Raw genomic sequence first — 72089 nt, forward strand, 5'->3', positions numbered from 1 at the left:
ACGATCAAAGCGTAAACCCTTTGAAACATTACTCCCATGGAGGAAAGTGCGCATGGTGACTGTTGTATTCAATCCCGATGCAATTTCTGTGTTTCATCAACACTCTGATAGTCCACAGATTACGGAAAGCCTCCGTATGTGCATCGGAAACTACTAATGGTCTTCCAGGGAACGATCAAAGCGTAGTCTGTTAGAGATATTACTCCCATGGAGTAAAGTGCGCATGGTGACTGTTGTATTCAATCCCGATGCAATTTCTGTGTTTCATCACCACTCTGGTAGTCCACAGATTACAGAATGCCTCCAGATGTGCAATTGAAACTACTACTGGTCTTCCAGGGAACGATCAAAGCGTAGACTGTTTGAGACATTACTCCCACGGAGGAAACTGCGAATGGAGACCGTTGTATTCAATCCCGATGCAATTTCTGTGTTTCATCAACACTCTGATAGTCCACAGAGTACAGAAAGCCTCCAGATGTGCATCGGTAACTACTACTGGTCTTCCAGGGAACGATCAAAGCGTAGACTGTTAGAGACATTACTCAAATGGAGGAAAGCGCGCATGGTGACTGTTGTATTCAATCCCGATGCAATTTCTGTGTTTCATCAACACTCTGATTGACCACAGAGTACACAATGCCTCGAGATGTGCATCGGAAACTGCTACTGGTCTTCCAGGGAACGATCAAAGCATAGACTGTTTGAGAATTACTCCCATGGAGGAAAGTGCGCATGGTGACTGTTGTATTCAATCCCGATGCAATTTCTGTGTTTCATCAACACTCTGATAGTCCACAGAGAACAGAAAGCCTCCAGATGTGCATCGGAAACTACTACTGGTCTTCCAGGGAACGATCAAAGCCTAAACTGTTAGTGACATTACTCCCATGGAGGAAAGTTCGCATGGTGACTGTTGTATTCAATCCCGATGCAATTTCTGTGTTTCATCAACATTCTGGTAGTCCACAGATTACAGAATGCCGTGAGATGTGCATCGGAAACTGCTACTGGTCTTCCAGGGAACGATCAAAGCATAGACTGTTTGAGAATTAATCCCATGGAGGAAAGTGCGCATGGTGACTGTTGTATTCAATCCCGATGCAATTTCTGTGTTTCATCAACACTCTGATAGTCCACAGAGTACAGAAGCCTCCAGATGTGCATCGGAAACTACTACTGGTCTTCCAGGGAACGATCAAAGCCTAAAATGTTAGAGACATTACTCCCATGGAGGAAAGTTCGCATGGTGACTGTTGTATTCAATCCCGATGCAATTTCTGTGTTTCATCAACACTCTGATAGTCCACAGATTACAGAATTTCTCCAGATGCGTATCGGAAACTACTACTGGTCTTACAGGGAACGATCAAAGCATAGACTGTTTGAGAATTACTCCCACGGAGGAAAGTTTGCATGGTGACTGTTGTATTCAATCCCGATGCAATTTCTGTGTTTCATCAACACTCTGATAGTCCACACATTACGGAAAGCCCCCAGATGTGCATCAGAAACTACTACTGGTCTTCCAGGGAACGATCAAAGCGTAGACTGTTTGAGACATTACTCCCATGGAGGAAACTGCGCATAGTGACTGTTGTATTCATTCCCGATGCAATTTCTGTGTTTCATCAACACTCTGATAGTCCACAGATTACAGAATGCCACCAGATGTGCATCGGAAACTACTACTGGTCTTACAGGGAACGATCAAAGTATAGACTGCTTGAGAATTACTCCCATGGACGAAACTGCGCATGGAGAATGTTGTATTCCATCCCGATGCAATTTCTGTGTTTCATCAACACTCTGATAGTCCACAGATTACAGAATGCCTCCAGATGTTCAACGGAAAGTACTACTTGTTTTCCAGGGAACGATCAAAGCGTAGACTGTTTGAGACTTTACTCCCATGGAGGAATGTGCGCATGGTGACTGTTGTATTCAATCCGGATGCAATTTCTGTGTTTCATCAACACTCTGATAGTCCACAGATTACAGAAAAACCCCAGATGTGCATCGGAATCTACTAATGGTCTTCCAGGGAACGATCAAAGCGTAGACTGTTTGAGACATAACTCCCATGGAGGGAACTGCGCATGGTGACTGTTGTATTCCTTCCCGATCCAATTTCTGTGTTTCATCAACACTCTGATAGTCCACAGAGTACAGAAAGCCTCCAGATGTGCATCGGAAACTACTACTGGTCTTCCAGGGAACGATCAAAGCGGAGACTGTTAGAGACATTACTCATATGGTGTAAAGTGCGCATGGTGACTGTTGTATTCAATCCCGATGCAATTTCTGTGTTTCATCAACACTCTGGTAGTCCACAGAATACAGAATGCCTCCAGATGTGCAATTGGAACTACTACTGGTCTTCCAGGGAACGATCAAAGCGTAGACTGTTTGAGACATTACTCCCATGGAGGAAACTGCGCATGGAGACCGTGGTATTCAATCCCGATGCAATTTCTGTGTTTCATCAACACTCTGATAGTCCACAGAGTACAGAAAGCCTCCAGATGTGCATCGGAAACTACTACTGGTCTTCCAGGGAACGATCAAAGCGTAGACTGTTAGAGACATTACTCAAATGGAGGAAAGTGCGCATGGTGACTATTGTATACAATCCCGGTGCAATTTCTGTGTTTCATCAACACTCTGATTGACCACAGAGTACAGAATGCCTCGAGATGTGCATCGGAAACTGCTACTGGTCTTCCAGGGAACGATCAAAGCATAGACTGTTTGAGAATTACTCCCATGGAGGAAAGTGCGCATGGTGACTGTTGTATTCAATCCCTATGCAATTTCTGTGTTTCATCAACACTCTGATAGTCCACAGAGAACAGAAAGCCTCCAGATGTGCATCGGAAACTACTACTGGTCTTCCAGGGAACGATCAAAGCCTAAACTGTTAGAGACATTACTCCCATGGAGGAAAGTTCGCATGGTGACTGTTGTATTCAATCCCGATGCAATTTCTGTGTTTCATCAACATTCTGGTAGTCCACAGATTACAGAATGCCGTGAGATGTGCATCGGAAACTGCTACTGGTCTTCCAGGGAACGATCAATTCATAGACTGTTTGAGAATTAATCCCATGGAGGAAAGTCCGCATGGTGACTGTTGTATTCAATCCCGATGCAATTTCTGTGTTTCATCAACACTCTGATAATCCACAGAGAACAGAAAGCCTCCAGATGTGCATCGGAAACTACTACTGGTCTTCCAGGGAACGATCAAAGCCTAAACTGTTAGAGACATTACTCCCATGGAGGAAAGTTCGCATGGTGGCTGTTGTATTCAGTCCCGATGAAATTTCTGTGTTTCATCAACACTCTGGTAGTCCACAGAATACAGAATGCCTCCAGATGTTCAACGGAAAGTACTACTTGTTTTCCAGGGAACGATCAAAGCGTAGACTGTTTGAGACTTTACTCCCATGGAGGAATGTGCGCATGGTGACTGTTGTATTCAATCGCGAGGCAATTTCTGTGTTTCATCAACACTCTGATAGTCCACAGATTACAGAAAAACCCCAGATGTGCATCGGAATCTACCAATGGTCTTCCAGGGAACGATCAAAGCGAAGACTGTTTGAGACATAACTCCCATGGAGGGAACTGCGCATGGTGACTGTTGTATTCCTTCCCGATCCAATTTCTGTGTTTCATCAACACTCTGATAGTCCACAGAGTACAGAAAGCCTCCAGATGTGCATCGGAATCTACTACTGGTCTTCCAGGGAACGATCAAAGCGTAGACTGTTTGAGACATTACTCCCATGGAGTAAAGTGCGCATGGTGACTGTTGTATTCAATCCCGATGCAATTTCTGTGTTTCATCAACACTCTGGTAGTCCACAGAATACAGAATGCCTCCAGATGTGCAACGGAAAGTACTACTTGTTTTCCAGGGAACGATCAAAGCGTAGACTGTTTGAGACTTTACTCCCATGGAGGAATGTGCGCATGGTGACTGTTGTATTCAATCCGGATGCAATTTCTGTGTTTCATCAACACTCTGATAGTCCACAGATTACAGAAAAACCCCAGATGTGCATCGGAATCTACTAATGGTCTTCCAGGGAACGATCAAAGCGTAGACTGTTTGAGACGTAACTCCCATGGAGGGAACTGCGCATGGTGACTGTTGTATTCCTTCCCGATCCAATTTCTGTGTTTCATTAACACTCTGATAGTCCACAGAGTACAGAAAGCCTCCAGATGTGCATCGGAAACTACTACTGGTCTTCCAGGGAACGATCAAAGCGGAGACTGTTAGAGACATTACTCATATGGAGTAAAGTGTGCATGGTGACTGTTGTATTCAATCCCGATGCAATTTCTGTGTTTCATCAACACTCTGATAGTGCACAGAGAACAGAAAGCCTCCAGTTGTGCATCGGAAACTACTACTGGTCTTCCAGGAAACGATCAAAGCCTAAACTGTTAGAGACATTACTCCCATGGAGGAAAGTTCGCATGGTGACTGTTGTATTCAATCCAGATGAAATTGCTGTGTTTCATCAACATTCTGGTAGTCCACAGATTACAGAATGCCTGGAGATGTGCATCGGAAACTCCTACTGGTCTTCCAGGGAACGATCAAAGCATAGACTGTTTGAGAATTAATCCCATGGAGGAAAGTGCGCATGGTGACTGTTGTATTCAACCCCGATGCAATTTCTGTGTTTCATCAACATTCTCATAGTCCACAGTCTTCAGAAAGCCTCCAGATGTGCATATTAAACTACTACTGGTCTTCTGGGGAACGATCAAAGCGTAGACTGTTAGAGACATTACTCCCATGGAGGAAAGTGCGCATGGTAACTGTTGTATTCAATCCCCAGGCAATTTCTGTGTTTCATCAACACTCTGATAGTCCACAGATTATAGAAAGCCCCCAGATGTGCATCGGAATCTACTACTGGTCTTCCAGGGAACGATCAAAGCGTAGACTGTTTGAGACATTACTCCCATGGAGGAAACTGCGCATTGTGACTGTTGTATTAATTCCCGATGCAATTTCTGTGTTTCATCAACACTCTGATAGTCCACAGATTACAGAATGCCTCCAGATGTTCAACGGAAAGTACTACTTGTTTTCCAGGGAACGATCAAAGCGTAGACTGTTTGAGACTTTACTCCCATGGAGGAATGTGCGCATGGTGACTGTTGTATTCAATCGCGAGGCAATTTCTGTGTTTCATCAACACTCTGATAGTCCACAGATTACAGAATAACCCCAGATGTGCATCGGAATCTACTAATGGTCTTCCAGGGAACGATCAAAGCGTAGACTCTTTGAGACATTACTCCAATGGAGGGAACTGCGCATGGTGACTGTTGTATTCCTTCCCGATCCAATTTCTGTGTTTCATCAACACTCTGATAGTCCACAGAGTACAGAAAGCCTCCAGATGTGCATCGGAAACTACTACTGGTCTTCCAGGGAACGATCAAAGCGTAGACTGTTAGAGACATTACTCAAATGGAGGAAAGTGCGCATGGTGACTATTGTATTCAATCCCGATGCAATTTCTGTGTTTCATCAACACTCTGATTGACCACAGAGTACAGAATGCCTCGAGATGTGCATCGGAAACTGCTACTGGTCTTCCATGGAACGATCAAAGCACAGACTTTTTGAGAATTACTCACATGGAGGAAAGTGCGCATGGTGACTGTTGTATTCAATCCCGATGCAATTTCTGTGTTTCATCAACACTCTGATAGTCCACAGAGAACAGAAAGCCTCCAGATGTGCATCGGAAACTACTACTGGTCTTCCAGGGAACGATCAAAGCCCAAACTGTTAGAGACATTACTCCCATTGAGGAAAGTACGCATGGTGACTATTGTATTCAATCCCAATGCAATTTCTGTGTTTCATCAACATTCTGATAGTCCACAGATTACAGATTGCCTCCAGATGTTCATCGGAAAGTACTACTGGTCTTCCAGGGAACGATCAAATCGTAGACTGTTTGAGATATTACTTATATGGGGGAATGTGCGCTTAGTGACTGTTGTATTCAATCCCGATGCAATTTCTGTGTTTCATAAACACTGTGATAGTCCACAGATTGCGGAAAGCCTCCGTATGTGCATCGGAAACTACTACTGGTCTTCCAGGGAACGATCAAAGCGTAGACTGTTAGAGACATTACTCCCATGGAGTAAAGTGCGCATGGTGACTGTTGTATTCAATCCCGATGCAATTTCTGTGTTTCATCAACACTCTGGTAGTCCACAGAATACAAAATGCCTCCAGATGTGCAATTGAACTAGTACTGGTCTTCCAGGGAACGAACAAAGCGTAGACTGTTTGAGACATTACTCCCATGGAGGAAAGTGCGCATGTTGACTGTTGTATTCAATCCCGAGGCAATTGCTGTGTTTCATCAACACTGTGATAGTCCACAGATTACAGAAAGCCCGCAGATGTGCATCGGAAACTGCTACTGGTCTTCCAGGGAACGATCAAAGAATAGACTGTTTGAGAATTACTCCCATGGAGGAAAGTGCGCATGGTGACTGTTGTATTCAATCCCGATGCAATTTCTGTGTTTCATCAACACTCTGATAGTCCACAGAGAACAGAAAGCCTCCAGATATGCATCGGAAACTACTACTGGTCTTCCAGGGAACGATCAAAGCGTAAACTATTAGAGACATTACTCCCATTGAGGAAAGTGCGCATGGTGACTGTTGTATTCAATCCCGATGCAATTTCTGTGTTTCATCAACATTCTGATAGTCCACAGATACAGAATGCCACCAGATGTTCATCGTAAACTACTACTGGTCTTACAGGGAACGATCAAAGCGTAGACTGTTTGAGACATTACTCCCATGGAGGAAACTGCGCATGGTGACTGTTGTATTCCTTCCCGATCCAATTTCTGTGTTTCATCAACACTCTAATAGTCCACAGATTACAGAATGCCTCCAGATGTTCATCGTAAACTACTACTGGTCTTCCAGGGAACGAACAAATCGTAGACTGTTTGAGACATTACTTTTATGGGGGAATGTGCGCATGGTGACTGTTGTATTCAATCCCGATGCAATTTCTGTGTTTCATCAAAACTCTAATAGTCCACAGATTACAGAATGCCTCCAGATGTGCATCGGAAACTACTACTGGTCTTACAGGGAACGATCTAAGCATAGACTGTTTGAGAATTACTCCAATGGAGGAAAGTGCGCATGGTGACTGTTGTATTCAATCCCAATGCAATTTCTGTGTATCAACAACACTCTGATATTCCACAGATTACAGAATGATTCCAGATGTGCATCGGAAACTATTACTGGTCTTCCAGGGAATGATCAAAGCGTAGACTTTTGAGACATTACTTTTATGGAGGAATGTGCGCATGGTGACTGTTGTATTCAATCCCGATGGAATTTTTGTGTGTTTCATCAACACTCTGATACTCCAAAGATTACAGAATGCCTCCAGATGTGCATCGGAAACTGCTACTGGTCTTCCAGGAACGATCAAAGCGTAAACTCTTTGAAACATTACTCCCATGGAGGAGTGTGCGCATGGTGACTGTTGTATTCAGTCCCGATGCAATTTCTGTGTTTCATCAACATTCTCATAGTCCACTGTCTTCAGAAAGCCTCCAGATGTGCATATTAAACTACTACTGGTCTTCTGGGGAACGATCAAAGCGTAGACTGTTAGGGACATTACTCCCATGGAGGAAAGTGCGCACGGTAACTGTTGTATTCAATCCCGAGGCAATTTCTGTGTTTCATCAACACTCTGATACTCCACAGATTACAGAAAGCCCCCAGATGTGCATCGGAATCTACTACTGGTCTTCCAGGGAACGATCAAAGCGTAGACTGTTTGAGACATTACTCCCCAGGAGGAAACTGCGCATGGTGACTGTTGTATTCATTCCCCATGCAATTTCTGTGTTTCATCAACACTCTGATAGTCCACAGATTACAGAATTTCTCCAGATGCGTATCGGAAACTACTACTGGTCTTACAGGGAACGATCAAAGCATAGACTGTTTGAGAATTACTCCGACGGAGGAAAGTGCGCATGGTGACTGTTGTATTCAATCCCGATGCAATTTCTGTGTTTCATCAACACTCTGATAGTCCACACATTACGGAAAGCCCCCAGATGTGCATCAGAAACTACTACTGGTCTTCCAGGGAACGATCAAAGCGTAGACTGTTTGAGACATTACTCCCATGGAGGAAACTGCGCATAGTGACTGTTGTATTCATTCCCGATGCAATTTCCGTGTTTCATCAACATTCTGGTAGTCCACAGATTACAGAATGCCGTGAGATGTGCATCGGAAACTGCTACTGGTCTTCCAGGGAACGATCAATTCATAGACTGTTTGAGAATTAATCCCATGGAGGAAAGTCCGCATGGTGACTGTTGTATTCAATCCCGATGCAATTTCTGTGTTTCATCAACACTCTGATAGTCCACAGATTACAGAATGCCTCCAGATGTTCAACGGAAAGTACTACTTGTTTTCCAGGGAACGATCAAAGCGTAGACTGTTTGAGACTTTACTCCCATGGAGGAATGTGCGCATGGTGACTGTTGTATTCAATCGCGAGGCAATTTCTGTGTTTCATCAACACTCTGATAGTCCACAGATTACAGAAAAACCCCAGATGTGCATCGGAATCTACCAATGGTCTTCCAGGGAACGATCAAAGCGAAGACTGTTTGAGACATAACTCCCATGGAGGGAACTGCGCATGGTGACTGTTGTATTCCTTCCCGATCCAATTTCTGTGTTTCATCAACACTCTGATAGTCCACAGAGTACAGAAAGCCTCCAGATGTGCATCGGAAACTACTACTGGTCTTCCAGGGAACGATCAAAGCGGAGACTGTTAGAGACATTACTCATATGGAGTAAAGTGTGCATGGTGACTGTTGTATTCAATCCTGATGCAATTTCTGTGTTTCATCAACACTCTGATAGTGCACAGAGAACAGAAAGCCTCCAGTTGTGCATCGGAAACTACTACTGGTCTTCCAGGGAACGATCAAAGCCTAAACTGTTAGAGACATTACTCCCATGGAGGAAAGTTCGCATGGTGACTGTTGTATTCAATCCAGATGCAATTGCTGTGTTTCATCAACATTCTGGTAGTCCACAGATTACAGAATGCCTGGAGATGTGCATCGGAAACTCCTACTGGTCTTCCAGGGAACGATCAAAGCATAGACTGTTTGAGAATTAATCCCATGGAGGAAAGTGCGCATGGTGACTGTTGTATTCAACCCCGATGCAATTTCTGTGTTTCATCAACATTCTCATAGTCCACAGTCTTCAGAAAGCCTCCAGATGTGCATATTAAACTACTACTGGTCTTCTGGGGAACGATCAAAGCGTAGACTGTTAGAGACATTACTCCCATGGAGGAAAGTGCGCATGGTAACTGTTGTATTCAATCCCCAGGCAATTTCTGTGTTTCATCAACACTCTGATAGTCCACAGATTATAGAAAGCCCCCAGATGTGCATCGGAATCTACTACTGGTCTTCCAGGGAACGATCAAAGCGTAGACTGTTTGAGACATTACTCCCATGGAGGAAACTGCGCATTGTGACTGTTGTATTAATTCCCGATGCAATTTCTGTGTTTCATCAACACTCTGATAGTCCACAGATTACAGAATGCCACCAGATGTGCATCGGAAACTACTACTGGTCTTACAGGGAACGATCAAAGCATAGACTGCTTGAGAATTACTCCCATGGACGAAACTGCGCATGGAGACTGTTGTATTCAATCCCGATGCAATTTCTGTGTTTCATCAACACTCTGATAGTCCACAGATTACAGAATGCCTCCAGATGTTCAACGGAAAGTACTACTTGTTTTCCAGGGAACGATCAAAGCGTAGACTGTTTGAGACTTTACTCCCGTGGAGGAATGTGCGCATGGTGACTGTTGTATTCAATCGCGAGGCAATTTCTGTGTTTCATCAACACTGTGATAGTCCACAGATTACAGAAAAACCCCAGATGTGCATCGGAATCTACTAATGGTCTTCCAGGGAACGATCAAAGCGTAGACTCTTTGAGACATTACTCCAATGGAGGGAACTGCGCATGGTGACTGTTGTATTCCTTCCCGATCCAATTTCTGTGTTTCATCAACACTCTGATAGTCCACAGAGTACAGAAAGCCTCCAGATGTGCATCGGAAACTACTACTGGTCTTCCAGGGAACGATCAAAGCGTAGACTGTTAGAGACATTACTCAAATGGAGGAAAGTGCGCATGGTGACTATTGTATTCAATCCCGATGCAATTTCTGTGTTTCATCAACACTCTGATTGACCACAGAGTACAGAATGCCTCGAGATGTGCATCGGAAACTGCTACTGGTCTTCCATGGAACGATCAAAGCACAGACTTTTTGAGAATTACTCACATGGAGGAAAGTGCGCATGGTGACTGTTGTATTCAATCCCGATGCAATTTCTGTGTTTCATCAACACTCTGATAGTCCACAGAGAACAGAAAGCCTGCAGATGTGCATCGGAAACTACTACTGGTCTTCCAGGGAACGATCAAAGCCCAAACTGTTAGAGACATTACTCCCATTGAGGAAAGTACGCATGGTGACTATTGTATTCAATCCCAATGCAATTTCTGTGTTTCATCAACATTCTGATAGTCCACAGATTACAGATTGCCTCCAGATGTTCATCGGAAAGTACTACTGGTCTTCCAGGGAACGATCAAATCGTAGACTGTTTGAGATATTACTTATATGGGGGAATGTGCGCTTAGTGACTGTTGTATTCAATCCCGATGCAATTTCTGTGTTTCATAAACACTGTGATAGTCCACAGATTGCGGAAAGCCTCCGTATGTGCATCGGAAACTACTACTGGTCTTCCAGGGAACGATCAAAGCGTAGACTGTTAGAGACATTACTCCCATGGAGTAAAGTGCGCATGGTGACTGTTGTATTCAATCCCGATGCAATTTCTGTGTTTCATCAACACTCTGGTAGTCCACAGAATACAAAATGCCTCCAGATGTGCAATTGAACTAGTACTGGTCTTCCAGGGAACGATCAAAGCGTAGACTGTTTGAGACATTACTCCCATGGAGGAAAGTGCGCATGTTGACTGTTGTATTCAATCCCGAGGCAATTGCTGTGTTTCATCAACACTGTGATAGTCCACAGATTACAGAAAGCCCGCAGATGTGCATCGGAAACTGCTACTGGTCTTCCAGGGAACGACCAAAGCATAGACTGTTTGAGAATTACTCCCATGGAGGAAAGTGCGCATGGTGACTGTTGTATTCAATCCCGATGCAATTTCTGTGTTTCATCAACACTCTGATAGTCCACAGAGAACAGAAAGCCTCCAGATATGCATCGGAAACTACTACTGGTCTTCCAGGGAACGATCAAAGCGTAAACTATTAGAGACATTACCCCCATTGAGGAAAGTGCGCATGGTGACTGTTGTATTCAATCCCGATGCAATTTCTGTGTTTCATCAACATTCTGATAGTCCACAGATACAGAATGCCACCAGATGTTCATCGTAAACTACTACTGGTCTTACAGGGAACGATCAAAGCGTAGACTGTTTGAGACATTACTCCCATGGAGGAAACTGCGCATGGTGACTGTTGTATTCCTTCCCGATCCAATTTCTGTGTTTCATCAACACTCTAATAGTCCACAGATTACAGAATGCCTCCAGATGTTCATCGTAAACTACTACTGGTCTTCCAGGGAACGAACAAATCGTAGACTGTTTGAGACATTACTTTTATGGGGGAATGTGCGCATGGTGACTGTTGTATTCAATCCCGATGCAATTTCTGTGTTTCATCAAAACTCTAATAGTCCACAGATTACAGAATGCCTCCAGATGTGCATCGGAAACTACTACTGGTCTTACAGGGAACGATCTAAGCATAGACTGTTTGAGAATTACTCCAATGGAGGAAAGTGCGCATGGTGACTGTTGTATTCAATCCCAATGCAATTTCTGTGTATCATCAACACTCTGATATTCCACAGATTACAGAATGATTCCAGATGTGCATCGGAAACTATTACTGGTCTTCCAGGGAATGATCAAAGCGTAGACTTTTGAGACATTACTTTTATGGAGGAATGTGCGCATGGTGACTGTTGTATTCAATCCCGATGGAATTTTTGTGTGTTTCATCAACACTCTGATACTCCAAAGATTACAGAATGCCTCCAGTTGTGCATCGGAAACTGCTACTGGTCTTCCAGGAACGATCAAAGCGTAAACTCTTTGAAACATTACTCCCATGGAGGAGTGTGCGCATGGTGACTGTTGTATTCAATCCCGATGCAATTTCTGTGTTTCATCAACACTCTGATAGTCCACAGATTACGGAAAGCCTCCGTATGTGCATCGGAAACTACTACTGGCCTTCCAGGGAACGATCAAAGCGTAGACTGTTAGAGACATTACTCCCATGGAGTAAAGTGCGCATGGTGACTGTTGTATTCAATCCCGATGCAATATCTGTGTTTCATCAACACTCTGGTAGTCCACAGAATACAGAATGCATCCAGATGTGCAATTGAAACTACTACTGGTCTTCCAGGGAACGATCAAAGCGTAGACTGTTTGATACATTACTCCCATGGAGGAAATTGCGCATGGAGACCGTTGTATTCAATCCCGATGCAATTTCTGTGTTTCATCAACACTCTGATAGTCCACAGAGTACAGAAAGCCTCCAGATCTGCATCGGAAACTACTACTGGTCTTCCAGGGTACGATCAAAGCGTAGACTGTTAGAGACATTACTCAAATGGAGGAAAGTGCGCATGGTGACTATTGTATTCAATCCCGATGCAATTTCTGTGATTCATCAACACCCTGATTGACCACAGAGTACAGAATGCCTCGAGATGTGCATCGGAAACTACTACTGGTCTTCCAGGGAACGATCAAAGCATAGACTAATTGAGAATTACTCCCATGCAGGAAAGTGCGCATGGTGACTGTTGTATTCAATCCCGATGCAATTTCTGTGTTTCATCAACACTCTGATAGTCCACAGAGAACAGAAAGCCTCCAGATGTGCATCGGAAACTAATACTGGTCTTCCAGGGAACGATCAAAGCCTAAACTGTTAGAGACATTACTCCCATGGATCAAAGTGCGCATGGTGACTGTTGTTTTCAATCCCGATGCAATTTCTGTTTTTCATCAACATTCTGATAGTCCACAGATTACAGAATGCCTCCAGATGTTCATCGTAAACTACTACTGGTCTTCCAGGGAACGATCAAAGCGTAGACTGTTTGAGACATTACTCCCATGGAGGAAACTGCGCATGGAGACTCTTGTATTCAACCCCGATTCAATTTCTATCTTTCATCAACACTGTGATAGTCCACAGTGTTCAGAAAGACTCCAGATGTGCATCGGAAACTACTACTGGTCTTCCAGGAAACGATCAAAGCGTAGACTGTTAGAGACATTACTCCCATGGAGGAAAGTGCGCATGGTGACTGTTGTATTCAATCCCGAGGCAATTTCTGTGTTTCATCAACACTCTGATAGTCCACAGATTACAGAAAAACCCCAGATATGCATCGGAATCTACTACTGGTCTTCCAGGGAACGATCAAAGCGTAGACTGTTTGAGACATTACTCCCATTGAGGAAAGTGCGCATGGTGACTGTTGTATTCAATCCCGATGCAATTTCTGTGTTTCATCAACACTCTGGTAGTCCACAGAATACAGAATGCCTCCAGATGTGCAATTGAAACTACTACTGGTCTTCCAGGGAACGATCAAAGCGTAGACTGTTTGAGACATTACTCCCATGGAGGAAACTGCGCATGGAGGCCATTGTATTCAATCCCGATGCAATTTCTGTGTTTCATCAACACTCTGATCGTCCACAGAGTACAGAAAGCCTCCAGATGTGCATCGGAAACTACTACTGTTCTTCCAGGGAACGATCAGAGCGTAGACTGTTAGAGACATTACTCAAATGGAGGAAAGTGCGCATGGTGACAATTGTATTCAATCCCGATGCAATTTCTGTGATTCATCATCACTCTGATTGACCACAGAGTACAGAATGCCTCGAGATGTGCATCGGAAACTACTACTGGTCTTCCAGGGAACGATCAAAGCATAGACTGTTTGAGAATTACTCCCATGGAGGAAAGTGCGCATGGTGACTGTTGTATTCAATCCCGATGCAATTTCTGTGTTTCATCAACACTCTGATAGTCCACAGAGAACAGAAAGCCTCCAGATGTGCATCGGAAACTACTACTGGTCTTCCAGGGAACGATCAAAGATTAAACTGTTAGAGACATTACTCCCATGGAGGAAAGTGCGCATAGTGACTGTTGTTTTCAATCCCGATGCAATTTCTGTGTTTCATCAACATTCTGATAGTCCACAGATTACAGAATGCCTCCAGATGTTCATCGTAAGCTACTACTGGTCTTCCAGGGAACGATCAAAGCGTAGACTGTTTGAGTCATTACTCCCATGGAGGAAACTGCGCATGGAGACTCTTGTATTCAACCCCGATGCAATTTCTGTCTTTCATCAACACTGTGATAGTCCACAGTGTTCAGAAAGCCTCCAGATGTGCATCGGAAACTACTACTGGTCTTCCAGGACACGATCAAAGCGTAGACTGTTAGAGACATTACTCCCATGGAGGAAAGTGCGCATGGTGACTGTTGTATTCAATCCCGAGGCAATTGCTGTGTTTCATCAACACTCTGATAGTCCACAGATTACAGAAAGCCCCAAGATGTGCATCGGAAACTCCTACTGGTCTTCCAGGGAACGATCAAAGCGTAGACTGTTTGAGACATTACTCCCATGGATGAAACTGCGCATGGAGACTGTTGTATTCAATCCCGATGCAATTTCTGTGTTTCATCAACACTCTGATAGTCCACAGATTACAGAATTTCTCCAGATGTTCATCGGAAAATACCACTGGTCTTCCAGGGAACGATCAAAGCGTAGACTGTTTGAGACTCTACTCCGATGGAAGAATGTGCGCATGGTGACTGTTGTATTCAATCCCGAGGCAATTTCTGTGTTTCATCAACACTCTGATAGTCCACAGATTACAGAAAACCCCAGATGTGCATCGGAATCTACTACTGGTCACCCAGGGAACGATCAAAGCGTAGACTGTTTGAGACTTTACTCCTATGGAGGAAACTGCGCATGGTGACTGTTGTATTCATTCCCGATGCAATTTCTGTGTTTCATCAACACTCTGATAGTCCACAGATTACAGAAAGCCTCCGTATGTGCATCGGAAACTACTACTGGTGTTCCAGGGAACGATCAAAGCGAAGACTGTTAGAGACATTACTCCCATGGAGTAAAGTGCGCATGGTGACAGTTGTATTCGATCCCGATGCAATTTCTGTGTTTCATCAACACTCTGGTAGTCCACAGATTACAGAATGCCTCCAGATGTGCAATCGAAACTACTACTGGTCTTCCAGGGAACGATCAAAGCGTAGACTGTTTGAGACATTACTCCCATGGAGGAAACTGCGCATGGAGACTGTTATATTCAATCCCGATGCAATTTCTGTGTTTCATCAACACTCTGATAGTCCACAGAGTACAGAAAGCCTCCAGATGCGCATCGGAAACTACTACTGGTCTTCCAGGGAACGATCAAAGCGTAGACTGTTAGAGACATTACTCAAATGGAGTTACGTGCGCATGGTGACTGTTGTATTGAATCCCGATGCAATTTCTGTGTTTCATGAACACTCTGATAGTCCACAGAGTACAGAATGCCTCGAGATGTACATCGGAAACTACTACTGGTCTTCCAGGGAACGATCAAAGCATAGACTGTTTGAGAATTACTCCCATGGAGGAAAGTGCTCATCTTGACTGTTGTATTCAATCCCGATGCAATTTCTGTGTTTCATCAACACTCTGATAGTCCACAGATTACATAATGCCTCCAGATGTTCATCGTAAACTACTACTGCTCTTCCAGGGAACGATTAGGATGTAGACTGTTTGAGACGTTACTCCCATGGAGGAAACTGCGCATGGAGACTCTTGTATTCAACCCCGATGCAATTTCTGTCTTTCATCAACACTCAGATAGTCCACAGTGTACAGAAAGCCTCCAGATGTGCATAGGAAACTACTACTGGACTGCTGGGGAACGATCAAAGCGTAGACTGTTAGAGACGTTACCCCCATGGATGAAAGTGCGCATGGTGACTGTTGTATTCAATCCCGAGGCAATTTCTGTGTTTCATCAACACTCTGATAGTCCACAGATTACAGAAAGCCCCCAGATATGCATCGGAATCTACTACTGGTCTTCCAGGGAACGATCAAAGCGTAGACTGTTTGAGACATTACTCCCATGGAGGAAACTGCGCATGGTGACTGTTGTATTCGATCCCGACACAATTTCTGTGTTTCATCAACACTCTGATATTCCACAGATTACGGAAAGCTCCCAGATGTGCATCGGAAACAACTACTGGTCTTCCAGGGAACGATCAAAGCGTAGACTGTTTGAGACATAACTCCCATGGAGGAAACTGCGCATAGTGACTGTTGTATTCATTCCCGATGCAATTTCTGTGTTTCATCAACACTCTGATAGTCCACAGATTACAGAATGCCACCAGATGTGCATCGGAAACTACTACTGGTCTTACAGGGAACGATCAAAGCATAGACTGTTTGATAATTACTCCTATGGAGGAAAGTGCGCATGGTGACTGTTGTATTCAATCCCGATGCAATTTCTGTGTATCATCAACACTCTGATATTACACAGATTACAGAATGCCTCCAGATGTGCATCGGAAACTATTACTGGTCTTCCAGGGAATGATCAAAGCGTAGACTTTTGAGACATTACTATTATGGAGGAATGTGCGCAAGGTGACTGTTGTATTCAATCCCGATGCAATTTCTGTGTTTCATCAACACTCTGATACTCCACAGATTACAGAATGCCTCCAGATGTGCATCGGAAACTGCTACTGGTCTTCAAGGGAACGATCAAATCGTAAACTCTTTGAAACATTACTCCCATGGAGAAAATTGCGCATGGTGACTCTTGTATTCAATCCCGATGCAATTTCTGTGGTTCATCAACACTCTGATAGTCCACAGATTACGGAAAGCCTCCGTATGTGCATCGGAAACTACTACTGGTCTTCCAGGGAACGATCAAATCGTAGACTGTTTGAGACATTACTTTTATGGGGGAATGTGCGCAAGGTGACTGTTGTATTCAATCCCGATGCAATTTCTGTGTTTCATCAACACTCTAATAGTCCACAGATTACAGAATGCCTCCAGATGTGCATCGGAAACTACTACTGGTCTTACAGGGAACGATCAAAGCATAGACTGTTTGAGAATTACTCCCATGGAGGAAAGTGCGCATGGTGACTGTTGTATTGAATCCCGATGCAATTTCTGTGTATCATCAACACTCTGATATTCCACAGATTACAGAATGCCTCCAGATGTGCATCGGAAACTACTACTGGTCTTCCAGGGAACGATCAAAGCGTAGACTTTTTAGACATTACATTTATGGAGGAATGTGCGCATGGTGACTGTTGTATTCAATCCCGATGCAATTTCTGTGTTTCATCAACACTCTGATACTCCACAGATTACAGAATGCCTCGAGATGTGCATCGAAAACTGCTACTGGTCTTCCAGGGAACGATCAAAGCGTAAACTCTTTGAAACATTACTCCCATGGAGGAAAGTGCGCATGGTGACTGTTGTATTCAATCCCGATGCAATTTCTGTGTTTCATCAACACTCTGATAGTCCACAGATTACGGAAAGCCTCCGTGTGTGCATCGGAAACTACTACTGGTCTTCCAGGGAACGATCAAATCGTAGACTGTTAGAGTCATTACTTCCATGGAGTAAAGTGCGCATGGTGACTGTTGTATTCAATCCCGATGCAATTTCTGTGATTCATCAACACTCTGGTTGTCCACAGATTACAGAATGCCTCCAGATGTGCAATTGAAACTACTACTGGGCTTCCAGGGAACGATCAAAGCGTAGACTGTTTGAGACAGTACTCCCATGGAGGAAACTGCGCATGGAGACTGTTGTATTCAATCCCGCTGCAATTTCTGTGTTTCATCAACACTCTGATAGCCCACAGAGTACAGAAAGCCTCCAGATGTGCATATTAAACTACTACGGGTCTTCTGGGGAACGATCAAAGCATAGACTGTTTGAGAATTACTCCCACGGAGGAAGGTGCGCATGGTGACTGTTGTATTCAATCCCGATTCAATTTCTGTGTTTCATCAACACTCTGATAGTCCACAGATTACGGAAAGCCCCCAGATGTGCATCGGAAACTACTTCTGGTCTTCCAGGGAACGATCAAAGCGTAGACTGTTTGAGACATTACTCCCATGGAGGAAACTGCGCATAGTGACTGTTGTATTCATTCCCGATGCAATTTCTGTGTTTCATCAACACATTCTGATTGCCCACAGATTACAGAAGGCCACCAGATGTGCATCGGAAACTACTACTGGTCTTACAGGGAACGATCATCGCATAGACTGTTTGAGAATTACTCCCATGGAGGAAAGTGCGCATGTTGATTGTTGTATTCAATCCCGAGGCAATTTCTGTGTTTCATCAACACTCTGATAGTCCACAGATTACAGAAAGCCCCCAGACGTGCATCGGATACTACTACTGGTCTTCCAGGAAACGATCAATGCGTAGACTGTTAGAGACATTACTCCCATGGAGGAAAGTGCGCATGGTGATTGTTGTATTCAATCCCGAGGCAATTTCTGTGTTTCATCAACACTCTGATAGTCCACAGATTACAGAAAGCCCCCAGACGTGCATCGGAATCTACTACTGGTCTTCCAGGGAACGATCAAAGCGTAGACTACTTGAGACATTACTCCCATGGAGGAAACTGCGCATGGTGACTGTTGTATTCATTCCCGATGCAATTTCTGTGTTTCATCAACACTCTGATGGTCCACAGATTACATAATGCCTCCAGATGTGCATCGGAAACTACTACTGGTCTTACAGGGAACGATCAAAGCATAGACTGTTTGAGAATTACTCCCATGGAGGAAAGTGCGCATGGTGACTGTTGTATTCAATCCCGATGCAATTTCTGTGTTTCATCAACACTCTGATAGTCCACACATTACGGAAAGCCAACAGATGTGCATCGGAAACTACTACTGGTCTTCCAAGGAACGATCAAAGCGTAGACTGTTTGAAACATTACTCCCATGGAGGAAACTGCGCATAGTGACTTTTGTGTACATTCCCGATGCAATTTCTGTTTTTCATCAACACTCTGATAGTCCAGAGATTACAGAATGCCACCAGATGTGCATCGGAAACTACTACTGGTCTCACAGGGAACGATCAAAGCATAGACTGTTTGAGAATTACTCCATGGAGGAAAGTGCGCATGTTGACTGTTGTATTCAATCCCGAGGCAATTTCTGTGTTTCATCGACACCCTGATAGTCGTCAGATTACAGAAAGCCTCCAGATGTGCATCGGAAACTACTACTGGTCTTCCAGGGAACGATCAAAGCGTAGACTGTTTGAGACATTACTCCCATGGAGGAAAGTGCGCATGGTGACTGTTGTATTCAATCCCGATGCAATACCTGTGTTTCATCAACACTCTGATAGTCCACAGATTACAGAAAGCCTCCAGATGTGCATCGAAAACTACTACTGGTCTTCCAGGGAACGATCAAAGCGTAGACTGTTAGAGACATTACTCCCATGGAGGAAAGTGCGCATGGTAACTGTTGTATTCAATCCAGATGCATTTTCTGTGTTTCATCAACACCCTGATAGTCTAAACATTATAGAATGCCACCAGATGTGCATCGGAAACTACTACTGGTCTTCCAGGGAACGATCAAATCGTAGATTGTTTGAGACATTACTCCCGTGGAGGAAAGTGCACGTGATGACTGTTGTATTCAATCCGGATGCAATTTCTGTGTTTCATCAACACTCTGATAGTCCACATTTTTCAGAATGCCAACAGATGTGCTTCGGAAACTACTACTGGTCTTCCAGGAACGATCAAATCATAGACTGTTTCAGACATTACTTTTACGGGGGAATGTGCGCATGGTGAATGTTGTATTCAATCCCGATGCAATTTCTGTGTTTCATCAACACTCTAATAGTCCACAGATTACAGAATGCCTCCAGATGTGCATCGGAAACTACTACTGGTCTTACAGGGAACGATCAAAGCATAGACTGTTAGAGACATTACTCCCATGGGGGAAAGTGCGCATGGTGACTGTTGTATTCAATCCCGATGCAATTTCTGTGTTTCATCAATATTCTGATAGTCCACAGATTACAGAATGCGTCCAGATGTTCATCGTAAACTACTACTGGTCTTCCAGGGAACGATCAAAGCGTAGACTGTTTGAGACATTACTCCCATGGAGGAAACTGCGCATAGTGACTGTTGTATTGATTCCCGATGCAATTTCTGTGTTTCATCAACACTCTGATAGTCCACAGATTACAAAATGCCACCAGATGTGCATCGGATACTACTACTGGTCTTTCAGTGAACAATCAAAGCATAGACTGCTTGAGAAATACTCCCATGGAGGAAAGTGCGCATGTTGACTGTTGTATTCAATCCCGAGGCAATTGCTGTGTTTCATCAACACTCTGATAGTCCACAGATTACAGAAAGCCCCAAGATGTGCATCGGAAACTCCTACTGGTCTTCCAGGGAACGATCAAAGCGTAGACTGTTTGAGACATTACTCCCATGGATGAAACTGCACATGGAGACTGTTGTATTCAATCCCGATGCAATTTCTGTGTTTCATCAACACTCTGATAGTCCACAAATTACGGAAAGCCTCCAGATGTGCATCGGAAACTACTACTGGTCTTCCAGGCAACGATCAAAGTGTAGACTGTTAGAGACTTTACTCCCATTTAGAAAAGTACGCATGGTGACTGTTGTATTCAATCCCGATGCAATTTCCGTGTTTCATCAACACTCTGATAGTCCACAGATTACAGACTGCCACCAGATGTGCATCGGAAACTACTACCGATCTCCTGGGGAACGATCAAAGCGTAGACTGTTTAAGACATTACTCCCATGGAAGAAAGTGCGCATGGTGACTGTTGTATTCAATCCCGATTCAATTTCTGTGTTTCATCAACACTGTGATAGTCCACAGATTACAGAATGCCTGCAGATGTGCACCAGAAACTACTACTGGTCTTCCAGGGATCAATCAGAGCGTAGAGTGTTTGAGACATTACTCCCATGAAGGGAAGTGAGCATGGTGACTGTTGTATTCAATCCCGAGGCAATTTCTGTGTTTCATTAACACTCTGATAGTCCACAGATTACAGAATGCCACCAGACGTGCATCGGAAACTACTACTGGTCTTCCAGGAACGATCAAAGCGTAGACTGTTTGAGACATTACTCACGTGGAGGAAAGTGCGCATGGTGACTGTTGTATTCTATCCCGATGCAATTTCTGTGTTTAATCAACACTCTGATACTCCACAGATTACAGAATGCCACCAGATGTGCATCGGAAACTACTACTGGTCTTCCAGGGAACGATCAAAGCGTAGACTGTTTGAGACATTATTCCCATGAAGGAATGTGTGCATTGTGACTGTTGTATTCAATCCCGAGGCAATTTCTGTGTTTCATCAACACTCTGATAGTCCACAGATTACAGAATGCCACCAGACGTGCATCGGAAACTACTACTGGTCTTCCAGGAACGATCAAAGCGTAGACTGTTTGAGACATTACTCACGTGGAGGAAAGTGCGCATGGTGACTGTTGTATTCTATCCCGATGCAATTTCTGTGTTTAATCAACACTCTGATACTCCACAGATTACAGAATGCCACCAGATGTGCATCGGAAACTACTACTGGTCTTCCAGGGAACGATCAAAGCGTAGACTGTTTGAGACATTACTCCCATGGAGGAAAGTGCGCATGGTGACTGTTGTATTCAATCCCGATGCAATTTCTGTGTTTCATCAACACCCTGATAGTCCACAGATTACAGAATGCCACCAGATGTGCATCGAAAACTACTACTGGTCTTCCGGGGAACGATCAAAGCGTAGACTTTTTGAGACCTTACTCCCATTGAGGAAAATGCGCATGGTGACTGTTGTATTCTATCCCGATGCAATTTCTGTGCTTCATCAACATTCTGATAGTCCACAGTTTACGGAAAGCCTCCAGATGAGCATCGGAAAGTACTACTGGTCTTCCAGGGAACGATCAAAGCGTAGACTGTTAGAGATATTACTCGCATGGAGGAAAGTGCGCATGGTGACTGTTGTATTCAATCCCGATGCAATTTCTGTGTTTCATAAACACTCTGATAGTCCACAGATTACAGAAGGCCTCCAGATGTGCATCGGAAACTACTACTGGTCTTCCAGGGAACGATCAAAGCGTAAACTCTTTGAGACATGACTCCCATGGAGGGAAGTGCGCATGGTGACTGTTGTATTCAATCCCGATGCAATTTCTGTGTTTCATCTGCACTCATATAGTCCACAGATTACAGAATGCTTTCAGATGTGCATCGGAAACTACTACTGGTCTTCCTGGGAACGATCAAAGCGTAGACTGTTTGAGACATTATTCCCATGAAGGAATGTGCGCATTGTGACTGTTGTATTCAATTCCCATTCAATTTCTGTGTTTCATCAACACTCTGATTGTCCACAGATTACAGAATGCCACCAGATGTGCATCAGAAACTACTACTGGTCTTCCAGGGAACGATCAAAGCGTAAACTCTTTGAGACATTACTCCCGTGGAGGAAAGTGCGCATGGTGACTGTTGTATTCTATCCCGATGTAATTTCTGTGTTTAATCAACACTCTGATACTCCACAGATTACAGAATGCCACCAGATGTGCATCGGAAACTACTACTAGTCTTCCAGGGAACGATCAAAGCGTAGACTGTTCGAGACATTACTCCCGTGGAGGAAAGTGCGCATGGTGACTGTTGTATTCAATTCCCATTCAATTTCTGTGTTTCATCAACACTCTGATAGTCCACAGATTACAGAAAGCATCCAGATGTGCATCAGAAACTACTACTGGTCTTCCAGGGAACGAACAAATCGTAGGCTGTTAGAGACATTACTCCCATGGTTGAAAGTGCGCATGGTGACTGTTGTATTCAATCCCGATGCAATATGTTTGTTTCATCAACACTCTGATAGTCTACATATTACAGAATGCCACCAGATGTGCATCGGAAACTACTACTGGTCTTCCAGGGAACGATCAAAGCGTAGACTGTTTGACACATCACTCCCGTGGAGGAAAGTGCACATGGTGACTGTTGTATTCAATCCCGATGCAATTTCTGTGTTTCATCAACACTCTGATAGTATACAGATTAGAGAATGCTTCCAGATGTGCATCGGAAACTATTACTGGTCTTCCAGGGCACGATCAAAGCGTAGACTGTTTGAGAAATTACTCCTGTGGAGGAAAGTGCGCATGGTGACTGTTGTATTCAATCCCGATGCAATTTCTGTGTTTCATCAACACTCTGATAGTCCACATATTACCGAATGCCTCCAGATGTTAATCGGAAACTACTACTGGTCTTCCAGGGAACGATCAAAGCATAGACTGTTTGAGACTTTACTCCCATGAAGGAAAGTGCCCATGGTGACTGTTGTATTCAATCCCGATGCAATTTCTGTGTTTCATCAACACTGTGATAGTCCACAGATTACAGAATGCCACCAGATGTGCATCGGAAACTAGTACTGGACTTCCAGGGAACGATCAAAGCGTAGACTGTTTTACACATTACTCCCATGGAGGAAAGTGCGCATGGTGACATTGGTATTCAATCCCGATGCAATTTCTGTGTTTCATCAACACTCTGATAGTCCACAGATTACAGAAAGCATCCAGATGTGCATCCGAAACTACTACTGGTGTTCCAGGGAACGATCAAATCGTAGGCTGTTAGAGACATTACTCCCATGGTTGAAAGTGCGCATGGTGACTGTTGTATTCAATCCCGATGCAATTTCTGTGTTTCATCAACACTCTGATAGTCCACAAATTACGGAAAGAATCCAGATGTGCATCGGAAACTACTACTGGTCTTCCAGGGAACGATCAAAGCGTAGACTGTTAGAGACATTACTCCCATGGAGGTAAGTGCGCATGGTGACTGTTCTATCCCGATGCAATTTCTGTGTCTCATCAACACTCTGATAGTCCACAGATTAAAGAATGCCACCAGATGTGCATCGGAAGCTACTACTGGACTTCCAGGGAACGATCTAAGCGTAGACTGTTTGAGAAATTACTCCCATGGAGGAAAGTGCGCATGGTGACTGTTGTATTCAATCCCGATGCAATTTCTGTGTTTCATGAACAATCTGATAGTCTACAGATTACAGAATGCCACCAGATGTGCATCGGAAACTACTACTGGTCTTCCAGGGAACGATAGTCCACAAATTACGGAAAGCCTCCAGATGTGAATCGGAAACTACTACTGGTCTTCCAGGGAACGATCAAAGCGTAGACTGTTAGAGACATTACTCCCATGGAGGTAAGTGCGCATGGTGACAGTTCTATCCCGATGCAATTTCTGTGTTTCATCAACACTCTGATAGTCCACAGATTAAAGAATGCCACCAGATGTGCATCGGAAGCTACTACTGGACTTCCAGGGAACGATCTAAGCGTAGACTGTTTGAGACATTACTCCCATGGAAGAAAGTGCGCATGGTGAATGTTGTATTCAATCCCGATGCAATTTCTGTGTTTCATCAACACTCTGATACTCCACAGATCACAGAATGCCTCCAGATGTGCACCGGAAACTGCCACTGGTCTTCCAGGGATCAATCAGAGCGTAGAGTGTTTGAGACATTACTCCCATGAAGGGAGGTGAGCGTGGTGACTGTTGTATTCAATCCCGATGCAATTTCTGTGTTTCATCAACACTCTGACAGTCCACAGATTACAGAATGCCTCCAGATGTGCATCGGAAACCACTACTGGTCTTCCAAGAACGATCAAAGCGTAGACTGTTTGAGACATTACTCCCATGGACGAAAGTGCGCATGGTGACATTGGAATTCAATCCCGATGCAATTTTTGTTTTTCATCAACACTCTGATAGTCCACAAATTACGGAAAGCCTCCAGATGTGAATCGGAAACTACTACTGGTCTTCCAGGGAACGATCAAAGCGTAGACTGTTAGAGGTATTACTCCCATGGAGGTAAGTGCGCATGGTGACTGTTCTATCCCGATGCAATTTCTGTGTTTCATCAACTCTCTGATAGTCCACAGATTAAAGAATGCCACCAGATGTGCATCGGAAGCTACTACTGGACTTCCAGGGAACGATCTAAGCGTAAACTGTTTGAGACATTACTCCCATGGAGGAAAGTGCGCATGGTGACTGTTGTATTCAATCCCGATGCAATTTCTGTGTTTCATGAAGAATCTGATACTCTACAGATTACAGAATGCCACCAGATGTGCATCGGAAACTACGACTGGTCTTCCAGGGAACGATCAAATCGTAGACTGTTTAAGACATTACTCCCATGGAAGAAAGTGCGCATGGTGACTGTTGTATTCAATCCCCATGCAATTTCTGTGTTTTATCAACACTCTGATAGTCCACAGATTACAGAACGCCTCAAGATGTGCACCGGAAGCTACTACTGGTCTTCCAGGGATCAATCAGAGCGTAGAGTGTCTGAGACATTACTCCCATGAAGGGAAGTGAGCATGGTGACTGTTGTATTCAATCCCGATGCAATTTCTGTGTTTCATCAACACTCTGATAGTCCACAAATTACGGAAAGCCTCCAGATGTGCATCGGAAACTACTACCGATCTCCTGGGGAACGATCAAAGCGTAGACTGTTTAAGACATTACTCCCATGGAAGAAAGTGCGCATCGTGACTGTTGTATTCAATCCCGATTCAATTTCTGTGTTTCATCAACACTGTGATAGTCCACAGATTACAGAATGCCTGCAGATGTGCACCAGAAACTACAACTGGTCTTCCAGGGATCAATCAGAGCGTAGAGTGTTTGAGACATTACTCCCATGAAGGGAAGTGAGCATGGTGACTGTTGTATTCAATCCCGATGCAATTTCTGTGTTTCATTAACACTCTGATAGTCCACAGATTACAGAATGCCACCAGACGTGCATCGGAAACTACTACTGGTCTTCCAGGAACGATCAAAGCGTAGACTGTTTGAGACATTACTCACGTGGAGGAAAGTGCGCATGGTGACTGTTGTATTCTATCCCGATGCAATTTCTGTGTTTAATCAACACTCTGATACTCCACAGATTACAGAATGCCACCAGATGTGCATCGGAAACTACTACTGGTCTTCCAGGGAACGATCAAAGCGTAGACTGTTTGAGACATTACTCCCATGGAGGAAAGTGCGCATGGTGACTGTTGTATTCAATCCCGATGCAATTTCTGTGTTTCGTCAACACTCTGATAGTCCACAGATTACAGAATGCCACCAGATGTGCATCGAAAACTACTACTGTTCTTCCGGGGAACGATCAAAGCGTAGACTCTTTGAGACCTTACTCCCATGGAGGAAAATGCGCATGGTGACTGTTGTATTCTATCCGGATGCAATTTCTGTGCTTCATCAACATTCTGATAGTCCACAGTTTACGGAAAGCCTCCAGATGAGCATCGGAAAGTACTACTGGTCTTCCAGGGAACGATCAAAGCGTAGACTGTTAGAGATATTACTCCCATGGAGGAAAGTGCGCATGGTGACTGTTGTATTCAATCCCGATGCAATTTCTGTGTTTCATAAACACTCTGATAGTCCACAGATTACAGAAGGCCTCCAGATGTGCATCGGAAACTACTACTGGTCTTCCAGGGAACGATCAAAGCGTTAACTCTTTGAGACATGACTCCCATGGAGGGAAGTGCGCATGGTGACTGTTGTATTCAATCCCGATGCAATTTCTGTGTTTCATCAGCACTCATATAGTCCACAGATTACAGAATGCTTTCAGATGTGCATCGGAAACTACTACTGGTGTTCCTGGGAACGATCAAATCGTAGACTGTTTGAGACATTATTCCCATGAAGGAATGTGCGCATTGTGACTGTTGTATTCAATCCCGAGGCAATTTCTGTGTTTCATCAACACTCTGATAGTCCACAGATTACAGAAAGCCCCCAGATGTGCATCGGAATCTACTACTGGTCATCCAGGAAACGATCAAAGCGTAGACTGTTTGAGACTTTACTCCTATGGAGGAAACTGCGCATGGTGACTGTTGTATTCATTCCCGATGCAATTTCTGTGTTTAATGAACACTCTGATAGTCCACAGATTACGGAAAGCCTCCGTATGTGCATCGGAAACTACTACTGGTCTTCCAGGGAACGATCAAAGCGAAGACTGTTAGAGACATTACTCCCATGGAGTAAAGTGCGCATGGTGACAGTTGTATTCGATCCCGATGCAATGTCTGTGTTTCATCAACACTCTGGTAGTCCACAGATTACAGAATGCCTCCAGATGTGCAATCGAAACTACTACTGGTCTTCCAGGGAACGATCAAAGCGTAGACTGTTTGAGACATTACTCCCATGGAGGAAACTGCGCATGGAGACTGTTATATTCAATCCCGATGCAATTTCTGTGTTTCATCAACACTCTGATAGTCCACAGAGTACAGAAAGCCTCCAGATGCGCATCGGAAACTACTACTGGTCTTCCAGGGAACGATCAAAGCGTAGACTGTTAGAGACATTACTCAAATGGAGTTAAGTGCGCATGGTGACTGTTGTATTGAATCCCGATGCAATTTCTGTGTTTCATGAACACTCTGATAGTCCACAGAGTACAGAATGCCTCGAGATGTCCATCGGAAACTACTACTGGTCTTCCAGGGAACGATCAAAGCATAGACTGTTTGAGAATTACTCCCATGGAGGAAAGTGCTCATCTTGACTGTTGTATTCAATCCCGATGCAATTTCTGTGTTTCATCAACACTCTGATAGTCCACAGATTACATAATGCCTCCAGATGTTAATCGTAAACTACTACTGCTCTTCCAGGGAACGATTAGGATGTAGACTGTTTGAGACGTTACTCCCATGGAGGAAACTGCGCATGGGGACTGTTGTATTCAATCCCGATGCAATTTCTGTGTTTCATCAACACTCTGATAGTCCACAGAGTACAGAAAGCCTCCAGATGTGCATAGGAAACTACTACTGGACTTCTGGGGAACGATCAAAGCGTAGACTGTTAGAGACGTTACTCCCATGGAGGAAAGTGCGCATGGTGACTGTTGTATTCAATCCCGAGGCAATTTCTGTGTTTCATCAACACTCTGATACTCCACAGATTACAGAATGCCTCCAGATGTGCATCGGAAACTGCTACTGGTCTTCAAGGGAACGATCAAATCGTAAACTCTTTGAAACATTACTCCCATGGAGAAAAGTGCGCATGGTGACTGTTGTATTCAATCCCGATGCAATTTCTGTGGTTCATCTACACTCTGATAGTCCACAGATTACGGAAAGCCTCCGTATGTGCATCGGAAACTACTACTGGTCTACCAGGGAACGATCAAATCGTAGACTGTTTGAGACATTACTTTTATGGGGGAATGTGCGCAAGGTGACTGTTGTATTCAATCCCGATGCAATTTCTGTGTTTCATCAACACTCTAATAGTCCACAGATTACAGAATGCCTCCAGATGTGCATCGGAAACTACTACTGGTCTTACAGGGAACGATCAAAGCATAGACTGTTTGAGAATTACTCCCATGGAGGAAAGTGCGCATGGTGACTGTTGTATTGAATCCCGATGCAATTTCTGTGTATCATCAACACTCTGATATTCCACAGATTACAGAATGCCTCCAGATGTGCATCGGAAACTACTACTGGTCTTCCAGGGAACGATCAAAGCGTAGACTTTTTAGACATTACTTTTATGGAGGAATGTGCGCATGGTGACTGTTGTATTCAATCCCGATGCAATTTCTGTGTTTCATCAACAGTCTGATACTCCACAGATTACAGAATGCCTCGAGATGTGCATCGAAAACTGCTACTGGTCTTCCAGGGAACGATCAAAGCGTAAACTCTTTGAAACATTACTCCCATGGAGGAAAGTGCGCATGGTGACTGTTGTATTCAATCCCGATGCAATTTCTGTGTTTCATCAACACTCTGATAGTCCACAGATTACGGAAAGCCTCCGTGTGTGCATCGGAAACTACTACTGGTCTTCCAGGGAACGATCAAATCGTAGACTGTTAGAGACATTACTCCCATGGAGTAAAGTGCGCATGGTGACTGTTGTATTCCATCCCGATGCAATTTCTGTGATTCATCAACACTCTGGTTGTCCACAGATTACAGAATGCCTCCAGATGTGCAATTGAAACTACTACTGGTCTTCCAGGGAACGATCAAAGCGTAGACTGTTTGAGACAGTACTCCCATGGAGGAAACTGCGCATGGAGACTGTTGTATTCAATCCCGCTGCAATTTCTGTGTTTCATCAACACTCTGATAGCCCACAGAGTACAGAAAGCCTCCAGATGTGCATATTAAACTACTACGGGTCTTCTGGGGAACGATCAAAGCATAGACTGTTTGAGAATTACTCCCACGGAGGAAAGTGCGCATGGTGACTGTTGTATTCAATCCCGATTCAATTTCTGTGTTTCATCAACACTCTGATAGTCCACAGATTACGGAAAGCCCCCAGATGTGCATCGGAAACTACTACTGGTCTTCCAGGGAACGATCAAAGCGTAGACTGTTTGAGACATTACTCAAATGGAGTTAAGTGCGCATGGTGACTGTTGTATTGAATCCCGATGCAATTTCTGTGTTTCATGAACACTCTGATAGTCCACAGAGTACAGAATGCCTCGAGATGTCCATCGGAAACTACTACTGGTCTTCCAGGGAACGATCAAAGCATAGACTGTTTGAGAATTACTCCCATGGAGGAAAGTGCTCATCTTGACTGTTGTATTCAATCCCGATGCAATTTCTGTGTTTCATCAACACTCTGATAGTCCACAGATTACATAATGCCTCCAGATGTTAATCGTAAACTACTACTGCTCTTCCAGGGAACGATTAGGATGTAGACTGTTTGAGACGTTACTCCCATGGAGGAAACTGCGCATGGGGACTGTTGTATTCAATCCCGATGCAATTTCTGTGTTTCATCAACACTCTGATAGTCCACAGAGTACAGAAAGCCTCCAGATGTGCATAGGAAACTACTACTGGACTTCTGGGGAACGATCAAAGCGTAGACTGTTAGAGACGTTACTCCCATGGAGGAAAGTGCGCATGGTGACTGTTGTATTCAATCCCGAGGCAATTTCTGTGTTTCATCAACACTCTGATACTCCACAGATTACAGAATGCCTCCAGATGTGCATCGGAAACTGCTACTGGTCTTCAAGGGAACGATCAAATCGTAAACTCTTTGAAACATTACTCCCATGGAGAAAAGTGCGCATGGTGACTGTTGTATTCAATCCCGATGCAATTTCTGTGGTTCATCTACACTCTGATAGTCCACAGATTACGGAAAGCCTCCGTATGTGCATCGGAAACTACTACTGGTCTTCCAGGGAACGATCAAATCGTAGACTGTTTGAGACATTACTTTTATGGGGGAATGTGCGCAAGGTGACTGTTGTATTCAATCCCGATGCAATTTCTGTGTTTCATCAACACTCTAATAGTCCACAGATTACAGAATGCCTCCAGATGTGCATCGGAAACTACTACTGGTCTTACAGGGAACGATCAAAGCATAGACTGTTTGAGAATTACTCCCATGGAGGAAAGTGCGCATGGTGACTGTTGTATTGAATCCCGATGCAATTTCTGTGTATCATCAACACTCTGATATTCCACAGATTACAGAATGCCTCCAGATGTGCATCGGAAACTACTACTGGTCTTCCAGGGAACGATCAAAGCGTAGACTTTTTAGACATTACTTTTATGGAGGAATGTGCGCATGGTGACTGTTGTATTCAATCCCGATGCAATTTCTGTGTTTCATCAACAGTCTGATACTCCACAGATTACAGAATGCCTCGAGATGTGCATCGAAAACTGCTACTGGTCTTCCAGGGAACGATCAAAGCGTAAACTCTTTGAAACATTACTCCCATGGAGGAAAGTGCGCATGGTGACTGTTGTATTCAATCCCGATGCAATTTCTGTGTTTCATCAACACTCTGATAGTCCACAGATTACGGAAAGCCTCCGTGTGTGCATCGGAAACTACTACTGGTCTTCCAGGGAACGATCAAATCGTAGACTGTTAGAGACATTACTCCCATGGAGTAAAGTGCGCATGGTGACTGTTGTATTCAATCCCGATGCAATTTCTGTGATTCATCAACACTCTGGTTGTCCACAGATTACAGAATGCCTCCAGATGTGCAATTGAAACTACTACTGGTCTTCCAGGGAACGATCAAAGCGTAGACTGTTTGAGACAGTACTCCCATGGAGGAAACTGCGCATGGAGACTGTTGTATTCAATCCCGCTGCAATTTCTGTGTTTCATCAACACTCTGATAGCCCACAGAGTACAGAAAGCCTCCAGATGTGCATATTAAACTACTACGGTCTTCTGGGGAACGATCAAAGCATAGACTGTTTGAGAATTACTCCCACGGAGGAAAGTGCGCATGGTGACTGTTGTATTCAATCCCGATTCAATTTCTGTGTTTCATCAACACTCTGATAGTCCACAGATTACGGAAAGCCCCCAGATGTGCATCGGAAACTACTACTGGTCTTCCAGGGAACGATCAAAGCGTAGACTGTTTGAGACATTACTCCCATGGAGGAAACTGCGCATAGTGACTGTTGTATTCATTCCCGATGCAATTTCTGTGTTTCATCAACACATTCTGATTGCCCACAGATTACCGAAGGCCACCAGATGTGCATCGGAATCTACTACTGGTCTTCCAGGGAACGATCAAAGCGTAGACTACTTGGGACATTACTCCCATGGAGGAAACTGCGCATGGTGACTTTTGTATTCATTCCCGATGCAATTTCTGTGTTTCATCAACACTCTGATGGTCCACAGATTACATAATGCCTCCAGATGTGCATCGGAAACTACTACTGGTCTTACAGGGAACGATCAAAGCATAGACTGTTTGAGAATTACTCCCATGGAGGAAAGTGCGCATGGTGACTGTTGTATTCAATCCCGATGCAATTTCTGTGTTTCATCAACACTCTGATGGTCCACACATTACGGAAAGCCAACAGATGTGCATCGGAAACTACTACTGGTCTTCCAAGGAACGATCAAAGCGTAGACTGTTTGAAACATTACTCCCATGGAGGAAACAGCGTATAGTGACTTTTGTGTTCATTCCCGATGCAATTTCTGTTTTTCATCAACACTCTGATAGTCCAGAGATTACAGAATGCCACCAGATGTGCATCGGAAACTACTACTGGTCTCACAGGGAACGATCAAAGCATAGACTGTTTGAGAATTACTCCATGGAGGAAAGTGCGCATGTTGACTGTTGTATTCAATCCCGAGGCAATTTCTGTGTTTCATCGACACCCTGATAGTCGTCAGATTACAGAAAGCCTCCAGATGTGCATCGGAAACTACTACTGGTCTTCCAGGGAACGATCAAAGCGTAAACTGTTTGAGACATTACTCCCATGGAGGAAAGTGCGCATGGTGACTGTTGTATTCAATCCCGATGCAATTCCTGTGTTTCATCAACACTCTGATTGTCCACAGATTACAGAAAGCCTCCAGATGTGCATCGGAAACTACTACTGGTCTTCCAGGAAACGATCAAAGCGTAGACTGTTAGAGACATTACTCCCATGGAGGAAAGTGCGCATGGTAACTGTTGTATTCAATCCAGATGCAATTTCTGTGTTTCATCAACACCCTGATAGTCTAAACATTATAGAATGCCACCAGATGTGCATCGGAAACTACTACTGGTCTTCCAGGGAACGATCAAATCGTAGATTGTTTGAGACATTACTCCCGTGGAGGAAAGTGCGCATGATGACTGTTGTATTCAATCCGGATGCAATTTCTGTGTTTCATCAACACTCTGATAGTCCACATTTTATAGAATGCCTCCAGATGTGCTTCGGAAACTACTACTGGTCTTCCAGGAACGATCAAATCATAGACTGTTTCAGACATTACTTTTACGGGGGAATGTGCGCATGGTGAATGTTGTATTCAATCCCGATGCAATTTCTGTGTTTCATCAACACTCTGATACTCCACAGATTACAGAATGCCTCCAGATGTGCATCGGATACTGCTACTGGTCTTCAAGGGAACGATCAAATCGTAAACTCTTTGAAACATTACTCCCATGGAGAAAAGTGCGCATGGTGACTGTTGTATTCAATCCCGATGCAATTTCTGTGGTTCATCAACACTCTGATTGTCCACAGATTACGGAAAGCCTCCGTATGTGCATCGGAAACTACTACTGGTCTTCCAGGGAACGATCAAAGCGTAGACTGTTAGAGACGTTACTCCCATGGAGGAAAGTGCGCATGGTGACTGTTGTATTCAATCCCGAGGCAATTTCTGTGTTTCATCAACACTCTGATACTCCACAGATTACAGAATGCCTCCAGATGTGCATCGGAAACTGCTACTGGTCTTCAAGGGAACGATCAAATCGTAAACTCTTTGAAACATTACTCCCATGGAGAAAAGTGCGCATGGTGACTGTTGTATTCAATCCCGATGCAATTTCTGTGGTTCATCTACACTCTGATAGTCCACAGATTACGGAAAGCCTCCGTATGTGCATCGGAAACTACTACTGGTCTTCCAGGGAACGATCAAATCGTAGACTGTTTGAGACATTACTTTTATGGGGGAATGTGCGCAAGGTGACTGTTGTATTCAATCCCGATGCAATTTCTGTGTTTCATCAACACTCTAATAGTCCACAGATTACAGAATGCCTCCAGATGTGCATCGGAAACTACTACTGGTCTTACAGGGAACGATCAAAGCATAGACTGTTTGAGAATTACTCCCATGGAGGAAAGTGCGCATGGTGACTGTTGTATTGAATCCCGATGCAATTTCTGTGTATCATCAACACTCTGATATTCCACAGATTACAGAATGCCTCCAGATGTGCATCGGAAACTACTACTGGTCTTCCAGGGAACGATCAAAGCGTAGACTTTTTAGACATTACTTTTATGGAGGAATGTGCGCATGGTGACTGTTGTATTCAATCCCGATGCAATTTCTGTGTTTCATCAACAGTCTGATACTCCAAAGATTACAGAATGCCTCGAGATGTGCATCGAAAACTGCTACTGGTCTTCCAGGGAACGATCAAAGCGTAAACTCTTTGAAACATTACTCCCATGGAGGAAAGTGCGCATGGTGACTGTTGTATTCAATCCCGATGCAATTTCTGTGTTTCATCAACACTCTGATAGTCCACAGATTACGGAAAGCCTCCGTGTGTGCATCGGAAACTACTACTGGTCTTCCAGGGAACGATCATAGCGTAGACTGTTTGAGACATTACTCCCATGGAGTAAAGTGCGCATGGTGACTGTTGTATTCAATCCCGATGCAATTTCTGTGATTCATCAACACTCTGGTTGTCCACAGATTACAGAATGCCTCCAGATGTGCAATTGAAACTACTACTGGTCTTCCAGGGAACGATCAAAGCGTAGACTGTTTGAGACAGTACTCCCATGGAGGAAACTGCGCATGGAGACTGTTGTATTCAATCCCGCTGCAATTTCTGTGTTTCATCAACACTCTGATAGCCCACAGAGTACAGAAAGCCTCCAGATGTGCATATTAAACTACTACGGGTCTTCTGGGGAACGATCAAAGCATAGACTGTTTGAGAATTACTCCCACGGAGGAAAGTGCGCATGGTGACTGTTGTATTCAATCCCGATTCAATTTCTGTGTTTCATCAACACTCTGATAGTCCACAGATTACGGAAAGCCCCCAGATGTGCATCGGAAACTACTACTGGTCTTCCAGGGAACGATCAAAGGGTAGACTGTTTGAGACATTACTCCCATGGAGGAAACTGCGCATAGTGACTGTTGTATTCATTCCCGATGCAATTTCTGTGTTTCATCAACACATTCTGATTGCCCACAGATTACCGAAGGCCACCAGATGTGCATCGGAATCTACTACTGGTCTTCCAGGGAACGATCAAAGCGTAGACTACTTGGGACATTACTCCCATGGAGGAAACTGCGCATGGTGACTGTTGTATTCATTCCCGATGCAATTTCTGTGTTTCATCAACACTCTGATGGTCCACAGATTACATAATGCCTCCAGATGTGCATCGGAAACTACTACTGGTCTTACAGGGAACGATCAAAGCATAGACTGTTTGAGAATTACTCCCATGGAGGAAAGTGCGCATGGTGACTGTTGTATTCAATCCCGATGCAATTTCTGTGTTTCATCAACACTCTGATGGTCCACACATTACGGAAAGCCAACAGATGTGCATCGGAAACTACTACTGGTCTTCCAAGGAACGATCAAAGCGTAGACTGTTTAAAACATTACTCCCATGGAGGAAACTGCGTATAGTGACTTTTGTGTTCATTCCCGATGCAATTTCTGTTTTTCATCAACACTCTGATAGTCCAGAGATTACAGAATGCCACCAGATGTGCATCGGAAACTACTACTGGTCTCACAGGGAACGATCAAAGCATAGACTGTTTGAGAATTACTCCATGGAGGAAAGTGCGCATGTTGACTGTTGTATTCAATCCCGAGGCAATTTCTGTGTTTCACCGACACCCTGATAGTCGTCAGATTACAGAAAGCCTCCAGATGTGCATCGGAAACTACTACTGGTCTTCCAGGGAACGATCAAAGCGTAAACTGTTTGAGACATTACTCCCATGGAGGAAAGTGCGCATGGTGACTGTTGTATTCAATCCCGATGCAATTCCTGTGTTTCATCAACACTCTGATTGTCCACAGATTACAGAAAGCCTCCAGATGTGCATCGGAAACTACTACTGGTCTTCCAGGAAACGATCAAAGCGTAGACTGTTAGAGACATTACTCCCATGGAGGAAAGTGCGCATGGTAACTGTTGTATTCAATCCAGATGCAATTTCTGTGTTTCATCAACACCCTGATAGTCTAAACATTATAGAATGCCACCAGATGTGCATCGGAAACTACTACTGGTCTTCCAGGGAACGATCAAATCGTAGATTGTTTGAGACATTACTCCTGTGGAGGAAAGTGCGCATGATGACTGTTGTATTCAATCCGGATGCAATTTCTGTGTTTCATCAACACTCTGATAGTCCACATTTTATAGAATGCCTCCAGATGTGCTTCGGAAACTACTACTGGTCTTCCAGGAACGATCAAATCATAGACTGTTTCAGACATTACTTTTACGGGGGAATGTGCGCATGGTGAATGTTGTATTCAATCCCGATGCAATTTCTGTGTTTCATCAACACTCTGATACTCCACAGATTACAGAATGCCTCCAGATGTGCATCGGATACTGCTACTGGTCTTCAAGGGAACGATCAAATCGTAAACTCTTTGAAACATTACTCCCATGGAGAAAAGTGCGCATGGTGACTGTTGTATTCAATCCCGATGCAATTTCTGTGGTTCATCAACACTCTGATAGTCCACAGATTACGGAAAGCCTCCGTATGTGCATCGGAAACTGCTACTGGTCTTCCAGGGAACGATCAAATCGTAGACTGTTTGAGACTTTACTCCTATGGAGGAAACTGCGCATGGTGACTGTTGTATTCATTCCCGATGCAATTTCTGTGTTTAATGAACACTCTGATAGTCCACAGATTACGGAAAGCCTCCGTATGTGCATCGGAAACTACTACTGGTCTTCCAGGGAACGATCAAAGCGAAGACTGTTAGAGACATTACTCCCATGGAGTAAAGTGCGCATGGTGACAGTTGTATTCGATCCCGATGCAATTTCTGTGTTTCATCAACACTCTGGTAGTCCACAGATTACAGAATGCCTCCAGATGTGCAATCGAAACTACTACTGGTCTTCCAGGGAACGATCAAAGCGTAGACTGTTTGAGACATTACTCCCATGGAGGAAACTGCGCATGGAGACTGTTATATTCAATCCCGATGCAATTTCTGTGTTTCATCAACACTCTGATAGTCCACAGAGTACAGAAAGCCTCCAGATGCGCATCGGAAACTACTACTGGTCTTCCAGGGAACGATCAAAGCGTAGACTGTTAGAGACATTACTCAAATGGAGTTAAGTGCGCATGGTGACTGTTGTATTGAATCCCGATGCAATTTCTGTGTTTCATGAACACTCTGATAGTCCACAGAGTACAGAATGCCTCGGGATGTCCATCGGAAACTACTACTGGTCTTCCAGGGAACGATCAAAGCATAGACTGTTTGAGAATTACTCCCATGGAGGAAAGTGCTCATCTTGACTGTTGTATTCAATCCCGATGCAATTTCTGTGTTTCATCAACACTCTGATAGTCCACAGATTACATAATGCCTCCAGATGTTAATCGTAAACTACTACTGCTCTTCCAGGGAACGATTAGGATGTAGACTGTTTGAGACGTTACTCCCATGGAGGAAACTGCGCATGGGGACTGTTGTATTCAATCCCGATGCAATTTCTGTGTTTCATCAACACTCTGATAGTCCACAGAGTACAGAAAGCCTCCAGATGTGCATAGGAAACTACTACTGGACTTCTGGGGAACGATCAAAGCGTAGACTGTTAGAGACGTTACTCCCATGGAGGAAAGTGCGCATGGTGACTGTTGTATTCAATCCCGAGGCAATTTCTGTGTTTCATCAACACTCTGATACTCCACAGATTACAGAATGCCTCCAGATGTGCATCGGAAACTGCTACTGGTCTTCAAGGGAACGATCAAATCGTAAACTCTTTGAAACATTACTCCCATGGAGAAAAGTGCGCATGGTGACTGTTGTATTCAATCCCGATGCAATTTCTGTGGTTCATCTACACTCTGATAGTCCACAGATTACGGAAAGCCTCCGTATGTGCATCGGAAACTACTACTGGTCTTCCAGGGAACGATCAAATCGTAGACTGTTTGAGACATTACTTTTATGGGGGAATGTGCGCAAGGTGACTGTTGTATTCAATCCCGATGCAATTTCTGTGTTTCATCAACACTCTAATAGTCCACAGATTACAGAATGCCTCCAGATGTGCATCGGAAACTACTACTGGTCTTACAGGGAACGATCAAAGCATAGACTGTTTGAGAATTACTCCCATGGAGGAAAGTGCGCATGGTGACTGTTGTATTGAATCCCGATGCAATTTCTGTGTATCATCAACACTCTGATATTCCACAGATTACAGAATGCCTCCAGATGTGCATCGGAAACTACTACTGGTCTTCCAGGGAACGATCAAAGCGTAGACTTTTTAGACATTACTTTTATGGAGGAATGTGCGCATGGTGACTGTTGTATTCAATCCCGATGCAATTTCTGTGTTTCATCAACAGTCTGATACTCCACAGATTACAGAATGCCTCGAGATGTGCATCGAAAACTGCTACTGGTCTTCCAGGGAACGATCAAAGCGTAAACTCTTTGAAACATTACTCCCATGGAGGAAAGTGCGCATGGTGACTGTTGTATTCAATCCCGATGCAATTTCTGTGTTTCATCAACACTCTGATAGTCCACAGATTACGGAAAGCCTCCGTGTGTGCATCGGAAACTACTACTGGTCTTCCAGGGAACGATCAAATCGTAGACTGTTAGAGACATTACTCCCATGGAGTAAAGTGCGCATGGTGACTGTTGTATTCAATCCCGATGTAATTTCTGTGATTCATCAACACTCTGGTTGTCCACAGATTACAGAATGCCTCCAGATGTGCAATTGAAACTACTACTGGTCTTCCAGGGTACGATCAAAGCGTAGACTGTTTGAGACAGTACTCCCATGGAGGAAACTGCGCATGGAGACTGTTGTATTCAATCCCGCTGCAATTTCTGTGTTTCATCAACACTCTGATAGCCCACAGAGTACAGAAAGCCTCCAGATGTGCATATTAAACTACTACGGGTCTTCTGGGGAACGATCAAAGCATAGACTGTTTGAGAATTACTCCCACGGAGGAAAGTGCGCATGGTGACTGTTGTATTCAATCCCGATTCAATTTCTGTGTTTCATCAACACTCTGATAGTCCACAGATTACGGAAAGCCCCCAGATGTGCATCGGAAACTACTACTGGTCTTCCAGGGAACGATCAAAGCGTAGACTGTTTGAGACATTACTCCCATGGAGGAAACTGCGCATAGTCACTGTTGTATTCATTCCCGATGCAATTTCTGTGTTTCATCAACACATTCTGATTGCCCACAGATTACCGAAGGCCACCAGATGTGCATCGGAATCTACTACTGGTCTTCCAGGGAACGATCAAAGCGTAGACTACTTGGGACATTACTCCCATGGAGGAAACTGCGCATGGTGACTGTTGTATTCATTCCCGATGCAATTTCTGTGTTTCATCAACACTCTGATGGTCCACAGATTACATAATGCCTCCAGATGTGCATCGGAAACTACTACTGGTCTTACAGGGAACGATCAAAGCATAGACTGTTTGAGAATTACTCCCATGGAGGAAAGTGCGCATGGTGACTGTTGTATTCAATCCCGATGCAATTTCTGTGTTTCATCAACACTCTGATGGTCCACACATTACGGAAAGCCAACAGATGTGCATCGGAAACTACTACTGGTCTTCCAAGGAACGATCAAAGCGTAGACTGTTTGAAACATTACTCCCATGGAGGAAACTGCGTATAGTGACTTTTGTGTTCATTCCCGATGCAATTTCTGTTTTTCATCAACACTCTGATAGTCCAGAGATTACAGAATGCCACCAGATGTGCATCGGAAACTACTACTGGTCTCACAGGGAACGATCAAAGCATAGACTGTTTGAGAATTACTCCATGGAGGAAAGTGCGCATGTTGACTGTTGTATTCAATCCCGAGGCAATTTCTGTGTTTCATCGACACCCTGATAGTCGTCAGATTACAGAAAGCCTCCAGATGTGCATCGGAAACTACTACTGGTCTTCCAGGGAACGATCAAAGCGTAAACTGTTTGAGACATTACTCCCATGGAGGAAAGTGCGCATGGTGACTGTTGTATTCAATCCCGATGCAATTCCTGTGTTTCATCAACACTCTGATTGTCCACAGATTACAGAAAGCCTCCAGATGTGCATCGGAAACTACTACTGGTCTTCCAGGAAACGATCAAAGCGTAGACTGTTAGAGACATTACTCCCATGGAGGAAAGTGCGCATGGTAACTGTTGTATTCAATCCAGATGCAATTTCTGTGTTTCATCAACACCCTGATAGTCTAAACATTATAGAATGCCACCAGATGTGCATCGGAAACTACTACTGGTCTTCCAGGGAACGATCAAATCGTAGATTGTTTGAGACATTACTCCCGTGGAGGAAAGTGCGCATGATGACTGTTGTATTCAATCCGAATGCAATTTCTGTGTTTCATCAACACTCTGATAGTCCACATTTTATAGAATGCCTCCAGATGTGCTTCGGAAACTACTACTGGTCTTCCAGGAACGATCAAATCATAGACTGTTTCAGACATTACTTTTACGGGGGAATGTGCGCATGGTGAATGTTGTATTCAATCCCGATGCAATTTCTGTGTTTCATCAACACTCTGATACTCCACAGATTACAGAATGCCTCCAGATGTGCATCGGATACTGCTACTGGTCTTCAAGGGAACGATCAAATCGTAAACTCTTTGAAACGTTACTCCCATTCAGAAAAGTGCGCATGGTGACTGTTGTATTCAATCCCGATGCAATTTCTGTGGTTCATCAACACTCTGATAGTCCACAGATTACGGAAAGCCTCCGTATGTGCATCGGAAACTACTACTGGTCTTCCAGGGAACGATCAAATCGTAGACTGTTTGAGACATTACTTTTATGGGGGAATGTGCTCAAGGTGACTGTTGTATTCAATCCCGATGCAATTTCTGTGTTTCATCAACACTCTAATAGTCCACAGATTACAGAATGCCTCCAGATGTGCATCGGAAACTACTACTGGTCTTACAGGGAACGATCAAAGCATAGACTGTTTGAGAATTACTCCCATGGAGGAAAGTGCGCATGGTGACTGTTGTATTGAATCCCGATGCAATTTCTGTGTATCATCAACACTCTGATATTCCACAGATTACAGAATGCCTCCAGATGTGCATCGGAAACTACTACTGGTCTTCCAGGGAACGATCAAAGCGTAGACTTTTTAGACATTACTTTTATGGAGGAATGTGCGCATGGTGACTGTTGTATTCAATCCCGATGCAATTTCTGTGTTTCATCAACACTCTGATACTCCACAGATTACAGAATGCCTCGAGATGTGCATCGAAAACTGCTACTGGTCTTCCAGGGAACGATCAAAGCGTAATCTCTTTGAAACATTACTCCCATGGAGGAAAGTGCGCATGGTGACTGTTGTACTCAATCCCGATGCAATTTCTGTGTTTCATCAACACTCTGATAGTCCACAGATTACGGAAAGCCTCCGTGTGTGCATCGGAAACTACTACTGGTCTTCCAGGGAACGATCAAATCGTAGACTGTTAGAGACATTACTCCCATGGAGTAAAGTGCGCATGGTGACTGTTGTATTCAATCCCGATGCAATTTCTGTGATTCATCAACACTCTGGTTGTCCATAGATTACAGAATGCCTCCAGATGTGCAATTGAAACTACTACTGGTCTTCCAGGGAACGATCAAAGCGTAGACTGTTTGAGACAGTACTCCCATGGAGGAAACTGCGCATGGAGACTGTTGTATTCAATCCCGCTGCAATTTCTGTGTTTCATCAACACTCTGATAGCCCACAGAGTACAGAAAGCCTCCAGATGTGCATATTAAACTACTACGGGTCTTCTGGGGAACGATCAAAGCATAGACTGTTTGAGAATTACTCCCACGGAGGAAAGTGCGCATGGTGACTGTTGTATTCAATCCCGATTCAATTTCTGTGTTTCATCAACACTCTGATAGTCCACAGATTACGGAAAGCCCCCAGATGTGCATCGGAAACTACTACTGGTCTTCCAGGGAACGATCAAAGCGTAGACTGTTTGAGACATTACTCCCATGGAGGAAACTGCGCATAGTGACTGTTGTATTCATTCCCGATGCAATTTCTGTGTTTCATCAACACATTCTGATTGCCCACAGATTACCGAAGGCCACCAGATGTGCATCGGAAACTACTACTGGTCTTACAGGGAACGATCATCGCATAGACTGTTTGAGAATTACTCCCATGGAGGAAAGTGCGCATGTTGACTGTTGTATTCAATCCCGAGGCAATTTCTGTGTTTCATCAACACTCTGATAGTCCACAGATTACAGAAAGCCCCCAGACGTGCATCGGAATCTACTACTGGTCTTCCAGGGAACGATCAAAGCGTAGACTACTTGAGACATTACTCCCATGGAGGAAACTGCGCATGGTGACTGTTGTATTCATTCCCGATGCCATTTCTGTGTTTCATCAACACTCTGATGGTCCACAGATTACATAATGCCTCCAGATGTGCATCGGAAACTACTACTGGTCTTACAGGGAACGATCAAAGCATAGACTGTTTGAGAATTACTCCCATGGAGGAAACTGCGCATGGTGACTGTTGTATTCAATCCCGATGCAATTTCTGTGTTTCATCAACACTCTGATAGTCCATACATTACGGAAAGCCAACAGATGTGCATCGGAAACTACTACTGGTCTTCCAAGGAACGATCAAAACGTAGACTGTTTGAAACATTACTCCCATGGAGGAAACTGCGCATAGTGACTTTTGTGTTCATTCCCGATGCAATTTCTGTTTTTCATCAACACTCTGATAGTCCAGAGATTACAGAATGCCACCAGATGTGCATCGGAAACTACTACTGGTCTCACAGGGAACGATCAAAGCATAGACTGTTTGAGAATTACTCCATGGAGGAAAGTGCGCATGTTGACTGTTGTATTCAATCCCGAGGCAATATCTGTGTTTCATCGACACCCTGATAGTCGTCCGATTACAGAAAGCCTCCAGATGTGCATCGGAAACTACTACTGGTCTTCCAGGGAACGATCAAAGCGTAGACTGTTTGAGACATTACTCCCATGGAGGAAAGTGCGCATGGTGAATGTTGTATTCAATCCCGATGCTATTCCTGTGTTTCATCAACACTCTGATTGTCCACAGATTACAGAAAGCCTCCAGATGTGCATCGGAAACTACTACTGGTCTTCCAGGAAACGATCAAAGCGTAGACTGTTAGAGACATTACTCCCATGGAGGAAAGTGCGCATGGTAACTGTTGTATTCAATCCAGATGCAATTTCTGTGTTTCATCAACACCCTGATAGTCTAAACATTATAGAATGCCACCAGATGTGCATCGGAAACTACTACTGGTCTTCCAGGGAAGGATCAAAGCGTAGACTGTTCGAGACATACCTCCCGTGGAGGAAAGTGCGCATGGTGACTGTTGTATTCATTCCCGATGCAATTTTTTTGTTTCATCAACACTCTGATAGTCCACATTTTATAGAATGCCTCCAGATGTGCTTCGGAAACTACTACTGGTCTTCCAGGAACGATCAAATCATAGACTGTTTCAGACATTACTTTTACGGGGGAATGTGCGCATGGTGAATGTTGTATTCAATCCCCATGCAATATCAGTGTTTCATCAACACTCTAATAGTCCACAGATTACAGAATGCCTCCAGATGTGCATCGGAAACTACTACTGGTCTTACAGGGAACGATCAAAGCATAGACTGTTTGAGAATTACTCCCTTTGAGGAAAGTGCGCATTGTGACTGTTGTATTCAATCCCGATGCAATTTCTGTGTTTCATCAACACTCTGATAGGCCACAGATTACAGAATGCCACCAGATGTGCATCGGAAACTACTACTGGTCTTCCAGGGAAGGATCAAAGCGTAGACTGTTCGAGACATACCTCCCGTGGAGGAAAGTGCGAATGGTGACTGTTGTATTCATTCCCGATGCAATTTTTTTGTTTCATCAACACTCTGGTAGTCCACAGAGAACAGAAAGCCTCCAGATGTGCATCGAAAAGTACTACTGGTCTTCCAGGGAACGATCAAAGCGTAAACTGTTAGAGACATTACTCCAATGGAAGAAAGTGCGCATGGTGACTGTTGTATTCAATACCGATGCAATTTCTGTGTTTCATCAACATTCTGATAGTCCACAGATTACAGAATGCCTCCAGATGTTCATCGTAAACTACTACTGGTCTTCCGGGGAACGATCAAATCGTAGACTGTTTGAGACATTACTCCCATGGAGGAAACTGCGCATGGAGACTCTTGTATTCATCCCCGATGCAATTTCTGTCTTTCATCAACACTCTGATACCCACAGTGTTCAGAAAGCCTCCAGATGTGCATAGGAAACTACTACTGGTCTTCTAGGGAACGATCAAAGTGTAGACTGTTTGAGACATTACTCCCATGGAGGAAAGAGCGCATGGTGACTGTTGTATTCATTCCCGATGCAATTTCTGTGATTCTTTAACACTCTGATAGTCCACAGATTACTGAAGGCCACCAGATGTGCATCGGAAACTACTACTGGTCTTACAGGGAACGATCAAAGAATAGACTGTTTGAGAATTACTCCCATGGAGTAAAGTGCGCATGTTGACTGTTGTATTCAATCCCGATGCAATTTCTGTGTTTCATCAAGACTCTGGTAGTCCACAGATTACAGAATGCCTCCAGATGTGCAATTCAAACTACTACTGGTCTTCCAGGGAACGATCAAAGCGTAGACTGTTTGAGACATTACTCAAATGGAGGAAAGTGCGCATGGAGACTGTTGTATTCAATCCCGATATAATTTCTGTGTTTCATTAACACTCTGATAGTCCACAGAGTACAGAATTGCTCGAGATGTGCATTGGAAACTACTACTGGTCTTGCAGGGAACAATTAAAGCATAGACTGTTTGAGAATTACTCCCAAGGAGAAAAGTGCGCATGGTGACTGTTGTATTCTATCCCGATGCAATTTCTGTGTTTCATCAACTCTCTGATAGTCCACAGAGAACAGAAAGCCTATAGATGTGCATCGGAAACTACTACTGGTCTTCCAGGGAACGATCAAAGCGTAAACTGTTAGAGACATTACTCCCATGGAGGAAAGTTCGCATGGTGACTGTTGTATTCAATCCCGACGCAATTTCTGTGTTTTATCAACATTCTGATAGGCCACAGATTACAGAATGCCTCCAGATGTTCATCGTAAACTACTACTGGTCTTCCAGGGAACGACCAAATCGTAGACTGTTTGAGACATTACTCCCATGGAGTAAAGTGCGCATGGAGACTTTTGTATTCAACCCCGATGCAATTTCTGTCTTTCATCAACACTCTGATGGTCCACAGTGTACAGAAAGCCTCCAGATGTGCATAGGAAACTACTACTGGTCTTCTGGGGAACGATCAAAGCGTAGACTGTTAGAGACATTACTCCCATGGAGTAAAGTGCGCATGGTGACTGTTGTATTCAATCCCGAGGCCATTTCTGTGTTTCATGAACACTCTGATAGTCCACAGATTACAGAAAGGCCCCAGATGTGCATCGGTATCTACTACTGGTCTTCCAGGGAACGATCAAAGCGTAGACTGTTTGGGACATTACTCCCATGGAGGAAACTGCGCATGGTGACTGTTGTATTCATTCCCGATGCAATTTCTGTCTTTCATCAAAACTCTGATAGTCCACAGATTACTGAATGCCACCAGATGTGCATCGGAAACTACTACTGGTCTTCCAGGGAACGAAGAAAGCGTAGACTCTTTGAGACATTACTTTTATGGAGGAATGTGAGTATGGTGACTGTTGTATTCAATCCCGATGCAATTTCTGTGTTTCATCGACACTCTGATACTCCACAAAATACAGAATGCCTCCAGATGTTATTCGGAAACTACTACTAGTCTTACAGGGAACGATCAAAGCATAGACTGTTTGAGAATTACTCCCATGGAGGGAAGTGCGCATGGTGACTGTTGTATTCAATCCCGATGCAATTTCTGTAATTCATCAACACTCTGATAGTAAACAGATTACGGAAAGCCCCCAGATGTGCATTGGAAACTACTACTGGTCTTCCAGGGAACGATCAAAGCGTAGACTGTTTGAGACATTACTCCCATGGAGGAAATTGCGCATAGTGACTGTTGTATTCATTCCCGATGCAATTTCTGTGTTTCATCAACACTCTGATAGTCCACAGATTACAGAATGCCTCCAGATGTTCATCGTAAACTACTACAGGTCTTCCAGGGAACGAACAAATCGTAGACTGTTTGAGACATTACTCCCATGGAGGAAACTGCGCATGGAGACTGTTGTATTCAATCCCTATGCAAATTCTGTGTATCATCAACACTCTGATAGTCCACAGAGTACAGAAAGTCTCCAGGTGTGAATCGGAAACTACTACTGGACATCCAGGGAACGATCAAAGCCTAGACTGTTAGAGACATTACTCAAATGGAGGAAAGTGCGCATGGTGACTGTTGTATTCAATCCCAATGCAATTTCTGTGTTTCATCAACACTCTGATAGTCCACAGATTGCAGAATGCCACCAGATGTGCATCGGAAACTACTACTGGTCTTCCAAGGGACGATCAAAGCGTAGACTGTTTGAGACATAACTCCCGTGGAGGAAAGTGCGCATGGAGACTGTTGTATTCAATCCCGATGCAATTTCTGTGTTTCATCAACACTCTGATAGTCCACAGATTACAGAATGCCACCAGATGTGCATCGGTAACTACTACTGGTCTTCCAGGGAACGATCAAAGCATGGACTGTTTGATACATTACTCCCATGGAGGAAAGTGCGCATGGTGACTGTTGTAATCAATCCCGATGCAATTTCTGTGTTTCATCAACACTCTGATACTCCACAGATTACAGAATGCCTCCAAATGTGCATCGGAAACTACTACTGGTCTTCCTGGGAACGATCAAATCGTAGACTGTTTGAGACATTACTCCCATGGAAGAAAGTGCGAATGGTGACTGTTGTATTCAATCCGGATGCAATTTCCGTGTTTCATCAACACTCTGATAGTCCACAGATTACAGAAGGCCACCAGATGTGCATCGGAAACTACTACTGGTCTTACAGGGAACGATCAAAGAATAGACTGTTTGAGAATTACTCCCATGGAGTAAAGTGCGCATGGTGACTGTTGTATTCAATCCCGATGCAATTTCTGTGTTTCATCAAGACTCTGGTAGTCCACAGATTACAGAATGCCTCCAGATGTGCAATTCAAACTACTACTGGTCTTCCAGGGAACGATCAAAGCGTAGACTGTTTGAGACATTACTCCCATGGAGGAAACTGCGCATGGAGACTGTTGTATTCAATCCCGATGCAATTTCTGTGTTTCATCAACACTCCGATAGTCCACAGAGTACAGAAAGCCCCCAGATGTGAATCGGAAACTACTACTGGTCTTCCAGGGAACGATCAAAGCCTAGACTGTTAGAGACATTACTCAAATGGAGGAAAGTGCGCATGGAGACTGTTGTATTCAATCCCGATATAATTTCTGTGTTTCATTAACACTCTGATAGTCCACAGAGTACAGAATTGCTCGAGATGTGCATTGGAAACTACTACTGGTCTTGCAGGGAACAATTAAAGCATAGACTGTTTGAGAATTACTCCCATGGAGGAAAGTGCGCATGGTGAATGTTGTATTCAATCCCGATGCTATTCCTGTGTTTCATCAACACTCTGATTGTCCACAGATTACAGAAAGCCTCCAGATGTGCATCGGAAACTACTACTGGTCTTCCAGGAAACGATCAAAGCGTAGACTGTTAGAGACATTACTCCCATGGAGGAAAGTGCGCATGGTAACTGTTGTATTCAATCCAGATGCAATTTCTGTGTTTCATCAACACCCTGATAGTCTAAACATTATAGAATGCCACCAGATGTGCATCGGAAACTACTACTGGTCTTCCAGGGAAGGATCAAAGCGTAGACTGTTCGAGACATACCTCCCGTGGAGGAAAGTGCGCATGGTGACTGTTGTATTCATTCCCGATGCAATTTTTTTGTTTCATCAACACTCTGATAGTCCACATTTTATAGAATGCCTCCAGATGTGCTTCGGAAACTACTACTGGTCTTCCAGGAACGATCAAATCATAGACTGTTTCAGACATTACTTTTACGGGGGAATGTGCGCATGGTGAATGTTGTATTCAATCCCCATGCAATATCAGTGTTTCATCAACACTCTAATAGTCCACAGATTACAGAATGCCTCCAGATGTGCATCGGAAACTACTACTGGTCTTACAGGGAACGATCAAAGCATAGACTGTTTGAGAATTACTCCCTTTGAGGAAAGTGCGCATTGTGACTGTTGTATTCAATCCCGATGCAATTTCTGTGTTTCATCAACACTCTGATAGGCCACAGATTACAGAATGCCACCAGATGTGCATCGGAAACTACTACTGGTCTTCCAGGGAAGGATCAAAGCGTAGACTGTTCGAGACATACCTCCCGTGGAGGAAAGTGCGAATGGTGACTGTTGTATTCATTCCCGATGCAATTTTTTTGTTTCATCAACACTCTGGTAGTCCACAGAGAACAGAAAGCCTCCAGATGTGCATCGAAAAGTACTACTGGTCTTCCAGGGAACGATCAAAGCGTAAACTGTTAGAGACATTACTCCAATGGAAGAAAGTGCGCATGGTGACTGTTGTATTCAATCCCGATGCAATTTCTGTGTTTCATCAACATTCTGATAGTCCACAGATTACAGAATGCCTCCAGATGTTCATCGTAAACTACTACTGGTCTTCCGGGGAACGATCAAATCGTAGACTGTTTGAGACATTACTCCCATGGAGGAAACTGCGCATGGAGACTCTTGTATTCATCCCCGATGCAATTTCTGTCTTTCATCAACACTCTGATACCCACAGTGTTCAGAAAGCCTCCAGATGTGCATAGGAAACTACTACTGGTCTTCTAGGGAACGATCAAAGTGTAGACTGTTTGAGACATTACTCCCATGGAGGAAAGAGCGCATGGTGACTGTTGTATTCATTCCCGATGCAATTTCTGTGATTCTTTAACACTCTGATAGTCCACAGATTACTGAAGGCCACCAGATGTGCATCGGAAACTACTACTGGTCTTACAGGGAACGATCAAAGAATAGACTGTTTGAGAATTACTCCCATGGAGTAAAGTGCGCATGGTGACTGTTGTATTCAATCCCGATGCAATTTCTGTGTTTCATCAAGACTCTGGTAGTCCACAGATTACAGAATGCCTCCAGATGTGCAATTCAAACTACTACTGGTCTTCCAGGGAACGATCAAAGCGTAGACTGTTTGAGACATTACTCAAATGGAGGAAAGTGCGCATGGAGACTGTTGTATTCAATCCCGATATAATTTCTGTGTTTCATTAACACTCTGATAGTCCACAGAGTACAGAATTGCTCGAGATGTGCATTGGAAACTACTACTGGTCTTGCAGGGAACAATTAAAGCATAGACTGTTTGAGAATTACTCCCAAGGAGAAAAGTGCGCATGGTGACTGTTGTATTCTATCCCGATGCAATTTCTGTGTTTCATCGACTCTCTGATAGTCCACAGAGAACAGAAAGCCTATAGATGTGCATCGGAAACTACTACTGGTCTTCCAGGGAACGATCAAAGCGTAAACTGTTAGAGACATTACTCCCATGGAGGAAAGTTCGCATGGTGACTGTTGTATTCAATCCCGACGCAATTTCTGTGTTTTATCAACATTCTGATAGGCCACAGATTACAGAATGCCTCCAGATGTTCATCGTAAACTACTACTGGTCTTCCAGGGAACGACCAAATCGTAGACTGTTTGAGACATTACTCCCATGGAGTAAAGTGCGCATGGAGACTTTTGTATTCAACCCCGATGCAATTTCTGTCTTTCATCAACACTCTGATGGTCCACAGTGTACAGAAAGCCTCCAGATGTGCATAGGAAACTACTACTGGTCTTCTGGGGAACGATCAAAGCGTAGACTGTTAGAGACATTACTCCCATGGAGTAAAGTGCGCATGGTGACTGTTGTATTCAATCCCGAGGCCATTTCTGTGTTTCATGAACACTCTGATAGTCCACAGATTACAGAAAGGCCCCAGATGTGCATCGGTATCTACTACTGGTCTTCCAGGGAACGATCAAAGCGTAGACTGTTTGGGACATTACTCCCATGGAGGAAACTGCGCATGGTGACTGTTGTATTCATTCCCGATGCAATTTCTGTCTTTCATCAAAACTCTGATAGTCCACAGATTACTGAATGCCACCAGATGTGCATCGGAAACTACTACTGGTCTTCCAGGGAACGAAGAAAGCGTAGACTCTTTGAGACATTACTTTTATGGAGGAATGTGAGTATGGTGACTGTTGTATTCAATCCCGATGCAATTTCTGTGTTTCATCGACACTCTGATACTCCACAAAATACAGAATGCCTCCAGATGTTATTCGGAAACTACTACTAGTCTTACAGGGAACGATCAAAGCATAGACTGTTTGAGAATTACTCCCATGGAGGGAAGTGCGCATGGTGACTGTTGTATTCAATCCCGATGCAATTTCTGTAATTCATCAACACTCTGATAGTAAACAGATTACGGAAAGCCCCCAGATGTGCATCGGAAACTACTACTGGTCTTCCAGGGAACGATCAAAGCGTAGACTGTTTGAGACATTACTCCCATGGAGGAAATTGCGCATAGTGACTGTTGTATTCATTCCCGATGCAATTTCTGTGTTTCATCAACACTCTGATAGTCCACAGATTACAGAATGCCTCCAGATGTTCATCGTAAACTACTACAGGTCTTCCAGGGAACGAACAAATCGTAGACTGTTTGAGACATTACTCCCATGGAGGAAACTGCGCATGGAGACTGTTGTATTCAATCCCTATGCAAATTCTGTGTATCATCAACACTCTGATAGTCCACAGAGTACAGAAAGTCTCCAGGTGTGAATCGGAAACTACTACTGGACATCCAGGGAACGATCAAAGCCTAGACTGTTAGAGACATTACTCAAATGGAGGAAAGTGCGCATGGTGACTGTTGTATTCAATCCCAATGCAATTTCTGTGTTTCATCAACACTCTGATAGTCCACAGATTGCAGAATGCCACCAGATGTGCATCGGAAACTACTACTGGTCTTCCAAGGGACGATCAAAGCGTAGACTGTTTGAGACATAACTCCCGTGGAGGAAAGTGCGCATGGAGACTGTTGTATTCAATCCCGATGCAATTTCTGTGTTTCATCAACACTCTGATAGTCCACAGATTACAGAATGCCACCAGATGTGCATCGGTAACTACTACTGGTCTTCCAGGGAACGATCAAAGCATGGACTGTTTGATACATTACTCCCATGGAGGAAAGTGCGCATGGTGACTGTTGTAATCAATCCCGATGCAATTTCTGTGTTTCATCAACACTCTGATACTCCACAGATTACAGAATGCCTCCAAATGTGCATCGGAAACTACTACTGGTCTTCCTGGGAACGATCAAATCGTAGACTGTTTGAGACATTACTCCCATGGAAGAAAGTGCGAATGGTGACTGTTGTATTCAATCCGGATGCAATTTCCGTGTTTCATCAACACTCTGATAGTCCACAGATTACAGAAGGCCACCAGATGTGCATCGGAAACTACTACTGGTCTTACAGGGAACGATCAAAGAATAGACTGTTGAGAATTACTCCCATGGAGTAAAGTGCGCATGGTGACTGTTGTATTCAATCCCGATGCAATTTCTGTGTTTCATCAAGACTCTGGTAGTCCACAGATTACAGAATGCCTCCAGATGTGCAATTCAAACTACTACTGGTCTTCCAGGGAACGATCAAAGCGTAGACTGTTTGAGACATTACTCCCATGGAGGAAACTGCGCATGGAGACTGTTGTATTCAATCCCGATGCAATTTCTGTGTTTCATCAACACTCCGATAGTCCACAGAGTACAGAAAGCCCCCAGATGTGAATCGGAAACTACTACTGGTCTTCCAGGGAACGATCAAAGCCTAGACTGTTAGAGACATTACTCAAATGGAGGAAAGTGCGCATGGAGACTGTTGTATTCAATCCCGATATAATTTCTGTGTTTCATTAACACTCTGATAGTCCACAGAGTACAGAATTGCTCGAGATGTGCATTGGAAACTACTACTGGTCTTGCAGGGAACAATTAAAGCATAGACTGTTTGAGAATTACTCCCAAGGAGGAAAGTGCGCATGGTGACTGTTGTATTCTATCCCGATGCAATTTCTGTGTTTCATCAACACTCTGATAGTCCACAGAGAACAGAAAGCCTATAGATGTGCATCGGAAACTACTACTGGTCTTCCAGGGAACGATCAAAGCGTAAACTGTTAGAGACATTACTCCCATGGAGGAAAGTTCGCATGGTGACTGTTGTATTCAATCCCGATGCAATTTCTGTGTTTTATCAACATTCTGATAGTCCACAGATTACAGAATGCCTCCAGATGTTCATCGTAAACTACTACTGGTCTTCCAGGGAACGACCAAATCGTAGACTGTTTGAGACATTACTCCCATGGAGTAAAGTGCGCATGGAGACTCTTGTATTCAACCCCGATGCAATTTCTGTCTTTCATCAACACTCTGATTGTCCACAGTGTACAGAAAGCCTCCAGATGTGCATAGGAAACTACTACTGGTCTTCTGGGGAACGATCAAAGCGTAGACTGTTAGAGACATTACTCCCATGGAGGAAAGTGCACATGGTGACTGTTGTATTCAATCCCGAGGCCATTTCTGTGTTTCATGAACACTCTGATAGTCCACAGATTACAGAAAGGCCCCAGATGTGCATCGGTATCTACTACTGGTCTTCCAGGGAACGATCAAAGCGTAGACTGTTTGGGACATTACTCCCATGGAGGAAACTGCGCATGGTGACTGTTGTATTCAATCCCGATGCAATTTCTGTAATTCATCAACACTCTGATAGTAAACAGATTACGGAAAGCCCCCAGATGTGCATCGGAAACTACTACTGGTCTTCCAGGGAACGATCAAAGCGTAGACTATTTGAGACATTACTCCCATGGAGGATATTGCGCATAGTGACTGTTGTATTCATTCCCGATGCAATTTCTGTGTTTCATCAACACTCTGATAGTCCACAGATTACAGAATGCCTCCAGATGTTCATCGTAAACTACTACAGGTCTTCCAGGGAACGAACAAATCGTAGACTATTTGAGACATTACTCCCATGGAGGAAACTGCGCATGGAGACTGTTGTATTCAATCCCTATGCAAATTCTGTGTATCATCAACACTCTGATAGTCCACAGAGTACAGAAAGCCTCCAGGTGTGAATCGGAAACTACTACTGGACATCCAGGGAACGATCAAAGCCTAGACTGTTAGAGACATTACTCAAATGGAGGAAAGTGCGCATGGTGACTGTTGTATACAATCCCGAAGCAATTTGTGTGTTTCATCAACACTCTGATAGTCCACAGAGTACACAATGCCTCGAGATGTGCATCGGAAACTACTACTGGTCTTCCAGGGAACAATCAAAGCATAGACTGTTTGAGAATTACTCCTATGGAGGAAAGTGCGCATGGTGACTCTTGTATTCAACCTCGATGCAATTTCTGTCTTTCTTCAACACTCTGATAGTCCACAGTGTACAGAAAGCATCCAGATGTGCATAGGAAACTACTAGTGGTCTTCTGGGGAACGATCAAAGCATAGACTGTTAGAGACATTACTCCCATGGTGGAAAGTGCGCATGGTGACTGTTGTATTCAATCCCGATGCAATTTCTGTGTTTCATCAACACTCTGATAGTCCACAGATTACAGAATGCCACCACATGAGCATAGGAAACTACTACTGGTCTTCCAGGGAACGAACAAAGCGTTGACTGTTTGGGACATTACTCCCATGGAGGAAAGTGCGCATGGTGACTGTTGTATTCAATCCCGATGCAATTTCTGTGTTTCATCAACACTCTGATAGTCCACAGATTACAGAATGCCACCACATGAGCATAGGAAACTACTACTGGTCTTCCAGGAAACGATCAAAGCGTAGACTGTTTGAGACATTACTCCCATGGAGGAAACTGCGCATAGTGACTGTTGTATTCATTCCCGATGCAATTTCAGTGTTTCATCAACACTCTGATAGTCCACAGATTACAGAATGCCACCAGATGTGCATCGGAAACTACTACTGGTCTTCCTGGGAACGATCACATCCTAGACTGTTAGAAACATTACTCAAATGGAGGAAAGTGCGCATGGTGACTGTTGTATACAATCCCGATGCAATTTCTGTGTTTCATCAACACTCTGATAGTCCACAGTGTACAGAAAGCCTACAGATGTGCATAGGAAACTACTACTGGTCTTCTGGGGAACGATCAAATCGTAGACTGTTAGAGTCATTACTCACCATGGAGGAAAATGCGCATGGTGACTGTTGTATTCAATCCCGATGCAATTACTGTGTTTCATCAACACCCTGATAGTCTACACATTACAGAATGCCACCAGATGTGCATCGGAAACTACTACTGGTCTTCCAGGGAACGATCAAATCGTAGATTGTTTGAGACATTACTCCCATGGAGGAAAGTGCGCATGATGACTGTTGTATTAAATCGGTATGCAATTTCTGTGTTTCATCAACACTCTGATAGTCCACATTTTACAGAATGCCTCCAGATGTGCGTCGGAAACTACTACTGGTCTTACAGGAACGATCAAAGAATAGACTGTTTGAGAATTACTTCCATGGAGGAAAGTGCGCATGGTGACTGTTGTATTCAATCAGGAGCCAATTTCTGTGTTTCATCAACACTCTGATAGTCCACAGATTACAGAAAGCCCCCAGATGTGCATCGGAATCTACTACTGGTCTTCCAGGGAACAATTAAAGCGTAGACTGTTTGAGACATTACTCCCATGGAGGAAACTGCGCATGCTGACTGTTGTATTCATTCCCGATGCAATTTCTGTGTTTCATCAACACTCTGATAGTCCACAGATTACAGAATGCCACCAGATGTGCATCGGAAACTACTACAGGTCTTCCAGGGAACGAACAAAGCGTTGACTGTTTGGGACATTACACCCATGGAGGAAAGTGCGCATGATGACTGTTGTATTCAATCGGGATGCAATTTCTGTGTTTCATCAACACTCTGATAGTCCACAGATTACAGAATGCCTCCAGATGTGCATCGGAAACTACTACTGGTCTTCCATGGATCGATCAAAGCGTAGACTGTTTGAGATATTACTTTTATGGAGGAATGTGCGCATGGTGACTGTTGTATTAAACCCCGATGCAATTTCTGTGTTTCACCAACACTCTGATAGGCCACAGAATACAGAATGCCTCCAGATGTTAATCGGAAACTACTACTATTCTTACAGGGAACGATCAAAGCATAGAATGTTTGAGAATTACTCCCATGGAGGAAAGTGCGCATGGTGACTTTTGTATTCAATCCCGATGAAATATCTGTGTTTCATCAACACTCTGATAGGCCACAGATTACAGAATGCCTCCAGATGTTCATCGGAAACTACTACTGGTCTGCCAGGGAACGATCAAATCGTTGACTGTTTGAGACATTACTTTTATGGGGGATGTGCGCATGGTGACTCTTGTATTCAATCCCTATGCAATATCTGTGTCTCATCAACACTCTAATAGTCCACAGATTACAGAATGCCTCCAGATGTGCATCGGAAACTACTACTAGTCTTACAGGGAACGATCAAAGCATAGACTGTTTGAGAATTACTCCCATGGAGGAAAGTGCACATGGTGACTGTTGTATTCAATCCCGATGAAATTTCTGTGTTTCATCAACACTCTGATAGGCCACAGATTACAGAATGCCACCAGATGTGCATCGGAAACTACTACTGGTCTTCCAGGGAACGATCAAAGCGTAGACTGTTTGAGACATTACTCCGATTTAGGAAACTGCGCATGGAGTCTGTTGTATTCAATCCCGATGCAATTTCTGTGTTTCATCAACACTCTGATATTCCACAGATTACAGAATGCCTCCAGATGTGCATCGGAAACTACTACTGGTCTTCCAGGGATCGATCAAAGCGTAGACTCTTTGAGACATTACTCCGATTTAGGAAACTGTGCATGGAGACTCTAGTATTCAATCCCGATGCAATTTCTGTGTTCCATCAACACTCTGAGAGTCCACAGTTTACAGAATGCCTCCAGATGTTCATCGGAAACTACTACTGGTCTTCCAGGCAACGATCAAAGTGTGGACTGTTTGAGACTTTACTCCCATGGAGGAATGTGCGAATGGTGACTGTTGTATTCAATCCCGATGCAATTTCTGTGTTTCATCAACACTCTGATAGTCCACAGATTACAGATTGCCGCCAGATGTTCATTGGCAACTACTACTGGTCTTCCAGGGAACGATCAAAGCGTAGACAGTTTGAGACATTACTACCGTGTATGAAACTGCGCATGGTGACTGTTGTAATCAATCCCGATGCATTTTCTGTGTTTCATCAACACTCTGATAGTCCACAGATTACAGAATGCCTCCAGATGTTCATCGTAAACTACTACTGGTCTTCAAGAAAACGATCAAAGCGTAGACTGTTTGAGACATTACTCCCATGGAGGTAACTGTGCATGGAGACTGTTGTATTCAACCCCGATGCAATTTCTGTGTTTCACCAACACTCTGATAGTCCACAGTGTACAGAAAGCCTCCAGATGTGCATAGGAAACTACTACTGGTCTTCCAGGGAACGATCAAAGCGTAGACTCTTCGAGACATACCTCCCGTGGAGGAAAGTGCGCATGGTGACTGTTATATTCATTCCCGATGCAATTTCTGTGTTTCTTTAACACTCTGATAGTCCACAGATTACAGAAGGCCACCAGATGTGCATCGGAAGCTACTACTGGTCTTACAGGGAACGATCAGAGAATAGACTGTTTGAGAATTACTCCCATGGAGGAAAGTGCGCATGGTGACTGTTGTATTCAATCCCGATGCAATTTCTGTGTTTCATCAACACTCTGATATTCCACAGATTACAGAATGCCTCCAGATGTGCATCGGAAACTACTACTGGTCTTCCAGGGAACGATCAAAGCGTAGACTGTTTGAGACATTACTCCGATTTAGGAAACTGTGCATGGAGACTGTTGTATTCAATCCCGATGCAATTTCTGTGTTCCATCAACACTCTGAGAGTCCACAGATTACAGAATGCCTCCAGATGTTCATCGGAAACTACTACTGGTCTTCCAGGCAACGATCAAAGTGTAGACTGTTTGAGACATTACTCCCATGGAGGAATGTGCGAATGGTGACTGTTGTATTCAATCCCGATGCAATTTCTGTGTTTCATCAACACTCTGATAGTCCACAGATTACAGAATGCCGCAAGATGTTCATTTTCAACTACTACTGGTCTTCCAGGGAACGAAGACAGCGTAGACTCTTTGAGACATTACTTTTATGGAGGAATGTGAGTATGGTGACTGTTGTATTCAATCCCGATGCAATTTCTGTGTTTCATCGACACTCTGATACTCCACAGAATACAGAATGCCTCCAGATGTTAATCGGAAACTATTACTAGTCTTACAGGGAACGATCAAAGCATAGACTGTTTGAGAATTACTCCCATGGAGGGAAGTGCGCATGGTGACTGTTGTATTCAATCCCGATGCAATTTCTGTAATTCATCAACACTCTGATAGTAAACAGATTACGGAAAGCCAACAGATGTGCATCGGAAACTACTACTGGTCTTCCAGGGAACGATCAAAGCGTAGACTATTTGAGACATTACTCCCATGGAGGAAATTGCGCATAGTGACTGTTGTATTCATTCCCGATGCAATTTCTGTGTTTCATCAACACTTTGATAGTCCACAGATTACAGAATGCCTCCAGATGTTCATCGTAAACTACTACAGGTCTTCCAGGGAACGTACAAATCGTAGACTGTTTGAGACATTACTCCCATGGAGGAAACTGCGCATGGAGACTGTTGTATTCAATCCCTATGCAAATTCTGTGTATCATCAACACTCTGATAGTCCACAGAGTACAGAAAGCCTCCAGGTGTGAATCGGAAACTACTACTGGACATCCAGGGAACGATCAAAGCCTAGACTGTTAGAGACATTACTCAAATGGAGGAAAGTGCGCATGGTGACTGTTGTATACAATCCCGAAGCAATTTCTGTGTTTCATCAACACTCTGATAGTCCACAGAGTACACAATGCCTCGAGATGTGCATCGGAAACTACTACTGGTCTTCCAGGGAACAATCAAAGCATAGACTGTTTGAGAATTACTCCTATGGAGGAAAGTGCGCATGGTGACTCTTGTATTCAACCTCGATGCAATTTCTGTCTTTCTTCAACACTCTGATAGTCCACAGTGTACAGAAAGCATCCAGATGTGCATAGCAAACTACTAGTGGTCTTCTGGGGAACGATCAAAGCATAGACTGTTTGAGAATTACTCCCATGGAGGGAAGTGCGCATGGTGACTGTTGTATTCAATCCCGATGCAATTTCTGTGTTTCATCAACACTCTGATAGTCCACAGATTACAGAATGCCACCACATGAGCATAGGAAACTACTACTGGTCTTCCAGGGAACGAACAAAGCGTTGACTGTTTGGGACATTACTCCCATGGAGGAAAGTGCGCATGGTGACTGTTGTATTCGATCGGGATGCAATTTCTGTGTTTCATCAACACCCTGATAGTCCACAGATTACAGAATGCCTCCAGATGTGCATCGGAAACTACTACTAGTCTTACAGGGAACGATCAAAGCATAGACTGTTTGAGAATTACTCCCATGGAGGAAAGTGCGCATGGTGACTGTTGTATTCAATCCCGATGCAATTTCTGTGTTTCATCAACACTCTGATAGTCCACAGATTATGGAAAGCCCCCAGATGTGCATCGGAAACTACTACTGGTCTTCCAGGAAACGATCAAAGCGTAGACTGTTTGAGACATTACTCCCATGGAGGAAACTGCGCATAGTGACTGTTGTATTCATTCCCGATGCAATTTCTGTGTTTCATCAACACTCTGATAGTCCACAGATTACAGAATGCCACCAGATGTGCATCGGAAACTACTACTTGTCTTCCTGGGAACGATCACATCCTAGACTGTTAGAAACATTACTCAAATGGAGGAATGTGCGCATGGTGACTGTTGTATACAATCCCGATGCAATTTCTGTGTTTCATCAACACTCTGATATTCCACAGTGTACAGAAAGCCTACAGATGTGCATAGGAAACTACTACTGGTCTTCTGGGGAACGATCAAATCGTAGACTGTTAGAGTCATTACTCACCATGGAGGAAAATGCGCATGGTGACTGTTGTATTCAATCCCGATGCAATTACTGTGTTTCATCAACACCCTGATAGTCTACACATTACAGAATGCCACTAGATGTGCATCGGAAACTACTACTGGTCTTCCAGGGAACGATCAAATCGTAGATTGTTTGAGACATTACTCCCATGGAGGAAAGTGCGCATGATGACTGTTGTATTAATTCGGTATGCAATTTCTGTGTTTCATCAACACTCTGATAGTCCACATTTTACAGAATGCCTCCAGATGTGCGTCGGAAACTACTACTGGTCTTACATTAACGATCAAAGAATAGACTGTTTGAGAATTACTTCCATGGAGGAAAGTGCGCATGGTGACTGTTGTATTCAATCAGGAGCCAATTTCTGTGTTTCATCAACACTCTGATAGTCCACAGATTACAGAAAGCCCCCAGATGTGCATCGGAATCTACTACTGGTCTTCCAGGGAACAATTAAAGCGTAGACTGTTTGAGACATTACTCCCATGGAGGAAACTGCGCATGCTGACTGTTGTATTCATTCCCGATGCAATTTCTGTGTTTCATCAAGACTCTGATAGTCCACAGATTACAGAATGCCACCAGATGTGCATCGGAAACTACTACTGGTCTTCCAGAGAACGAACAAAGCGTTGACTGTTTGGGACATTACACCCATGGAGGAAAGTGCGCATGATGACTGTTGTATTCAATCGGGATGCAATTTCTGTGTTTCATCAACACTCTGATAGTCCACAGATTACAGAATGCCTCCAGATGTGCATCGGAAACTACTACTGGTCTTCCATGGATCGATCAATGCGTAGACTGTTTGAGATATTACTTTTTTGGAGGAATGTGCGCATGGTGACTGTTGTATTCAATCCCGATGCAATGTCTGTGATTCATCGACACTCTGATACTCCACAGAATACAGAATGCCTCCAGATGTTAATCGGAAACTACTACTATTCTTACAGGGAACGATCAAAGCATAGAATGTTTGAGAATTACTCCCATGGAGGAAAGTGCGCATGGTGACTTTTGTATTCAATCCCGATGAAATATCTGTGTTTCATCAACACTCTGATAGGCCACAGATTACAGAATGCCTCCAGATGTTCATCGGAAACTACTACTGGTCTGCCAGGGAACGATCAAATCGTTGACTGTTTGAGACATTACTTTTATGGGGGATGTGCGCATGGTGACTCTTGTATTCAGTCCCTATGCAATATCTGTGTCTCATCAACACTCTGATATTCCACAGATTACAGAATGCCTCCAGATGTGCATCGGAAACTACTACTGGTCTTCCAGGGAACGATCAAAGCGTAGACTGTTTGAGACATTACTCCGATTTAGGAAACTGTGCATGGAGACTGTTGTATTCAATCCCGATGCAATTTCTGTGTTCCATCAACACTCTGAGAGTCCACAGATTACAGAATGCCTCCAGATGTTCATCGGAAACTACGACTGGTCTTCCAGGCAACGATCAAAGTGTAGACTGTTTGAGACATTACTCCCATGGAGGAATGTGCGAATGGTGACTGTTGTATTCAATCCCGATGCAATTTCTGTGTTTCATCAACACTCTGATAGTCCACAGATTACAGAATGCCGCAAGATGTTCATTTTCAACTACTACTGGTCTTCCAGGGAACGAAGACAGCGTAGACTCTTTGAGACATTACTTTTATGGAGGAATGTGAGTATGGTGACTGTTGTATTCAATCCCGATGCAATTTCTGTGTTTCATCGACACTCTGATACTCCACAGAATACAGAATGCCTCCAGATGTTAATCGGAAACTATTACTAGTCTTACAGGGAACGATCAAAGCATAGACTGTTTGAGAATTACTCCCATGGAGGGAAGTGCGCATGGTGACTGTTGTATTCAATCCCGATGCAATTTCTGTAATTCATCAACACTCTGATAGTAAACAGATTACGGAAAGCCAACAGATGTGCATCGGAAACTACTACTGGTCTTCCAGGGAACGATCAAAGCGTAGACTATTTGAGACATTACTCCCATGGAGGAAATTGCGCATAGTGACTGTTGTATTCATTCCCGATGCAATTTCTGTGTTTCATCAACACTTTGATAGTCCACAGATTACAGAATGCCTCCAGATGTTCATCGTAAACTACTACAGGTCTTCCAGGGAACGTACAAATCGTAGACTGTTTGAGACATTACTCCCATGGAGGAAACTGCGCATGGAGACTGTTGTATTCAATCCCTATGCAAATTCTGTGTATCATCAACACTCTGATAGTCCACAGAGTACAGAAAGCCTCCAGGTGTGAATCGGAAACTACTACTGGACATCCAGGGAACGATCAAAGCCTAGACTGTTAGAGACATTACTCAAATGGAGGAAAGTGCGCATGGTGACTGTTGTATACAATCCCGAAGCAATTTCTGTGTTTCATCAACACTCTGATAGTCCACAGAGTACACAATGCCTCGAGATGTGCATCGGAAACTACTACTGGTCTTCCAGGGAACAATCAAAGCATAGACTGTTTGAGAATTACTCCTATGGAGGAAAGTGCGCATGGTGACTCTTGTATTCAACCTCGATGCAATTTCTGTCTTTCTTCAACACTCTGATAGTCCACAGTGTACAGAAAGCATCCAGATGTGCATAGGAAACTACTAGTGGTCTTCTGGGGAACGATCAAAGCATAGACTGTTTGAGAATTACTCCCATGGAGGGAAGTGCGCATGGTGACTGTTGTATTCAATCCCGATGCAATTTCTGTGTTTCATCAACACTCTGATAGTCCACAGATTACAGAATGCCACCACATGAGCATAGGAAACTACTACTGGTCTTCCAGGGAACGAACAAAGCGTTGACTGTTTGGGACATTACTCCCATGGAGGAAAGTGCGCATGGTGACTGTTGTATTCGATCGGGATGCAATTTCTGTGTTTCATCAACACCCTGATAGTCCACAGATTACAGAATGCCTCCAGATGTGCATCGGAAACTACTACTAGTCTTACAGGGAACGATCAAAGCATAGACTGTTTGAGAATTACTCCCATGGAGGAAAGTGCGCATGGTGACTGTTGTATTCAATCCCGATGCAATTTCTGTGTTTCATCAACACTCTGATAGTCCACAGATTATGGAAAGCCCCCAGATGTGCATCGGAAACTACTACTGGTCTTCCAGGAAACGATCAAAGCGTAGACTGTTTGAGACATTACTCCCATGGAGGAAACTGCGCATAGTGACTGTTGTATTCATTCCCGATGCAATTTCTGTGTTTCATCAACACTCTGATAGTCCACAGATTACAGAATGCCACCAGATGTGCATCGGAAACTACTACTGGTCTTCCTGGGAACGATCACATCCTAGACTGTTAGAAACATTACTCAAATGGAGGAATGTGCGCATGGTGACTGTTGTATACAATCCCGATGCAATTTCTGTGTTTCATCAACACTCTGATATTCCACAGTGTACAGAAAGCCTACAGATGTGCATAGGAAACTACTACTGGTCTTCTGGGGAACGATCAAATCGTAGACTGTTAGAGTCATTACTCACCATGGAGGAAAATGCGCATGGTGACTGTTGTATTCAATCCCGATGCAATTACTGTGTTTCATCAACACCCTGATAGTCTACACATTACAGAATGCCACTAGATGTGCATCGGAAACTACTACTGGTCTTCCAGGGAACGATCAAATCGTAGATTGTTTGAGACATTACTCCCATGGAGGAAAGTGCGCATGATGACTGTTGTATTAATTCGGTATGCAATTTCTGTGTTTCATCAACACTCTGATAGTCCACATTTTACAGAATGCCTCCAGATGTGCGTCGGAAACTACTACTGGTCTTACATTAACGATCAAAGAATAGACTGTTTGAGAATTACTTCCATGGAGGAAAGTGCGCATGGTGACTGTTGTATTCAATCAGGAGCCAATTTCTGTGTTTCATCAACACTCTGATAGTCCACAGATTACAGAAAGCCCCCAGATGTGCATCGGAATCTACTACTGGTCTTCCAGGGAACAATTAAAGCGTAGACTGTTTGAGACATTACTCCCATGGAGGAAACTGCGCATGCTGACTGTTGTATTCATTCCCGATGCAATTTCTGTGTTTCATCAAGACTCTGATAGTCCACAGATTACAGAATGCCACCAGATGTGCATCGGAAACTACTACTGGTCTTCCAGGGAACGATCAAAGCGTAGACTGTTTGGGACATTACACCCATGGAGGAAAGTGCGCATGATGACTGTTGTATTCAATCGGGATGCAATTTCTGTGTTTCATCAACACTCTGATAGTCCACAGATTACAGAATGCCTCCAGATGTGCATCGGAAACTACTACTGGTCTTCCATGGATCGATCAATGCGTAGACTGTTTGAGATATTACTTTTTTGGAGGAATGTGCGCATGGTGACTGTTGTATTCAATCCCGATGCAATGTCTGTGATTCATCGACACTCTGATACTCCACAGAATACAGAATGCCTCCAGATGTTAATCGGAAACTACTACTATTCTTACAGGGAACGATCAAAGCATAGAATGTTTGAGAATTACTCCCATGGAGGAAAGTGCGCATGGTGACTTTTGTATTCAATCCCGATGAAATATCTGTGTTTCATCAACACTCTGATAGGCCACAGATTACAGAATGCCTCCAGATGTTCATCGGAAACTACTACTGGTCTGCCAGGGAACGATCAAATCGTTGACTGTTTGAGACATTACTTTTATGGGGGATGTGCGCATGGTGACTCTTGTATTCAGTCCCTATGCAATATCTGTGTCTCATCAACACTCTAATAGTCCACAGATTACAGAATGCCTCCAGATGTGCATCGGAAACTACTACTAGTCTTACAGGGAACGATCAAAGCATAGACTGTTTGAGAATTACTCCCATGGAGGAAAGTGCGCATGGTGACTGTTGTATTCAATCCCGATGAAATTTCTGTGTTTCATCAACACTCTGATAGGCCACAGATTACAGAATGCCACCAGATGTGCATCGGAAACTACTACTGGTCTTCCAGGGAACGATCAAAGCGTAGACTGTTTGAGACATTACCCCGATTTAGGAAACTGCGCATGGAGTCTGTTGTATTCAATCCCGATGCAATTTCTGTGTTTCATCAACACTCTGATATTCCACAGATTACAGAATGCCTCCAGATGTGCATCGGAAACTACTACTGGTCTTCCAGGGATCGATCAAAGCGTAGACTCTTTGAGACATTACTCCGATTTAGGAAACTGTGCATGGAGACTCTTGTATTCAATCCCGATGCAATTTCTGTGTTCCATCAACACTCTGAGAGACCACAGTTTACAGAATGCCTCCAGATGTTCATCGGACACTACTACTGGTCTTCCAGGCAACTATCAAAGTGTAGACTGTTTGAGACTTTACTCCCATGGAGGAATGTGCGAATGGTGACTGTTGTATTCAATCCCGATGCAATTTCTGTGTTTCATCAACACTCTGATAGTCCACAGATTACAGAATGCCGCCAGATGTTCATTGGCAACTACTACTGGTCTTCCAGGGAACGATCAAAGCGTAGACAGTTTGAGACATTACTACCGTGTATGAAACTGCGCATGGTGACTGTTGTAATCAATCCCGATGCATTTTCTGTGTTTCATCAACACTCTGATAGTCCACAGATTACAGAATGCCTCCAGATGTTCATCGTAAACTACTACTGGTCTTCAAGAAAACGATCAAAGCGTAGACTGTTTGAGACATTACTCCCATGGAGGTAACTGTGCATGGAGACTGTTGTATTCAACCCCGATGCAATTTCTGTGTTTCACCAACACTCTGATAGTCCACAGTGTACAGAAAGCCTCCAGATGTGCATAGGAAACTACTACTGGTCTTCGAGGGAACGATCAAAGCGTAGACTCTTCGAGACATACCTCCCGTGGAGGAAAGTGCGCATGGTGACTGTTATATTCATTCCCGATGCAATTTCTGTGTTTCTTTAACACTCTGATAGTCCACAGATTACAGAAGGCCACCAGATGTGCATCGGAAGCTACTACTGGTCTTACAGGGAACGATCAGAGAATAGACTGTTTGAGAATTACTCCCATGGAGGAAAGTGCGCATGGTGACTGTTGTATTCAATCCCGATGCAATTTCTGTGTTTCATCAACACTCTGATATTCCACAGATTACAGAATGCCTCCAGATGTGCATCGGAAACTACTACTGGTCTTCCAGGGAACGATCAAAGCGTAGACTGTTTGAGACATTACTCCGATTTAGGAAACTGTGCATGGAGACTGTTGTATTCAATCCCGATGCAATTTCTGTGTTCCATCAACACTCTGAGAGTCCACAGATTACAGAATGCCTCCAGATGTTCATCGGAAACTACTACTGGTCTTCCAGGCAACGATCAAAGTGTAGACTGTTTGAGACATTACTCCCATGGAGGAATGTGCGAATGGTGACTGTTGTATTCAATCCCGATGCAATTTCTGTGTTTCATCAACACTCTGATAGTCCACAGATTACAGAATGCCGCAAGATGTTCATTTTCAACTACTACTGGTCTTCCAGGGAACGATCAAAGCGTAGACAGTTTGAGACATTACTACCGTGTATGAAAGTGCGCATGGTGTCTGTTGTATTCAATCCCGATGCAATTTCTGTGTTTCATCAACACTCTGATAGTCCACAGATTACAGAATGCCTCCAGATGTTCATCGTAAATTACTACTGGTCTTCAAGACAACGATCAAAGAGTAGACTGTTTGAGACATTACTCCCATGGAGGTAACTGTGCATGGAGACTGTTGTATTCAACCCCGATGCAATTTCTGTGTTTCACCAACACTCTGATAGTCCACAGTGTACAGAAAGCCTCCAGATGTGCATAGGAAACTACTACTGGTCTCCTGGGGAACGATCAAAGCGTAGACTGTTAGAGACATTACTCGCATGGAGGAAAGTGCGCATGCTGACTGTTGTATTCAATCCCGATGCAATTACTGTGTTTCATCAACAACCAGATAGTCTACACATTACAGAATGTCACCAGATGTGCATCGGAAACTACTACTGGTCTTCCAGGGAACGATCAAATCGTAGATCGTTGAGACATTACTCCCGTGGAGGAAAGTGCGCATGGTGGCTGTTGTATTCAATCCGGATGCAATTTCCGTGTTTCATCAACACTCTGATAGTCTACATTTTACAGAATGCCTCCAGATGTGCATCGGAAACTACTACTGGTCTTCCAGGGAACGATCAAAGCATAGACTGTTTGAAAATTACTCCCATGGAGGAAAGTGTGCATGTTGTCTGTTGTGTTCAATCCCGAGGCAATTTCTGTGTTTCATCAACACTCTGATAGTCCACAGATTACGGAAAGCCCCCAGATGTGCATCGGAAACTACTACTGGTCTTCCAGGGAACGATCAAAGCGTAGACTGTTTGAGACAATACTCCCTTGGAGGTAACTGCGCATGGAGACTGTTGTATTCAACCCCGATGCAATTTCTGTCTTTCATCAACACTCTGATAGCCCAGATTTTACAGAATGCCTCCAGATGTGCATCGGAAACTGCTACTGGTCTTCCAGGGAACGATCAAAGCGTAGACTGTTTAGACATTACTGCCATGGTGGAAAGTGCGCATGGTGACTGTTGTATTCAATCCCGATGGAATTTCTGTGTTTCATCAACACTCTGATAGTCCACAAAATACAGAATGCCTCCAGATGTTAATCGGAAACTACTACTGGTCTTCCAGGGAACGATCAAATCGTACACTGTTTGAGACATTACACCCATGGAGTAAAGTGCGCATGGTGACTGTTGTATTCAATCCCGATGCAATATCTGTGTCTTATCAACACTCTGATAGTGCACAGATTGCAGAATGCCTCCAGATGTTCATCGGAAACTACTACTGGTCTTCCAGGGAACGATCAAAGCGTAGACTGTTTGAGACATTACTCCCATGGAGGAAAGTGCGCATGGTGACTGTTGTATTCAATCCCGATGCAATTTCTGTGTTTCATCAACACTCTGATACACCACAGATTACAGAATGCCTCCAGATGTGCATCGGAAACTACTACTGGTCTTCCAGCGAACGATCAAAGCGTAGACTGTTAGAGACACTACTTTTATGGAGGAATGTGCGCATCGTGACTGTTGTATTCAATCCCGATGCAATTACTTTGTTTCATCATCACCCTGATATTCTACACATTACAGAATGCCACCAGATGTGCATCGGAAACTACTAGTGGTCTTCCAGGGAACGATCAAAGCGTAGATTGTTTGAGATATTACTCCCATGGAAGAAAGTGGGCATGGTGACTGTTGTATGCAATCCAGGTGCAATTTCCTTGTTTCATCAACTCTCTGATAGTGCACAGATCACAGAATGCCTCCAGATTTTCATCGGAAACTACTACTGGTCTTCCAGGGAACGATCAAAGCGTAGACTGTTTGAGACATTACTCCCATGGAGGAAAGTGCGCATGGTGACTGTTGTATTCAATCCCGATGCAATTTCTGTGTTTCATCAACACTCTGATAGTCCACAGATTACAGAATGCGACTAGATGTGCATCGGAAACTACTACTGGTCTTACAGGGAACGATCAAAGCATAGTCTGTTTGAGAATTACTCCCATGGAGGAAAGTGCGCATGTTGACTGTTGTGTTCAATCCCGACGCAATTTCTGTGTTTCATCTCCACTCTGATAGTCCACAGATTACAGAAAGCCCCCAAATGTGCATCGGAAACTACTACTGGTCTTCCAGGGAAAGATCAAAGCGTACACTGTTAGAGACATTACTCCCATTTAGGAAACTGCGCATGGAGACTTTTGTATTCAATCCCGATGCAATTTTTGTGTTTCATCAACACTCTGTTAGTCCACAGATTACAGAATGCCTCCAGATGTTCATCGGAAACTACTACTGGTCTTCCAGGGAACGATCAAAGCGTAGACAGTTTGAGACATTACTACCGTGGAGGAAAGTGCGCATGGTGACTGTTGTATTCAATCCCGATGCAATTTCTGTGTTTCATCAACACTCTGATAGTCCACAGATTACAGAATGCCTCCAGATGTTCATCGTAATCTACTACTGGTCCTCCATGGAACGATCAAAGCGTAGACAGTTTGAGACATTACTACCGTGGAGGAAAGTGCGCATGGTGACTGTTGTATTCAATCCCGATGCAATTTCTGTGTTTCATCAACACTCTGATAGTCCACAGATTACAGAATGCCTCCAGATGTTCATCGTAAACTACTACTGGTCTTCAAGACAACGATCAAACGTAGACTGTTTGAGACATTACTCCCATTGAGGTAACTGCGCATGGAGACTGTTGTATTCAACCCCGATGCAATTTCTGTGTTTCACCAACACTCTGGTAGTCCACAGTGTACAGAAAGCCTCCAGATGTGCATAGATAACTACAACTGGTCCTCTGGGGAACGATCAAAGCGTAGACTGTTAGAGACATTACTCCCTTGGAGGAAAGTGCGCATGGTGACTGTTGTATTCAATCCCGATGCAATTACTGTGTTTCATCAACAACCTGATAGTCTACACATTACAGAATGCCACCAGATGTGCATCGGAAACTACTACTGGTCTTCCAGGGAACGATCAAAGCTTAGAATGTTTGAGAATTACTCCCATGGAGGAAAGTGCGCATGGTGACTTTTGTATTCAATCCCGATGAAATATCTGTGTTTCATCAACACTCTGATAGGCCACAGATTACAGAATGCCTCCAGATGTTCATCGGAAACTACTACTGGTCTTCCAGGGAACGATCAAGTCGTTGAATGTTTGAGGCATTACTTTTATGGGGGAATGTGCGCATGGTGACTCTTGTATTCAATCCCTAAGCAATTTCTGTGTCTCATCAACACTCTAATAGTCCACAGATTACAGAATGCCTCCAGATGTGCATCGGAAACTACTACTAGTCTTACAGGGAACGATCAAAGCATAGATTGTTTGAGAATTACTCCCATGGAGGAAAGTGCGCATGGTGACTGTTATATTCATTCCCCATGCAATTTCTGTGTTTCTTTAACACTCTGATAGTCCACAGATTACAGAAGGCCACCAGATGTGCATCGGAAGCTACTACTGGTCTTACAGGGAACGATCAGAGAATAGACTGTTTGAGAATTACTCCCATGGAGGAAAGTGCGCATGGTGACTGTTGTATTCAATCCCGATGAAATTTCTGTGTTTCATCAACACTCTGATAGGCCACAGATTACAGAATGCCACCAGATGTGCATCGGAAACTACTACTGGTCTTCCAGGGAACGATCAAAGCGTAGACTGTTTGAGACATTACTCCGATTTAGGAAACTGCGCATGGAGTCTGTTGTATTCAATCCCGATGCAATTTCTGTGTTTCATCAACACTCTGATATTCCACAGATTACAGAATGCCTCTAGATGTGCATCGGAAACTACTACTGGTCTTCCAGGGAACGATCAAAGCGTAGACTCTTTGAGACATTACTCCGATTTAGGAAACTGTGCATGGAGACTCTTGTATTCAATCCCGATGCAATTTCTGTGTTCCATCAACACTCTGAGAGTCCACAGTTTACAGAATGCCTCCAGATGTTCATCGGAAACTACTACTGGTCTTCCAGGCAACGATCAAAGTGTAGACTGTTTGAGACTTTACTCCCATGGAGGAATGTGCGAATGGTGACTGTTGTATTCAATCCCGATGCAATTTCTGTGTTTCATCAACACTCTGATAGTCCACAGATTACAGAATGCCGCCAGATGTTCATTGGCAACTACTACTGGTCTTCCAGGGAACGATCAAAGCGTAGACAGTTTGAGACATTACTACCGTGTATGAAACTGCGCATGGTGACTGTTGTATTCAATCCCGATGCAATTTCTGTGTTTCATCAACACTCTGATAGTCCACAGATTACAGAATGCCTCCAGATGTTTATCGTAAACTACTACTGGTCTTCAAGGAAACGATCAAAGCGTAGACTGTTTGAGACATTACTCCCATGGAGGTAACTGTGCATGGAGACTGTTGTATTCAACCCCGATGCAATTTCTGTGTTTCACCAACACTCTGATACTCCACAGTGTACAGAAAGCCTCCAGATGTGCATAGGAAACTACTACTGGTCTTCCAGGGAACGATCAAAGCGTAGACTCTTCGAGACATACCTCCCGTGGAGGAAAGTGCGCATGGTGACTGTTATATTCATTCCCGATGCAATTTCTGTGTTTCTTTAACACTCTGATAGTCCACAGATTACAGAAGGCCACCAGATGTGGATCGGAAGCTACTACTGGTCTTACAGGAAACGATCAGAGAATAGACTGTTTGAGAATTACTCCCATGGAGGAAAGTGCGCATGGTGACTGTTGTATTCAATCCCGATGCAATTTCTGTGTTTCATCAACACTCTGTTATTCCACAGATTACAGAATGCCTCCAGATGTGCATCGGAAACTACTACTGGTCTTCCAGGGAACGATCAAAGCGTAGACTGTTTGAGACATTACTCCGATTTAGGAAACTGTGCATGGAGACTGTTGTATTCAATCCCGATGCAATTTCTGTGTTCCATCAACACTCTGAGAGTCCACAGATTACAGAATGCCTCCAGTTGTTCATCGGAAACTACTACTGGTCTTCCAGGCAACAATCAAAGTGTAGACTGTTTGAGACTTTACTCCCATGGAGGAATGTGCGAATGGTGACTGTTGTATTCAATCCCGATGCAATTTCTGTGTTTCATCAACACTCTGATAGTCCACAGATTACAGAATGCCGCAAGATGTTCATTTTCAACTACTACTGGTCTTCCAGGGAACGATCAAAGCGTAGACAGTTTGAGACATTACTACCGTGTATGAAAGTGCGCATGGTGTCTGTTGTATTCAATCCCGATGCAATTTCTGTGTTTCATCAACACTCTGATAGTCCACAGATTACAGAATGCCTCCAGATGTTCATCGTAAATTACTACTGGTCTTCAAGACAACGATCAAAGCGTAGACTGTTTGAGACATTACTCCCATGGAGGTAACTGTGCATGGAGACTGTTGTATTCAACCCCGATGCAATTTCTGTGTTTCACCAACACTCTGATAGTCCACAGTGTACAGAAAGCCTCCAGATGTGCATAGGAAACTACTACTGG

This window comes from Schistocerca gregaria, chromosome 3 (assembly GCF_023897955.1).
Source record: "Schistocerca gregaria isolate iqSchGreg1 chromosome 3, iqSchGreg1.2, whole genome shotgun sequence".
Lineage (NCBI taxonomy): Eukaryota > Metazoa > Arthropoda > Insecta > Orthoptera > Acrididae > Schistocerca > Schistocerca gregaria.